At 36.8% G+C, this 67,178-nt stretch overlaps 1 protein-coding gene across 9 annotated transcripts; it reads left to right on the plus strand.

Moving 5' to 3' along the window:
* The first annotated feature begins 22,124 nt into the window (after nucleotides 1-22,124).
* LOC110448096 (monocarboxylate transporter 12-like) lies at nucleotides 22,125-60,686 on the plus strand. Of its 9 annotated transcripts, none has more exons than XR_002462679.1 (8): nucleotides 22,125-22,335; nucleotides 47,620-47,849; nucleotides 49,284-49,427; nucleotides 51,205-51,939; nucleotides 52,274-52,324; nucleotides 53,399-53,618; nucleotides 55,761-55,798; nucleotides 58,972-60,686. XR_002462679.1 is itself a non-coding variant. In XM_021494151.1 (8 exons), the coding sequence occupies exons 2-7, from the start codon at nucleotides 47,627-47,629 to the stop codon at nucleotides 55,792-55,794; spliced, it is 1,368 nt and encodes a 455-aa protein (XP_021349826.1). In that variant the 5' UTR covers nucleotides 22,125-22,335; nucleotides 47,620-47,626; the 3' UTR covers nucleotides 55,795-55,798; nucleotides 58,972-60,686. The 9 variants fall into 9 exon arrangements, 8 of the variants coding, with proteins under 8 accessions (XP_021349826.1, XP_021349833.1, XP_021349832.1 ...); XM_021494151.1 differs by having other exon boundaries at nucleotides 53,399-53,579; XM_021494154.1 differs by lacking the exon at nucleotides 22,125-22,335 and adding an exon at nucleotides 31,464-31,544 and having other exon boundaries at nucleotides 53,399-53,579.
* The last annotated feature ends 6,492 nt before the right edge of the window (nucleotides 60,687-67,178 follow it).

Here is a 67,178-nt window from a genome sequence, read left to right on the forward strand (position 1 = left end):
GTTGAGCTTGGCATGACTCACATTCAAAGTGGCGACGTAAAAGACAGTGACCACGCTTGCAACGTCAAAACTCGCACCACTTTATTTCATGTACGGTCATTCCAAAACTCGCCCAAATTAATTTCATGTATGACATGGTCATTACAAAGTGGTAATATAGATTTGTGAATACGGATTCAAGTTTTTGTTATAAATATGTTTTTGTCACAGCTATAACCGGAAGAAAACTGTAGAGATGTTAGTCTACAAAGTTCGAAAGTACAGAAGTATTATGTGTACCATGGTCATATGGAACCCTATTTGTTTTATATTTCAGTATTTGTGTATGACTTAATAACATATTTCATCATTTCCATTTAAGGATGTACTCTTCTGAGGTTTCAATCACGTTCAAGACTAGTTTTGATCTGGTGTAATGGGTTTTTGTAATATTTGACAACTTATGATCAAGTTTATTAGCAAACACGCATCTAAAACATATGTCAAAAAACTAGATGCCTGTTGTTTGTAGAACTTTTTTTACAAGAATTTTGAAAAATTACCAATTCGGTGGCCATTTTGAAAATGTGTATTATTGTGTAAATTTTGTGCTTCAAAAAAGGCCAAATTTTCACCTTTTTGACACTAGATTGATCACTTAAATTGTCATTGTGTCACCATTTTTAATTGTAGCAGGTTCATTTTTGCTGTACAACTTTATAATGTTCAATATGATAAAAATAATATGCAACAAACTGGAAAATTGTACATTATTGATATTTTTTTTACGTATTTAGTGTAACTGAAGCACTTTTGATTTTTGACCCGGAAACAACTAAAAAATAACACAAATGATAATTGGACAAAAAAAGAAGCACACTGACCCCCCATTTTTGTATATGTTTTAGAAAGAGAAACACGTTTTCATTTAATTCATTAAATATCAAAAAAAGTTAAATACCAGAACTTTTTATATCAAGCGTTTAATCTGTAAAAAAATGGTAAAAAATGAGTATTTTTTTTATTAAAAAATAGGGGGTAGGGGTAACTAAAATCGGCTTTTCGAGTTAAAACAATAAGATTAAGAAATTTTACTTCCATAAATTAAAAGAAAATAATATTTTCAACAATTCTACAAACATTTATACATATTTGATAACACATTTGGAAGAAATTGCATGAATTTGTTCTACAAATGGTCAAAACCCAAAAAATCACCGAAAATCACATGTTGTGGTAAATTGGTATGTTTCACCGATCATAGCACAAAAACGAGCACACGGACATATTTTTTTTTTGCACTTCCTACTATGCCATTTACTCCTTTTTCCAAAAATCCATATAAGAAGAAAAGTTTATTACAGGAAATTTTTGACTTCTCAAAGGGGTACATCCTTAAATGCTCTGGAATTTCCCTTTACAATCATGCTTAAACTTCTGGAGTGAAGCGAGCAATGAGCAGTTAAAATTTAATATACATATGTTACCCGCCGGTATCAATCTTAAAAGTAACGTTAGAAATAATGACGTTGTAAGCCACGTCAGAAGTGATATAGCATACTTCTATGTATGACGTATCTTTAAAGTGGCGTAAAATCATTAAATATTGACAGACTGACATATTTTTTATATCATTTTGATCAGAAATGTCTCTAGATTTCGAAATCATTAAAATCACAAAATTTATTTTTTTCCTACTTAAGAACCCTTATCCCAGCCGGCGGCTCATATACGAAACTAGTTTGAGCAAAACGTTTATTACACAAATGTACGCTATTGGACGGAAGGAACGCGTTGGGCGAGAGATATTATAATAATTATAATCATTCGAGGTTCTTATGTATGCTTTGGGTTTTTTCGTCCGTGCACCAGCTATGGGCCTACATAACTCACCCTGTAGTAGCAAATATTCCCATGCGATCTCTATCTATACATTTGATTTTCAGTTTTGTTTTGTTTTTTGTTTTATCTTTCTATTAAATAGAATAGCTATATTTTAATGTGACTTCTCTATTTGTTTGAGTAACTGTTTTCGCATTATTCTATATAGCTCCTCTTAATAAAAATAATGGTTCACCATGATTTATTGTATGTAAATATTATAAGCAGTAATGCAATACGAGAATATGTTTATTAGCATGAACACAGAGCTACATATTTTACCAGATCCAATACAATCATTTATTTGTAATCAGTGGTGAAATGTTATATAATAAAAAACATAAAGGTTTACACACCTTAGTGTGTTTTGGGTACTTATAAAAATATGATTCTATTAAAAAGATGGCTTTGATACCTATGATAATGATATGCACACTATATCACGAGCAGAAGGAATGTGTTTTAATTGCAAAAGATTGAGGTGTTATTGTAGGTAAATGCATTTAGTTCTGGCATCGTCATACTTTTATAGTTTTAGTGATGATGTGTTCTGATACGTTACGTTTGACTTAATTTTGCACTCAATACTGTTTTTGTTGTTTTTTTTGTTTTTTTGCACACATTATTATTATAATCTCAAAAAAAACAAATATATAATCATCCATAAATTAATTTCTTTTCTATATCAGATTGAGAATGGATTCTTATGTTGATAACTTTATTAACTTGAACTTATCTTTGATGTTTTATGCCAAACATGCATCTTTGAATGATAAAGCAATGTCAATTGTCTTTATGTGTATATATGCCGTTTTGTCATATTTGCTTTATATTGTGTTTATTGATCAAAAGCCATGCCTGTTTTCAGAATAATAACAGTTATACATGTCAATATTATTTACAATATCTTTATTCATCTCAATGCCAATTGTTCTACATTATGAACTCCTTTGCCATTCGCATCACTTTCTCTACCAGTAGTCATCCACCTCTCATGTATATACTTTTTGACAATGACTAAACTAGTGATTTATCCTGGTAGGGAGGGAGAAGTGAATGTCAAATTACTTTGTATTCGTGTCTCTGGTGTTTCACCACTGAACTCAATATCAATTTGCATTTTCATTTACTACTACTCTACATATTATTGGTATGTGGTGATATTCATCCGAACCCTGGACCGTGTCCACAAGAAAACACTAACATCCGTCTTAATAATATATCTGTCTGTCATATTAATATCTGTTCTTTAAGGAACAAAACCCACATTCTTGATGCCGAATTTTCTGAATATGATATTCTTTGTGTTACCGAAACCCATCTTAATAATTCTATCTCTGAAAGCGATATCTCTCTCGAATATTCTGGTAATGGTTTTAGAAAGGAAAGGACTAATAATGGTGGAGGCGGGGTACTTATTTATACTAAAAATAACATAAATATTAAACGTAGAGTTGATTTAGAATCAGATGATCTTGAACTAATATGGATTGAAGTAACCACTAATAGTAAACCCATTCTTCTTGGTTGTATATACAGACTCTCTCGTAGGCTTTTGGGATAGACATGACAACAATCTTGACAGTATTGTTGATCTGCAAAAAGAAGTTGTCCTGGTAGGAGATATAAATGTTAACATGTTAAATCTTAATCCAAACTCTCATTTTCATCGACTATTATTAAAATATGGTTTTGAACATACTGTCTCTGAACCTACCAGGATTACTCCTTTATCTTGATATCACTTGATATGATAATAACCAATAACGTAAACTTTGTAACCAACAGCACAGTCCATCCTCCTTCCTGCAGTGATCACTGTCCTGTGAGTGCTGACCTAAACTTCAATACCTTAAAGAAACGTGCATACAAGAAAACATTACTTTACTTTAATAATACTGACTTTGACGGAGCCAATGCTTATCTAAACTCAATTGACTGGGATGTTGAACTACATGGGGATATTGAAAACATCTTTTTTTTTCTTTCTGACAAAATCCTATCTGCCTTAGATCAATTTGTTCCTCATAAAACTGTAACTATTAGGCCTAGCGATAAAATTTGGATGATTAATGACATAAGACTGAAAATAAGACAGCGAAATCGTCAGCATTCTAAATCCAAATTATACAATACTCCAGCCTCCTGGAACAAATTTAGAACTATTCGGAAGTAATTTTATTAATACGTGAGGCCAAAGAAAAATATCTTCCAAAATTACCATCTTATTTAATAGACAAATCCATACCCCCGAATAAATGGTGGCGTGTTGCAAAATCTGTTATGAATCTTAAAAATAAATGTGAAATTGACTCTCCTTTGGTTATTAATGGCATACTCAAAATACATCCCGTCGACAAAGCTGAATTTTTCAACGATTATTTTTCATCAATATCTGAAACCGAAAGAATGCTGATGATTTACCAACCGACTGTAACCGGCCAGAGCACAGCTTCTCGACATTTGACATTACAGAACATGGCATTATTGACCAGTTTCACCAACTCATTACTAATAAACCTCAAGGCCCTGATTCAATCCCTCTTCATATTTGGCTGGTTGCTCCCCAAGAGAGAACCCGACAAAGTTTAAGAATGAAAATGACCTTGACCTACTTTCAGGGTCACAGCGGTCAAACATGTCAAACTTAACAAACGACTTCTTCTGAAATACTGAAAGGGATAGAATCTTCATATCTGACTGGTAGCTTCCTCGCATAGAGCCTGATAACGTTTGCAGATCAAAATAGCCTTGAACTACTTTCGAGGTCACATTGGTCAATTATGTCAAACACTTCAAACGACTTCTTCCGGAGAACTTAAAGGTATATAATCTTAATATTTGGCTAGTAGCAGGGGTCAAATATGTCAAACACTTCAATCGACTTTATTGGAGGAACTGAAAGGTATATAATCTTGATATTTGACTGGTAACTTCTTTAGATTGAGAATGAACAAGTTTGCGAATGAAAATGACCTTGACCTACTTTCAGGGTCACAGCGGTCAAATGTGTCAAAAACGTCAAATGACTTCTGAATAATCGAAAGGCATAGACTCATAATATTCGTATGATGGCTTCTTAGATTAAAGCTCACCAAAGTTTGCAAATGAAAATGACTTTGACCCACTTTAAAGGTCACAGAGGTCAACAACATTTTAAATGATTTGTTCTGAAGAACCAAAAGGAATGAATTCATAAGATTTGGCTGGTGGCTTCTTGGGATAGAGCCAACAAAGTTTGAGAAAGAAAATGACCTTGACCTACTTTCATGGTCACAGGGGAAAATATGTCATACTCTTTAAACAACTTCTGAAGAAGAACCAAAAAGCATAGAATCATATAATAATATTTGACTAGGTAGTTTCAACTGATGGAGTATACAACATTTGCGAGTGAAATATTTATAGTAAAGTATAATATTTAATGAGAATATTTTGCTATGACTGCTTGAATATTCAGGTGATAATAAATAAATTGAAGGCCAAGGTATATAATGAAATATGTTTTAATAATGATATCTCTGATGTATTTAAAAATTGTGAAAGCAGATAGGGTAACATAATCGTATGTCTTACATTTTTCTCGATAAAGGTGACTACATTGATACTTCAGGAATGCATGTACAGGTTTTTTTTAATATACTTAATCATCCATGGTTATCGTAAAAATATACAACTTGTACTCACTTTCCAGAGCCAAAACTAGCAATATATCGACAACATTTCCCACCACACGACAACATAGCGGCCGCCCAGGTGAATGTTTTCTCCTCTGTCCGGAGATCGCCCTATCTTAGTTCTGATCGGCTAAAAAAAATCCAATCGGCATAGTACAGGTTAACACCGTAGCTAACGATATCTACATTGTAAAATAGGGTAAAAATTATAAGCGGCAAAATTCAAATTCCGCTCAGTTGCGCTACTTATATTTATAATCCAGAAGCATATAACTTAATTCTACAGGTACTGATTTAAAAAAACATGTCATAGCGTGACAAGCCGATGCTGCCATTTCGGCACTCACAGCTAGCATTTAACAATTCTAGCACTGCCCAACCACGTAGCCAATTACAGCTAAGTAGACTGGAACAAGCGGAGTAAAGTACCTTGCTCAAAAGTAAAACAGAGTGCAAGGCCGTAACGCAAACCCATAATCATTCGCTCCCGAAATAGAAGAAGACTTATATAGTCATAGCGTGTTGTCTGATTCTTTTGTCGATACTGTTCTAACACCTTTTTTAATTTTAACTTATGTAAGGCCTTGGGGGTGTTTTAATAACCACACAACTCCTTCATTGTTCTTGATCATTTATTTCATGTCTCTCAGAAGAGAGGGCCGGTAAAATAAATATACATACAATAACTACTATCGCTAATCGCTAATAATGGACAATGATTGTATACATTTGTTCATTATGAATTCAATAAGTTATTATATATGTTATATATATAAATTATAGAATATGTAGTTAGTCTGTCTTACCAGGCCTCGGCCGGGTGGTATTCCTTGGCAGATTATCGCTGCAGGTACCATGTATCATAATCTGCTGTTCAGCTCGGAGTGACTGGACAAGGCTTTGTGCGGTGTGAGGAAAATTGGCTGCGCATGCGTCGTTCATATAGACCGAGCTGCATGCACAATCCCAGGTATACACATACATGTGGTTACGCCTTTGTATTGGGAGACCCCAGATATAAGTATACACCAAGTCTACAATCATTCGGTCATGATATAGAAGAAGATAAATGGGGTCCAATGTGGGAACCCTGCAGTAGTTCGATTTTGGTGCTTTATCCTTGGGGACACAGAAGCGACAAAGTTAATCTGCTGCACCCATTGCAATATTTCTAACTACCTTACATTTCCTAGCGCCTTGTTTGGCAATGCTTAACTTTTGGTGAACGTTCGACCAGGTGAGTAAGGCAATGGGTTTGTCCCTGGGCCGGGACGTACCAAAGTCCTTAAAAATGGCAGTTGTTATTCTGCTTAACGTTCAGCAATAATGGGAATGGTAACAACTGGTTCACTCGTTGTCAGTATAATGTGACAAGGCGGAATACTGTTCTGGGTGCCGTCAGCATTGTATTTCAGTGCAATTGCATTGACAATGATCTTAGCTATGGATATGACTTTCAATCTTATACAACCAACCCCTCTGCAGTAGACAAGGGGACCCCATATTAGTTTCGCTTTACAACATGCCGTTTGATACAACAAGTATGTTCAATGGGCCTGCGTGGTAATGACATTGCCTCACCTTTGGCTAAATTGTCGAGTGTTCGCAACCAGTGCAAGTTGGATAAAGGGATAGGCCTGCTGTATCTCAATGGGTGATGATCGTAAGGGCGAGTTATAACGTAGATTAATATGGGGCTCCACATTTGTCGAATTTCAGAATCAGGCGTTTTTTCCGCGTCTTCTACACAGAGAACATGGACATGGGAGAGAGGAAAGGATAGCACTTTTTTCAGTACGGAAGGTAGTGTTTGTACAATATTTTGTTTATATGAATGATTAAGAGCAAGAGAACAGGGTCACAGTTTAATGAAACTGGAGGGTGCGATTCCCTTTGGTGGCAGATGGGCGGGGCGCGGACAATATGCCGGGTGAATAGAGGTAAATCTTTAAAATCCTACGCCCTCTACAGGAGTTGGGGGATATTTGCCAAATATGGTCTAGAGCCATCGTTGCGAAAAGAGGACACAATTTTGTGAGCCAAATAAGGGCCCTAAATAGAGTTAAATCTTTAAATTCCTTTTCGTTCCACACAGAAAAAGGTATCAAAATCAAATTTGATATTAAAAATCCTTAAATGGTATAGAATGGTATAATATGTCCATACTTCACAGTGTTGTATAATCATAATCCATGAGAGAGAGAGAGATTTTTTGCAAACACACCACACCAACATAAGCAAGCGCGCATACACTACACACATGGAGGCACGTTCTTCTATGACATTAGCTGTTAATAGGACGTTAAACAAAATTCAACAAAACCAATCGAAGATATTTAAAACTATTCTGAAACCAGTGGCAAAAACAATTCTACAAGATGACATTAATAGAATTATAGAAAAGAGCGATACCTGGCTGCTATAAGTTCATCCAATTAAATGTAAGCATATGCATATAGGAAAACATGTATCACAAATAATGTTATGTTAAGGAAATAATATCCTCCAGTCGACAGGCACTGAAAAAAACATTGGAGTCATTATTGATAACCAACTCGAATTTGAGCAACATATCGGTGGGGAAAAAATCCGAAAGGCAAACGCAATGGCCTACGTCATCAGAAGAAGCTTCCAACACCTGGACGAAGAACCATTTAAGCTACTGTGTAAGAGTTTGGTACGCACCCATCTAGATTGGTTCATTTTCTGTATGGTAACCATATACAGCCAAGTACATAATAGAAAATGGAAGGGGTACAGAGAAGAGCCACCAAACAGCCTCCTGGATTACGAAACCTAACCTACCAATGAAGACTAAAAAAGCTGAAATTATCTACTCTTGCGCAAAGACGACACCGCGCGGATATGATCGAAACATTAAGCGATTCATTTACGTTTGTCAAAATGTGGAACAATGTAACAGAAAAAACAGCACCAGAGAAAAATCAGGAAATATTATATAACTTCAGAGCACCGATTGAAAGCGGACTTCAAGTCCTGTACTGGAAACTGTCTCCCAGTAACTCTAAGTAAGATACTGAAATATCCACCCCATACCATTTTATACTCCACATGGGATGTTGGAGTTGTGTGGGCAGTAGAAAAACACTTTCTTTGAATATCCCATGCGTACGACGACTTCGGAGATCAAACCACTCATGCGTGGAAGGCCGGAGTGTTAACCATTCGAAAAATCCCCCAATAGTTTCCGTTGGTACGTAACTATGCAATGAAGGATTAGTTTATAGAGACCTATAAGAGTTTGATATTTCGTCGATTTTACGTTCCGAAAGTATCATCAGTTTACAATGTTCGTAATGCAAATGGCGAGTCATTTCGTCCTTCTGGAAGTGTTTCTAGACGACAAAGTATTGCTGGCTTCGCTAATGTATTTCTAGCTTCACAAGATACAATAAATTTCATTTATATTCGTATATATGAAAACAGAAACATTAGCTCCGAAGAGCTATTATTACGACAAAACATAAGAAGAAATATCACAGCAAGGTAACAAAACATATATATATATAACTGCTATTGCTAAGTATGAGATAATTTGATTTAACAAATTAGTTAAAAGTACATAGATAAGAGCAAGCACAAATCTCATGCAAATATGTTGGGTGACTAAAAGCACATGGCTATATATATATATATATATATATATTATAAATCAGAAAAAATATCCTTACGAACGAATAAATATTATATAAAGAAAAATTCTTAACAACGAGTCTTTAGTACTTTCATCTCTTCTAGGAGATTCTTCAGATTGATTATTTGAAGTATTGACGTATAAAACTATGACGTCACATAATAGTTAGCTATAACGACGTCCGCCATATACGTACCCGCCATAACGATATCACAGCATTATAAATATATTAATTATAATCTTAAGGCAAAGAGTACTATTTGTTTAGGATTTAGATATACTAGTAATACTATTACTTACAAAAGAAATAATAAAATAATAATAAAAAATAAGTAAAAATAAAAATAAAAACACTGTCTGATCCGGCACACTACCGATGTCACTACTTTACAAACAAAACTCTTCAATAGACAAAAATAAAAATGATAAAACACATTGATCGAAACTGGTGTAGTACTATCTACCTTAAACGTAACATGAAGTTAGAATATCATAAAATATATATCAAACAGTACTGTTCAAGCGGGGTCTAAGAAGTCTGATGAATTCAGCTTTCATGGCATCACGTTTGATTACGTCTGCGTTGTTCATTTGATAAATAGGAAATATTTTGAATTTGTCATCAGCGCAAGCATGTATGTGTTTATTAACTGGTAAAAATCTTAAGCTGTCTGTTCGTATTTGTTGTCTATTTACAGTCATCATTGTTCGTAGTTCACCGCCCGTTTGACCGATATAAAATTCAGAACAATTGTTACAAATCATTGCGTAAATTACATTACTAGACTTACAATTCATATGCTTTTGCAGGAGACAGAATCCAAAGCCTTCCTCACAGGGCCGAACGCTCAACTAAAGGCCAAAAGTGAGATATTGTCGATGGGGACATTAGGAAGAAGAACGTTGTTTAGAAAGAAAAGATAAGATCCCAAATTTAGTCGCCTTTTACGATCATGCAATGGGGGCAGGAGGTACAATTCTTACGCTCTACCTGCAGGGAAAATCACTTGTGCCCGCTTCAAAGAGTTTGGAAAATATTCCTTTTTAATACAAGGAATCATTAGAGTTGATAGGGGGGTTGCTTGGAGAAGAGGTACTAGGGTTTAGAATTCTAGCAGGAATGCTTAAAGTTTTTGAGACAGTGTTTGGACTAACTTGGGCAAATTTGAAACTGTGATATATGTGTAGATTGGAGGAAATAGATTTAACACTGTCATGAGCAGATAGGTCTGATACAGACCCAAGATTTTGGCCTATATCAGTGGCCACGTAAGTAAAATAATTATTAAAAACCTCACTGACTGCAGTCTGATCTGAAAGGATGCTGTCGCCTTCCTGCAGAATGGTAGTATGGCAGCTATTAGGGTTCTTTTTAGATAGGAAATGTTTAATAGTTGGCCAGAAATCTTTAAAGTTTGGGCCGCTGTGGCAGCGTTCGAGTAAATAAACTCTCATAGATTCACGTTTGATCCTAATAACGAGATTTCTCTGGGTTTTGTACAATAGCAAGTTCTGAGGTCTACTACATTAGTAAAAGTTGTTAAAAAACTGTTTTTTCTTATAAACAGCATGTCTAAGCTTACTATAAGCATAGGATAATTTCTCAGCTCTAGGCACTTTCTCTTTAATTGGGGCATGTTCATCGGTGATGTCTTTGAGCAAGGTCTCATTTTCCAAAAAAATATCATCTGTATCATCAAAAACATATGTAGCATGAAAAGGAATCATATTTATGGCTTGGTTAAAAGATTCCTTATCCAAGTTTTTATAACTCCTGTAATTCACTTTCTGTTTGTTAACTAGGGGGGCATGACCTTTAATGGCAACACCAATTAGATTATGCCAGTCACCGACCTCACATGTGAAATTAAAATGAGGAAAGCACAAGTTTGGTATGTTAGTTAAAATGACATCAACGAGGGATTGTGTACATTTTTTTTACAAACCAAGTGACTGACTTGACTAAGTTTGTTAGGTTAAAAATATCACATAAGTCAAATAATGCATTCCCCTTAGTCTGGTGCAATCAGTCTAAAGTAAGATCACCAATCATATTCAAAATCATTTTATTTTCAAAAATAGTCGAAATCTTGTCATGACCTACAGTCATATTTTCCTTGACATGGACGGGGGTTTACAAGCCCCTATCTCCTATTATTAGAAGAGCATTCTATCACTAAACACTCAATCTCAAATAGTTCTAAATCAGGCCTACGCCTGGCTGGTTAGTCAGAGCTGATATAAGCTAATAAGCCGCCTCCGTGAATATATCCGTCTTTCCTATAGCCTTTGAAACCATCGCAGTCAAAACATGCCTGGGCGAAGTTTTGTTTCACTAATGAATAAAATATCACAGAGTTTGTCATGTAAAATGCACGATATTTCGCCACATTTGTTGCGTAAGATATTAATGTTCAGATGTACAAATAATATGACTCAGGCATGGCCTGGAGAGAGCGCAGCTCGTACTCTCCATTGGTCTCAATACATTATTTTTTTGATATTAACATACATTTTAATACATGAAAAAATGTCTTACCTGTGCTTGGGTTTATAAAAATACTGGAATCTGTTCAGTTGCTGGGCAAAATCATCCATCCTTGTACTTCAGCTACTTGTGTTTGATCTGTATTAGTATGATCCACATTCACACTACACTAGTATGACGCATCACATGTTAGTTTGAAGTTGACTGGTATGTACTACAGTACTAAATATAATAGACTATATATTGAAAGTAATAGTATCCTCATTTGGTTCTTAGTTTATCCAGGAATACCAGATAATATATATCCCCTCCCTGTACTAATGTATGTTCATAATAGTGATATGTATTATTATTTTTATCTTAAAGTTAAAAGTAACAGATGACATTTAAAAAAAACAAAGGTTTCATAGGGTAAAAATGATAATGTGAGTTGTAGGCAGAATGTTTCAAACAAATGGTTTGAGCTGATATATGCCAATCCAAGAAGGATGTATTTGTATTTTATTCCGAATAATAATATGTTTAACATGTTAGACATAACAGGTTAAAGACTGTCACGTCTCCCACCACCATACATTAACAGATTTTTTTCTTTCTACACATTTAAATAATCCATGTGAAATGATGAAATTTAATTTGTGTACTGATTATAAACGTTTGAAATTCCAGGTATCTACAGTAGGAGATTCCTCCTCTTCATCTTCGCATTTGCCGTGAGGTTTTTGTAGATACCTAGAGATGGATTGGAACATCAGCTCAAACCATTTGTTTGCAAGTGAAGTTTCTGCATGTACACCATCGTATAACTTAGTCTTATCACACTTTGTGATCTTTTTGCGAATTTGAGGGTCGAAAGATTGTGTTTTGTGTTGTGTTCAGTGATGATTGTGTTGATGGAATTTATGTCAGTTTCAAGATTGACTTGCTGTGCTCGAGTCAATATTGGTGTTAAATGTGGTTGAATAAGGCGTCCTTTGTGCATTTGAAAGTTATTGTATTTTGCAAAATGTGCTGGTGGAATTTGTAGTGACTTGTATGCTGGTGTTTTCATTTGAAATTTGATAAAATTTGATACTCCCCCCCCCCCCCCCCCCCCCCCCCCAACAAAATGACTAGTTTTTAAAATTAAAAAAATTAATGCTTAATTGAGATTTGATTTCGTTTATTTTGTGGTTTAATGAACACCACGAAATATAATCCCAACAAAATGTTAAACACACAAATTACTTGTAGCTTTTTTAATTGCATCTTTAGCTGCAGTTATTTGAATACCTTCAACCTCTGTCAACTACTGACAAGGTACATGTACGTCTATGTGTGTCTAATAAGTAGTCATTATGTGTATACCGCTCTTTGAATATAAGCTATAGAGCGTGACAAATTTGACTGATACCATCAAATGAGTAAAACATCGCCCGATCGTACCTGTACTATATTTACCTGCAATGTGTCGTCACGCCTGTCAAAATACAGGGTTTTAAAATAGTTGATTCCACGAAATATAATCCCAACGAATTTGTCCCTCTACAAAAATAACAAAATTTAACCCCAACAAAATATATGCTTTTACAGTAGTGAGTTTGTTAATCCATTAATTTACAACTTACTGTATGACTATACAGAGTATACTCATTATACTTGGTTCATCTTGATAAAATTTTATGCTTAATCTTAAATAATGATATTAGATATAAATCAAACTATGCACAGATACTGTAAGTACAACCCCCTGAGTTACATGTACACAGGTATGTAATTCATGAAAGGTTAGCGATTATCACATCATGTTTGAATTTACATATATATATGTACAAATGTGAATGATACAGGTATGAAGAGGCCTTCAAATAACACCAGTTATCGTCTTATTGTTTGTTCACTGGATGTCAATGCTCTGTCTCTTTTCATGTGACTTAAGAAAGATGAATTTTAATCATATTGAGGATTTGAAGTATGTTTGAGTTCTTTGGAAGATAAGGGATGCATTTATTGATAATATAGGCACGATCTGTGTCTCATTTTCGTTGAGTTTGCAAAAACTGAATGTGAAATGTTATGTGAGTGAAATTTGAACTAACGAAAGATAATGTTGAACAGAAACACCACAAAGGTTAGCGATTATCACATCACCCACCTAACTGATGTAACACTGCTGGCATGTGAAAGTGTTCGTGAAGAATTTCATTCTTCTGAAAAGTGTCGTAGAAAAGAGTTATCATCTTTTAAGCTGCTGAACAATTGTTTTGTACCCCGAGCAATTTTTGTTAGGCGCTGTATTTCATTTGCTCTGGCAGATGTTTTTGCTGTTCGAACAACATGACAGAACCTGTCCTCATTGATGAGAGCTCTTGGGTGCCATGCAAAATCATTGATGAGAGCTCTTGGGTGCCATGCAAAATCTAGATAAGTGCCTTCTACTGCACCAGAGGGCTTTGCTCGTGATAATGCCACAAACAGGGCGCCAGGATTTCTGTAACTACGTGTTCCAGGGTTTATAACAATGAAACGGTAAGATTCCCCAGTTCCAATAATCTTTCCTTGACACTTGTGGATAGTTGTTGCCCATCAAAGATTCAGAGGAATCTGTTCTCTTTTGCATGAAAAGCATCCACAGTCAAGCTGTCTGTTCACTGGTACTACTGGAATGATTTTGTTATTTTCTTTCAGGAATAGATGTCCAGTGTAACTGGGGAACTCTACCATTACAACATCTGGAAGGGAATCGGAAGGTTGTTTACCATCAAGGTAAACAATATAAATCACTTTGCCCATAGCACCATTGAACAAACCAAAGGAAACACATAGGTTCACAACCAACATTACCTTTGCATCTCTGCTAATGAAAACTGTATCTAATAGGCCTCCGACAGTGGCATTACCACATTTAGAATGCTTTATATTTTGCAATTGGATGTTGTGCATTTACTTTAAGAAGCTGGCACTTGTTATGTTGCCATTCTTCCTCATGTGTGGGGAAAATAAATAATCCTTCCTCGGACATACATTGCAGGAGTTCATTGCCATATCTAGTCCTCAAGTTGTTCCACTGAAACTGCTGTAACCACTGCGCTTGTGCTGGTGAGGCCTGGTATTCTCTCAAAGCTGATAGCAGTTCTCTAAGTTGTTTTTCAGACTGGCTTTGTCGGATGATATTCTGTAAGTGAACAACTCTATCAAATTATTTCCAAACAAGAACACCATGCATTGCAGCTGGTACTTTACTTCTGCAGTTGTACACTGGGGAGTATAACACAGGTGGAAGCTGTTCATCGTCACCTAAACACACGACAACTGGGAGACCACCCCAAGTCTCTTTAGATTTAGACCCTGAATACATGGCACACCTGCACATGAACTCCATCCATCCTAAGGTAGTAGCACTTATTAAGGATCTTTCATCCACAAGTAGGACTTCTACAGCTCTGCAGTTTTCTTGAAGCAGTTTCCCAATCTTCCCATCTGGCTGTTTCATCTCTTTACCCTTATGATGTGTTGTTATTTTCAAAAAGCTGTGCAAAGTTTCACCAGAAATGATATTTGCACTACTTCCAGTAGGACAGAGTATTTGTTTTGCCTTATTGTTTGTCTTGAAGGGATTTCTGATAGCATTTACTAAACATTTTATCAGGTATGACTTTCCAGAATCTGCAGTACCAGACACAACCATCCTTAAAGGCTTAAAGGCATTATCTTCATCTATGTATTGAGTATCCATTACAATATTGAATACAAGCCTCTGATCTTCATTCATGTTGGTAAGCATGTTTGGTACATCAAGAACATTGTTTGGCTCATTGCTAATTTCTTTGGTGTTCTCAATTCATGACTTTCTACATCTTGTTGGAACAATGATTTTTGATTCCAGTTGTATCCCGGCCCACCATCATCATACCGAAATTCGGATGAGACTGCATCATAGCATGCAGTTGGTCGAAGAGCGTCCATCCATTCTTGCTGTTCTACATCATTCCCATGAGACTCTTCAACTTCGAATTCCTCATCAATTTCATTGGTGTCATGTTTATTTTGCCCTTTCCACTTCAGCTTCGACAAAGTTTGGAAAGATTGCAGTGTTCATCAGAAGTTTCGTGCAGAGGGATTTAGTGGTTGCACCGGTTGATTCATCAGCACAATTCACCATATCACTGAACAGGTCTACTATAGCGCCAGTTGGTTGGTTGCCCTCGCACGCATATCCAGTGATGTATCGTTCTGTGGCAATAATTTCATTCACGGAAGGATTCTGTGGATTGCTTTTTGAAAGTATTAGTGATACATCTACATTGGCTCTCCGTTCTTGAGTGTGAAAGCGTGAATTTTGGAGCAGAACTGGTTGATCCCTTGACATTTCTGAACGGAGAGAATTGTTTTTGTCATGTACAATAGCCGGAACTGAACGAAGAGGTTGCGGGAATTCCATCCTACACAGTGTTTTGTTTCTTGTTTTTGTCTGTTTGAGGCAGTATGTATCAGAACAACGGTTTAAATTAACCCTGTTGGTTAGGAGAATATAGTCTTCAAGCAAAGATTCTTGTGTTGAGCTTACATCCATTAAAAGTTTTTGAAGAGGATTGTCGTGCGCTGGTGGTGCTGGTGCAGTTCCTTCTGGAGGTAGCCATAGGTTTTTCTTTGATTCTCCATTGTGCCCTTTCCCTGCTGGATGTGAAGCAGTCATCCCAAATTGGTTAGCTGCCCAAATTGCCAATTCTTCAGCACACAATCATCATCAGTCAAACCTTTTTCAAGCGCTTCATGAATCAGTGCATGTGGCTGTTTGTCAGACCTCCAGCAAAGGCCGTGCCAATGGACCATGCCTCTGGCTTTGGGAAATGCTTGGCGATACCAATATACATGGATTCCAAAAACAGGAGACATAACTTCTTGGAAGTAAGACCGAGTTCGCAGGTCAAAGTAATGAGCAACAATATGTGTATTTTCCTGTAAAACTCTGAATACTGTGTTTCTGTTCGTTAAATCAGGTTCCTGTCCAGTTGTTTCCCTTACATATATTGACAGGAGTCTTTTTAAAGATGGAAAGTGGAATTCAGCAAGCTGCCTGTGGTGAAAAAAGATCGTAAACCACTTGCTTCATTTATCTTATATTTGATAAGAGAGCGTAATTCCTTACCCCTTTCCGCCCAGTATTGGTTGCTTCCCCGCAAAGAGGCTCCAAAATATAGAAGTTTGTTTGCAATTTCTGTATTTGTTGTTTCAGCCGATCCAAAGTAAGGTGACCATCCCCAAGTTGTTGTTTGAAGACAAAATTCCCCCTTTCAAGTGCCCTTTTCTAATGATCATGTTGTGGACAACAAATTGAAAGTACTGTAATGTGCAAATCTTCCATCATCTATCCACAGTAAATGGTCTGCCCATTCCGCCAGTGATTTAAGTGCGTGGCCTGTTCATGCGTAAGTCTTCAGTACCAAAAGGTAGGAAAAGCAAGTATGAACAAGTGTTGTGTTGTAAATTCTCATAAAGGAATATCACTACGTGTTGGCCAAGGAATTGTGACTTTTTGTGAGACTTTTCTCCAGATTTACTGCAGTATTCGTGTACAGCATTCTCAATAATTCTCTCTACTTTTTCATGTATATCCACAACAGGTTCAGGTAGCAGTACACTTAAGTTGGTGTCACCATCAATATCTTTTCCTGGGTTGATTTGGTCTTCTGAAGAACCCTTATGATCTCTATGTTCTGTGCTTGGCAGGAATTCAACATTTTCCATGTCTTCGATTTCACTATCTAAATGTAATGTACCTAGCCTTTCATCAGATATGATGATGTCGGTGTAGGACTCACACAACTAAATCAGCCAATCAGCAAGTGTTTCATACGTTTGTAGTTCCTATTTGAAATAAGTTCCGGCTAATAACTAGGCCACTGATAGAGTTTAATAAGGAACTGATGACAGATTTTTAGATAAATGAAATGTTCAGGTATTTAACTTTTGAAAAATATATACTTTTGATATATTTTCATGTCTGTGTGCGGATTTGCACAGGGGCAAAATGTCTGGGGCGTTTCTGTTTTGGGTCACCGGTTTTGCTTGTAAACTTCCGGTTGTCAACTTCTTGGCGCTGTGACACTCCAATATGCCACTAAACCTACCAAAAAATCATTTTGTAGCCTTTTCAAGGTATGTATTTATGAATGTAGACTTAAATGTTTGGTAATAACATATAGTAAATGATTTAGTTGTGCGAGTCCTGTAGGCAGGATTTTTACTTTTCAACAGGTCAGTGCTTTTTGAATTTTATATTGACGCACTCGAAGATCTTTTGATGTTTCATTTTCACCTTGCTTTCTCACCCTGATCATTTTTATTTCTTGTGGCAACCTGGGAAATATGCGAGCTGGCTCATTACCCTCTTGGGGAAACGTCACACAGTGGCCGCTTGAAGCTATGTCCCCATGTTTGAGCATGTAGATATTTAAGTATCCCCTTCCCTCCGCCTAAAAATGTAATGAGGCATTGTTTTTTTCTTTCTACGGCATCGCTATTGCTTGACCAAATTATTTCTGAACAGTAACCCATACCTTGTGGTAGTTTCTTCAGATCTTTTGGGATATTATGAAATTTCGATTTTTTTGGGGATTTTTTTTTCAATGACAGAATGAAACAAAATACATTTTATTTGATGCAACAACGGTTTATTAGAAATATAACCCATAAAAAATAGTAACAATGTCAATATTGATGAACAAAACACACACAAAAAAACTGAGTAGTTTTTTCTAACAATAATACTGAAACAAACAAAAATGCCCGTTACATGAATCAATAAAATTCCGAGTGCCAATGCAACACGTTTAGGACAACGAAAAGAAAATATAGGTGACAAAAAATAAATATCTTGCGGACTTACTTATTATACAAAAAATTATAAAGATACAAAAGAAAAAAACCAAAAAGTGAGACAACTCTTACATTTGTACCAATAATAATTCTAAATCCCCAAAAGTCATATTACTTTTACATTTTGTACAGATAACAACATACCATATTGTGATATAAAAAATATCACACTATAAAGCAATAATAAACTTTGTCATTATATACAGATAACAACATACATTGTGGTTTAACAAATATCACACTACACAACAATAATACACGTTTACATTATGTACAAATAACAACATACGATAGTGTGGTATAAAAGTATCACATTGTAAAAATAACACTGTTGTATGTAATATAATTGGATTAAAGGTATGTAGTGAGAAACAGGTAATGCCACTGTTCGGTGTCTCGTAGCTCCGAAAACTTTTATATAACAAGGGCGAGGGTTTGTGAAAAGATTATATAACACAACCGAAAGGGGTTTATTTGTGACGAGTTGATGACTAGTACGGTATGTGCACCGTCACCTTCATCAAACAAATGACCAGTGAAGCGTATGTACACAAAGGTGTAAAAAAAAAATATGTACGAGTTGTCCACAAATCGTACGCTGTAAGCGTATGTACAATTAGTTGTTATATAGGTACCGAAATTAATCGATATAGCTGCACTTTGTTAAGTACTTGGTCATAAATGTGCGAGAGTGTGTGAACCCCCTTATCTCGATTCAGAATTGGCCAACTTCGGCGTATCAAGATGGCTTTCTTTATCTGCCGCTTGAACAGATTGCTCTCTTTTTCCAATACCTTAGAGTTATCCCAGTCAATCACATGACTTTTCTGTGTGGCATGATCTGTGATTGAATCTGCTGGAATCTGCAGTGAGAGGTGGTCGGTGCACTGGGTTCTTCATCCAAGGCATGGGTGTTTTATGGAATTTGTACAGGGCAAACCATCTGATCGGGCTCGGGAGAGAATACCATGAAGCTTCCTTCTTCGCAAGAAGAAAGAACCCAAGGTTACACAGTTTTTGCTATTGTAAGATCCGCATTATCGCATCTTGCAGAACTAATGCCGAAAATGTTCAATCCTTAAAAAGACATCTTTCCGTTTTGAAATGTTAATTATCAGGTATTTCAGAATGGCACTTTTTCAAATTTATTAAACTTGTCGTTTTCCTCAGTAAAGCTCTCTCACTTGGCAATTATTTCTTACTTGTTTGTTAAAAATACCTGTTCGGGAGAAAACAAAGGATAATTACGAAAGGACACCAGTAAATGACTGACATAGTTAGTAGTAACATTAAACTTTTCGCAGATGATACCTCGCTCTATATTATTGTTGATGATAATCCTATTTAGGCAGCACAAAATCTCACTAACGACTTGCAGAATATATGTTCTTTGGCTAAATGTTGAGATATAAAATGTATCGCATCCAAAACTAAAACTATGATCTTCACACGGAAAAAAAGAAACTAACCACCCTCCAAACGTCTTCTCTAATCAACCATAAACATTTAGGTATTACTTTTAACGAAGATGGTAAATGGGGTCAACATATCCAACATATTTATAATACAGCCTATTCCGTCTTTGCGTATTGCAGAGTTATCTTCTCTTGAGAACAGGTATTGATTGTTACGTCATTGGTTTGTGAGAGTAACGTCATCAATTTTTGAGAAAATGTCGTAATTTTCCCACACAAACCAATGACTTAACAATCAATACCTGTTCTCAAGAAAAGATAACTCTGCAATACGCAAAGACGGAATTACAGTATTAATATATTAAGAAGCCTTAAACCCTCACTTTATATCTTATATTAGACCAATTTAGAAGATGCAAATGTAGTTTGGGATAAAAGCACTGAGCAATCAAAAATATTATTAGAATCAGTCCAACTAGATAATGCGTAAGTAATGGGTAGTGGTACATCACACCATAACTTATACACAGAATTGGGATGGGAAACCTTAGCTGATAGGAGGGCGAAAGACAGTCATTTCAATGTTTTAATTATTGCATAATACATCACCAAAGTACTTTAATGATATAGATTATTCTTTTTTAAATGAATTAACAAATGTGAGATATCAGCTAAGACCAAAATAGAGTGATTTACCCCCCGATCTGTAGAACTGAGAGCTACTTTACTAGTTAATTTCCTTCAACTTTTCGACTTTAATGACCATCTATTATAATCTGCTGCATGTAAATGTGGTAATAAACAAGAAACAAGTTATCATTACTTCTTTGACTGTGCTAGATACAACAATCACATACAAGTACTCTCGGCTACTCCAGTCAATGATAAACACTCGCTCTTTACTCTACTCACCATACTAAATGGTTATAACCAATGTGACAATGAAACTAGTACTAATATCCTAGAGAGTGTCAACCTTTATCGCGGACACAAAAAGAATATTCCAGATAAAAGAACTTCTGACATATAACGTGTTTAGTGATCTACTACTGGTTGTTACCATAAAAAATAAACCACAAACACAGTGTGAACATGGTATGCTCACTCCATAAATCAACATGGACTTGTATTTTGTAGTTTGCTCTAAGTAAATAATAACAAGTAGTTGAATAATAATATTTTTAGCGCATTATAATGTGAATGTCGATATAACATACAATATTGACATAGCTTATTCATAATATTTAATGTACATAAGCTTCATATTTAACTATCTGCAAGTCACTCTGTGTGGATCCTGAATTCCAAGGGAGGATCTACTGAAGGTCGATGGCTAATATTCACCCAATACCCTGGTGAGGTCAAGATACAGCACAGTTTGACCTGTAATTTCTATAATTAATTTGAGTTATCTCCCCTATACCTTTGACATGCACATTGATATATGTTTTGTATTTTCATTTCACTATACATTATAATATATATATATTGTTAACTACAAATGCATGCAGGAGAGAACTGATATAAGCATAGTTTGTTGTTTGATCCCATTCATATATCATCATGAATAAAATTTGTTAAAATGCCGCAATCACGTTTACAGGGAGATAACTCTTACTCTACAAACTGCTAGTGGCAGCCTGTCAGTCATTATGAAATCAACGACACATCATCCCGTACCGACTCTTAACAAACTGTCACAGACATCTACGGTTCTCAACGCGAGAAGCTTGAATTGTATGAACACATAGATCGATTTTTAAAGCGGAGCTTGGCCTGTCTATAATTCCGCCATTGGAATACAAATGCAGCCAAGGTTCCTATTAATGGATTGCGTTTATTGAGGTATTTTGAAATCCAGGATACTTATAATTAGTACGTCATTTTGTAGTCTAGACTTAATCTTAATAATAACCCTTAATGGAGGTCTCATATAAACTAAAAATGGATTAAAATACTAAAACTCGCACATATACAGTATAGAAACAGGGAAAATATCCTTCCAATTAAAACACTGTTAATCGGATCCGATTGTTGCTCTCAACAGAGTTCAGGACGTAGTTCCCCGTACTCGACACTTCCTTTGTATGTATAATTGATAGCGCTTTCCTTTATTCCTCGAATACGTGGCTTTAGTCAGTGATATGCATGTACGTCATGGTCTATAGCCTGGCGTCCACACATATACACACCATTTATAGCAGTAAGACGGAAACACTGACGGTCTACGCACACGTGTCCCGGATGAACGTGTACCATATGTTTACCTGCTGTGACCACGTGTACTACCGCGTCACACATGTACCTTTGTTTTATCATCTCTGATTTAACTACTTTATGGATTTATTCAGCATTCCATCATGTGTGATCGGGATAGACCCGGTAAGTGTACGTTTTGAGGTATACTTAGATAGAGTCCGTGGTTGACCACGTGTACCATCAACCTTAGATATGTAATATATAGCAGGTTCTTTGTTGTTACTGTAAATACAGGTAACAATCCTACATAAGGCAGGTGTTCACGCTCTCGTGTTCCTTACTCTCTGACCTTAACTTATAGACGTGTAGTAAAGTTACCCACGTCAGTATCTGTCCTATCGCTATCACATGAACTATACGTATGACAATATCAGCGATATATATGTGGGGGAGACATCTAATACTGTTACCTAAACTTGATGACCATTTCAAATACTTCCTGTACACCGTATACACCTTTAATATGTATGCTATTACCTTAATCACGTCGCAATCTGTATAGTGTGTGTATATAGCACTGTGGTGGTATTTTGTATTTAACATGTATACACACATCTTTGATGGCTACATGTAGTCGTAACTTAAGGTATTTCATACATGCCTTTGTCAGTGTATATAGTATGTGATGGACTCATAACTTTTCCTTCAAAATGAAAAAATATGAAAGTTGGTTGGTATACCCATGTCAGGAACAATGTCAATAATGATCTTTGCAGAAATTAATTGTCGAATATATTCTTGATTTTGTCTGAAAAGTAACTTTTCAATGCAGAATTTTAGTGGCGCAAAATTGCATTGAATATTATAATTCATGAAAACACTTACCTGTACATGCATTTCTGAAGTATCCGTGTATTGACCATTATCGAGAAAAATGTAAGAAAATACTTCAAATCTCAAGAATGATGGCATGTATTTTCATTGGATATTTTACAATAATTCATGAAGCTAACAAGGCTATTGATACAAGTCAAGCCAGATTACCTGAGTGAGAACCTGAAGGTGTTTTTAATGGTGTACAGGTAAAATCGCACATGTCTTGCATGCTTTTTCCCAACTTCAGGCAGCCTTGTTGGCTTTATGCTCAGTTGTGATTTATTCAGTGGAAATATATGCTATTATTCTGGAGATTTGACACATTTTCTTACATTTTTCTCGATAATAGTCAATAAATGGATGTACTTCAGGAATGCATGTTCAGGAAAGTTTTTTCATTAATTCCATTATTCATTGCAATTTTGCGCCACTAGAATTCTGCATTCAAATGTTCCTTTTCAGACAAAGTCAACAATATTTTCAACAAATAATTTCTGCAAAGGTAATTATTGACATTTTTCCTGACATGGGTATACCAACCAACTTCCACATTTTTATCATTTTGAGGAAAGGTTATGAGCCAATCTCATACTATATACACTGACATGAGCCTGTATGAAATACCTTAAAGGACGTTTATATTATTGTAACAGGAGCGATGTGTAAAAGATGTGGATTAATTAGGTTGCCTGACATTATCATAGGTTGAAGGTTTCTGTGAAGATATTTCATTACAGTCTGCCGGTCTCGTACTGCTCGTGCCAGCGACTTACATTAGAATGTGCTGGCTCTTATTTAAATATATTCCATTATAACCTGTCGGTCTAATACTGCACGTGTCGGGGACTTGTATAAACATGAATTACGTGCTGGTTAATTTGTGATATGGAGTCCCTACTGGTTCAGAAATACTCGGAATGGATTGGGCTGTATGTTTAAAGCATATCGAATGTACGTCAGTATTCACTTGAATAACGAATTTATATCCGTATCTATAACTACAGCCCAGAATATAGCACACAGAATCTACATCCGTTTCGGTTCAACTTGAAACAGTGAAACATGAGCATTGTTTGTGGGTATTTAGGCTAGACAATTAAATGTATTGTCCTTCAGAGTACACTATACATGTCGAGCATGTCATTCACCGGTAATCCACGCCAACAGGGAAGTAGTCTGGGTTAGCATGTCGCAACATGACGTCATTTTTTAATGACGGATCGGTTATATAACAAAAATGCCAATCCCGGAGGTGTATGCGTGTATCGTTATATCACACGGGTGTAGGTGTTTCAGCTGCGTCTGTGAGATGATGAAATATATACTGTGTAGATACTACGTACAGTACTACACATCTGTGAAGCCAAGCACTAGGGGCTTATATTACAGATATGTGAGACTAAGCCAAGCACTAGGGGCTGATATTACAGATATATGTGAGACTAAGCCTAAAGATCGTAAAAGTAGTTATAAAGCACCGAGAACATTGTATTGAGTGCGAGCAGATTAGGTACAATTGTATGGTAAAGGTTGTTGTTCATTAGAGAATACTGATGACGAAAAGGGCAATAAAGACCGACGACTTTTAACGACAGGTCGTAAGATACAAGTAAAAGAGAAAGGTTGAAAACTGTCCATTCTGTCATATAAGGAATGATTGGAGCCTGTAGAACAGAGATATATTCATTCTCCCACTGAATCAGTATTTCAAGGCGTTTCTGCTACTTTCGACACACCTTTGTATAAACATCGGACATCATTTTGTGTTAAGAATAGATAACTATTGAACTATGTATCAGTACCGAAGTTCACAACAATGTGTGTGCGTGTCTGTTGTGTTAAGCTACATGTATGGTGTCTCACCAATGAATGAATATTAACTTATTGGACAGGTACCGCTAGAGCGACTTTGGAAATGCACGTGAAATTCTTGTCCAATTGCTAAAAATGTAATGAACCCTGGGTAGGTATCCAGCTTGGCCAGTTCAGTTGTAAGGTTGGTTGTACAGGGTGTGGCCCCTATCCACAGCTAAGGTCATTTAAGGACGTGCCTACATGTGTGTTGTGTTGTGTGTGTATGTCTGCTGGAGACATGCTACATTTGTATGTTGGAATATTTACTTCCTTGTGTAGCCGACTCCAGAGTGCTATCCCACTGAAATGCTATGCCGAAGGCATCCACCACATCATTCTGATCAGTCACATTATACTGACAACGGGTGAATCAGTTCCTGCCATTTCCCCAAATTGCCGAAGCCAAGCAAGCGAGAACATGTAATTCTCCGGAAAAACCCTTGTATAATATCGCTTTCAAAATGATTTTATAGATTTTTAAAGGAAGAATTGTTGATGAATGCAGCACATGAAACACAAAGCAAACTTGGACGTCTATATAAAATGGCACTAACAGTAGAAGTACTGAAACGGAGGGTAAATAACCCTAAACTTTAATAAACACCTAAACTAGGACTAGTCGCAGTTCAATATATAGCACGCAAGGAGGGAATCATTACGCTCCTACGGCTTCGTAAGTCGTCAGAAGTGTCTGGGTTTTTTTTATCCAATCTGGATATAGGAGCGGGAAAATGAAAGGCCAGACCGGGGTTCAAACCCGGGCCCCTCCAAACACTAGACGGACGCTCTACCTGTCACGGCGACCAACCCGGTCCAGTTCTGTTATAGTATAATCGTAGACACTCACCTTTCGAAAGTTAGTCCCCGTATATGTTCAGGCACAAGACTTTCTCGGTTGTAGGGGTGTTTATTTATAACACGTGACGGGACGTTAACCCTATTCACAGTCGGTGTTATGAACACTTTTATTAAGTTGTAAATGAAAAGTAAATTCTTAAAAGAAAGCAGTAAAACGGCTTTATTGCGTACGAAAATGTACCATGATAGGGTTATTTATAATTTAGAAGGTACTCCAACATCACCTATACATAGAGTATACATGTACATACTATACTATATACATTTAATTGCGGGTATATACCAAGTGGCTTTTATATGTAGCGAGGAACTATATTTACTCTTAGACGGGTACTATTTTTACTGCAATGCCCTTTAAAATGGTGGCAGTTGTTCCGCGCTTGGCGTTCAGCATTTGGAGTAATCGCAACAATTGTTTTACCAATTATCAGTATACTTTGACCGGGTGGAGTACTGTCCTGGATGCCTTCGTATTACTGACACAGCAGCCAGGTGTCTAAAGTCAGCATCAGACCCACGCTGTAGCAAAACAGTAAATACACCAACATTAGGACGTAAAATAAAACCGAAACGAAACAAAATTCCTGTGGTGTACTAAATACATTGTATATAGCCGGGTACTGTACTTACTCCATGGCGGGTACAATATATAGCCGGGTACTATACTTACTCCATGGCGGGTACAATATATAGCCGGGTACAATATATAGCCGGGTACTATACTTACTCCATGGCAGGTACAATATATAGTCGGGTACTATATATAGCCGGGTACTATACTTATTCCATGGCAGGTACAATATATAGCCGGGTACTATACTTACTCCATGGTGGGTACAACATATAGCCGGGTACTGTACTTACTCCATGGTCGGTACAATATATAGCCCGGGACTATATTTACTCCGTGGCGTGTACAATATATAGCCAGCTACTATATTTACTCCATGGCGGGTGCAAAATATAGCCGGATACTATTACTACTCCATGGTGGGTGCAATATATAGCCGGGGAGTATATATAGCCGGGTCCTATATTTACTCCATGGCGGGTGCAAAATATAGCCGGGTTATATACTTACTCCATGGGGGGAACAATATATAGCCGGGTCCTATATTTACTCCATGGCGGGCACTATATATAGCCGGGTCCTATATTTACTCCATGGCAGGCACAATATATAGCCGGGGAATATACTTAATCCATGGCGGGTACAATTTATAGCCGGGTACAAAATATAGCCCGGGACAAAATATAGCCGGGGACAATATATATAAGAATACACGTGTACATGCTATATTACACGTGTTTATGTTATATATATAGTAATGCACGTGTACATGTTATATATAGTAATACACGTTTACATGTAATATATATAGTAATACACGTTTACATGTAATATATATAGCAATACACGTGTACATGCTATATATATAGTAATACACGTGTATATGTTATATATATAGGAATACACGTGAACATGTTATATATATAGGAATACACGTGAACATATTATATATATAGAAATACACGTGTGCATGTTATATATATAGTAATACAAGTGTACATGTTATGTATATAGTAATACACGTGTATATGTTATATATATAGGAATACACGTGAACATATTATATATATAGAAATACACGTGTGCATGTTATATATATATAGTAATACAAGTGTACATGTTATGTATATAGTAATACACGTGTACATGCTATATTACACGTGTTTATGTTATATATATAGGAATACACGTGTACATGTTATGTATATAGTAATACACGTGAACATATTATATATATAGAAATACACGTGTGCATGTTATATATATATAGGAATACACGTGTACATGCTATATTACACGTGTTTATGTTATATATATAGGAATACACGTGAACATGTTATATATATAGGAATACACGTGAACATATTATATATATAGAAATACACGTGTGCATGTTATATATATATATAGGAATACACGTGTACATGTAATATATATATAGTAATGCACGTGTACATGTTATGTATATAGTAATACATGTGTACATGTTATATATAGTAATACACGTGAACATATTATATATATAGTAATACATGTGTACATGTTATATATAGTAATACACGTGTACATGTTATGTATATAGTAATACACGCTATACTTACTCCATGGCAGGCACAATATATAGCCGGGTTCTATGCTTATTCCATGGCAGTTACAATATATAGCCGTGTACTATACTTACTCCCTGGAGGGTTTAATATATAGCCGGGTTCTATATATAGCCGGGTTCTATGCTTATTCCATGGCAGGTACTATATATAGCCGGGTACTATATTTACTCCATGGCGGGTACTATATATAGCCGGGTACTATATATAGCCGGGTACTATATTTACTCAATGGCGGGTACAATATATAGCCGGTTACTATACTTACTCCATGGCGGGTACAATATATAGCCTATACTATACATATTCCAAGGTTGGTACGGGAACCATTCTGAAATCATAATTGACAACAAAGTTACCAGCAACTTTGTCGTTAGGTTGAGACTGCCGTTGAGGCACGATAGTTTAGTGGAAGGACGCCGGGTTCGTGACCGAAGGGTTGCGAGTTCGACGGTACTGTGTTGTATCCTTGAGCAAGACACTTTACTCCGCTTGTTCCACTCTACTCAGCTGTTAATATGAGTGCGTGTTTGGGTAGTGCTAGAATTGTAGAATGCTAGCTGTGAGCCCCGAAATGGCAGCACCGGCTGTATGCTCCCAAGGGAGCTGAGAAAGACATTGGCTGGTTGCAAAGGCCCTATAACCACGGATAATAATTTGTGAACCGCTTTGAGACGACCTACGAACTTGGTTGTGATAAAGCGATATATGAGAACCTCGATTTATTATTTTTATCATTATAACGTTCAACCGACACAATTTCGAAGTCAAGGTTTATACCTCTTTAAGATACTGCATTGTTGGCATAGATGATTAGTGGAGGTCCCGTATCTTAAAAACTCGAAGCCACATTGTCCATGGTTACGGAATTTTATCGATCATTGGACACACAATAAAGTGTTAATGAAAGTGGTGAGATGTAGCGCTGGGGACAAGACAAACATCACAAAAATAGAACAAGTTAGTAAGGGTATGCGAAATATCGACAAAGTTGTCGGTCGGCGTTTTTCATTGCTTGGGTGTACACACATGGACCTTTGACCTTAGCTGTTATTATGACGCTAACTACTATAAAACCGGTCCTACACGTTTACTAGGATCCTTTATGCTATACTCTCTTCCATTAGGCCTCTCTCTGACAAATGAAATGAATAAATTGACATGTGAAATTATTTCTAATTACAAAAGAAAACTATAGTCTGTGTAGTTAGGGCTTTCAATATCTAACGATGAGCCTCCGTTGATTGACACATAAGTTATACCATACACAGTTCCAACACAATACTCCTGTCAACGGTTCCAAGATCGCACAAACAAGTGCCTGTTCTTAGTTCGGCAACATTGCTTGTTGTAACTCTGCAACAATGTTAGAACTTGTTCGGCAATAGTTTTAGTTCTACAACAGTTCTAGGTTTGCAGTAATGCTAGTTCTTGTTCGACGGCATTGCAAGGTCTAGTTAGGCAATAGCGCTAGTTATAGTACGTGAACACGTCGTCTTGTCCGGCAACAGTGCCAGTCTATTTCGGCTGTAGTGCTATTTATAGTTCGTCATTAGTGATAGATCTAGTTCGGCAACAGTGCGTAGGTATATTGAGTGAAATATCACAAGTGTGGCGTCAAAATTATCATTATAAATCAAATATATTATTGTTCAACAATAATTCACCGGACTAGATTAAAAATACATGCATATGAGAGTGCTCGAAACATACTCCAGGAACAATTACATAACCTTTACCAGCATACCTTCAACAGTGCTTGAGTCAGCTGTATCGGTAATGTGCACCAGGTAAATGTCGAGGTGAGAACGTTGCCGTAACGGTACATACTGTAGTAGCTCTCTATCTTATCTCAAGAAAAATTCCAACATCAGTGTGATATTATCATAATGTGATAGCACAGCACTGAAAACCGTATAACCAACCATGTCAATATCATCCTTTAATCAGTGCAGGTTCAGAAGCACGTGCCAAATGTCTTGGTCAAGGACGCAAATACGTCGTATACGGAATCTTGACTCATTGTGGCAGTTGACCGACGCACTAACGACTGTTTCATGTTGCCCTCGTATCAAAGTTTATCATAGTGCATGGCTTTGAAATGACGCTATAAATGAGATATTAAACTTGACGCAGATATTGCAGCGGTCCTGTAAGTAGAACAGATACACAAGCCAAGTGTCTTTGGTGTAATTGCTGAAAGCACGGCGTATGTATTACAAGGGGATGGAATGTTGGAGTATACATACATGTACGGTGCCTGTGAATGAGCATCGCCTTACAGCTCGTGTTGGTTGGAGGCTTCCGTGGGACGATCTGACTTTTACCATTTCGTCTAACATGGGGTCGCATTTATGCTCCATAAGTAACCAAAAATGTATTAAACTAAGGCTTTTCTGTTGCAAATCAATTGTTGCACTTTGTTTCTTTTTAAAACTTTCGGTTGTCAAATAAATTATTTTGGTTGCTTGTAGTTACACATTCACACTCAAGTCGTCGAAACGTACAGAGAAATGCAGTGTTTAGCTCGACGTGTACAATATCTGGATGTTCTAATAGAATGTAATACGATATACACAATACGAACTGAGTTATCTCCGGTATATACAGTATACATGTAAATTCCGAGATATAAATGCTACACTTTATAATGTAATGTATAAGCTGAGAAAACCGAACATGATAATGAATTATTATGTGCAAGATCTGTACCAGTGTTTTTACTTGAAAAATACATATTTGCATTTCTAATGTAAATAAGGTACGGGCATCTGTTATAACAATAATGAACACAGGGGCATGCCTTTTTAAAGTAGTAAATACGGGGATTTGCGTTACTTATGTAATTACCAATTAAGGACACACATTACTACAAAAATAATCATAGGACGATGTCATACGTCATTGACCGAGGGTCTTGGGTCACTGCAGTGATAACTTAATGCAAGTTGTACCCGAATCTTTTAAAATGTTCAACTGAACTTAACAGTGACGTTTATTTTAACGTCGGGACTTCAAACTTTAACAAATAAAGGTAGATAATATTATTCTGATGTCACAGTTGTGTCTATCCATGCCAATTTGATAATAAATGGTATTATTTCCGCAAATGGACGGAACAATAAAGTATGTATCCAAGCACGAAATTAACTTGGTTCCGGCCTGAGTAGCTTAGCAACACGTTACCGGTAGTATGTATATAACATAGCAATAAGTCTATTTAAATTAATAATCAAAAGTATCTGTATCGAGAAGTTCATCTACACACAGATTTCCTTTATTGATATAATTTCCCTGTTATTACTTCAATATTTTTTTTATTAACGACTCGTTTAGCTTATGCTCAAGGAGCACGTGCAAATTACACATTTGGCTCTAATTGAAATGACGTCATTTTTCTGTGTGTACATGTTAATGTGTACTTTATTACCGAGTCTCTCGCAACACCATACACACCATCTGTAAAACTCGAATTGTGATGCAATGGCCCAGCCTCGTGACCTTTGAACTTTACACTGAATCACACTGCCTGATTCATTAAATCATGTGAATCTACTTCCGATGGTGTTCTCGTTGTTTTCAAACAAAAGTGGGGATTCTGATTTCTGATCTAGTTTACTGACAAGGTGAGTTTTGTACAGTTTCACTCCGTGTCTATGTGTAGTTTATTCTTCTTAATGGTAATAAGTTCTGTAAAATAAAGTTCTTTGATGTGAAGTTAAGTAAACGCCACAATCGAACATATACCTACATAAACATGTGCACGCGCGCGCGGGCCTATTTGTATATGATTCAGAACCAACAATACTGATAATATTCTGGGCTCTACATTGGAACTGCCTCGATATACTTGTCCATAGGGATGCTTATATCCATGTTCAACATATATAGGAATACACGTGTACATGTTATATATATAGGAATACACGTGAACATGTTATATATATAGTAATACACGTGAACATATTATATATATAGTAATGCACGTGTACATGTTATATATATAATAATACACATGTAAATGTTATATATGTAGTAATACACGTGTACATGTTATATATATAGTAATACACGTGTACATGTTATATATATAGGAATACACGTGTACATGTTATGTATATAGTAATACACGTGTACATGTTATATATATATATAGGAATACACGTGAACATGTTATATATATATAGTAATGCACGTGTACATGTTATATATATAATAATACACATGTAAATGTTATATATATAGTAATACACGTGTACATGTTATATATATAGTAATACACGTGTACATGTTATATATATATAGGAATACACGTGAACATGTTATATATATATAGAAATGCACGTGTACATGTTATATATATAATAATACACATGTAAATGTTATATATGTAGTAATACACGTGTACATGTTATATATATATTTATAGTAATACACGTGTACATGTTATATAGAGAGGAATACACGTGAACATGTTATATATATAGTAATACACGTGAACATGTTATATATATGATAATACACGTGGAGATGTTATATATATAGTAATACACGTGTTCATGTTATATATATAGTAATACACGTGTACATGTTATATATATATATATAGTAATACACGTGTACATGTTATATAGAAAGGAATACACGTGAACATGTTATATATATAGTAATACACGTGTAAATGTTATATATATAGGGATACACGTGTACATGTTATATCTTTAGTAATACACGTGTACATGTTATATATATAGTAATACACGTGAACATGTTATATATATAGTAATGCACGTGTACATGTTATATATATATATATTAATACACGTGAACATGTTATACATATAATAATACACGTGTACATGTTATATATATAGTAATACACGTGTACATGTTATATATATATATAGTAATACAAGTGTACATGTTATGTATATAGGAATACACGTGTTCATGTTATATATATATATATATATATATATATAGGAATACACGTGAACATGTTATATATATAATTATACACGTGTACATGTTATATATATAGTAATACACGTGTACATGTTATATATATAGTAATACATGTGTACATATTCTATATATAGGAATACACGTGTTTATGTTATATATATAGGAATACACGTGTACATGCTATATATATAGTAATACATGTGAACATGATGTACGTGTACAGAAACTCAAGTGTTGGAAATGTGGTGTTGAACGACTGGGAACGGGCGTATAACCGGGAGTAGTGTTTGACGGCAGGGTAAGGGACGTGTCACCGGAAATGTAGTGCTTGACGGCAGGGTAAGGGACGTCTCACCGGAAATGTAGTGTTTGACGTCAGGGTAAGGGACGTCTCACTTGAAATGTAGAGTTTGACGGCAGATAGGTGACGTGTCACCGAGAAATCGGGGATGTCCTGGTTGACGGCAGGGTAGGGGACGTGTCGACAGAAATGTAGTGTTTAAAGGCAGGGTAAGGGACGTGTCGCTGGGAATGTCGTGTTTGACGGCAGATAGGTGACGTGTCACCGAGAAATTCGGGGATGTCCTGGTTGACGGCAGGGTAGGGGACGTGTCACCGGAAATGTAGTGTTCGACGGTAGGGTAGGTGACGTGTCACCGAGAAATTCGGGGATGTCGTTTTTGACGGCCGGGCAGGAGACGTCTCACCGGAAATGTGGTGTTTGACAGCAGGGTAGGTGAAGTGTCACCGTGTGTGAAGTCAGAGTAGCGGAAGTGTTATAGGATAAGACATATTTGAGAGCAGAGTAGAGAAAGTGTTTAGTGAAATGTCCCATTTGAGAACAGAGTAGCGGAAGTGTTTTGGAAATGTCATGTTCACGACAGGAAATCGAAAGTCATACAGTATTTGTTACTCTGTTGAGTAAGATTCAAGAACTTGCGCAAGTCTTTGAATTTTTAGACCTTATATGCGATTGTGCCAAGACAAACTTAATTTATCAAAGAACGTGCATAAGCTAGTTAGTCGTTTTTAATACATGCAATGTTATTATGTGTGACCCATGAACAATAGACTCTGCTAACGGTGTAAAGTTTCACCATTCAGGTATGCAGCTTAATTTGTATAAACCGACGCGGACTTGATACCCGACCTCCAGTGTACAATGGTTGGCAAAGTATGTTTGCACTCGATCTAACTAATTATACAAAATCTCGAGTACCAACTAAATTGAGTTTATTTTATTCTTTTATACTGTTCTGATACATACAGATGATATATTTAGTACCTGTCCTGACATCTTCACAATTAGACGGGTTCGAACCCGTAAACGATTCCGTATATGTGTTGTGATTGGTTTTGGTTTCTGTAGTTTATTTAGCCTCCTATTATCAGCTAAGGTCACTTTAAGGACGTGCCTCCATGTACATGTTAGTATCTATATGTATATACGTACTTGAGTGTATGTGTGCTGGAGACATGGTATGTTGGTGTATGTGCCTCCTTGTGATAGCGCGGATCTGATGCTGACTTTAGAGTGCTACCCCACTGGAAAATCATGTTAAAGGCACCAGGTACAACATTCTACCCGGTCACTATACTGACAACGGATTATCAATCTTATTAAAATACGACTTGTTATTCCGCTCCTTTACGGTACACTTCTCCGGAATTACATGTCTAATGTTGATTAGATTGAACTGTTTATATAGTTAGCAGTTGGCATTGTGAAATCGTACTGTGCACTTTCATGTGTAATTGTGCAGCAGGTTTAACATTAGATACTTGTGTTATATATTGAACGTTACGACCCCGTCCTACCTAGCCAACCATACACACACGATTCTATATGGCCTTCTGTCGGGTCTCACTACATGCAGCCAGTGTTGCAGAACATTGTATGGCTGTGATAGGTACACAGCGCCCGTGATTGTTAGTTTTATCGGCGATTTTTAATCATGATAGTGACACTGAAACTTCACAGATTTAATTAAATAAAAATTGAATAAATGCCAGCGAACTAACTCAAGTCTTCACACAATGTTTCTGTTAACAAACATGTACTATAACATATGCAGCATTAACAGTAGGGTCTGTTTATAAATTGATGATAAATTTACTTGTTTTAATATGATTGCCCTACTGCAGTAACCTGAGACTGTTTTGCCCATACGTTTATAAAGTGAATGCATATATTTGAGGGGATAATGTTAATGTAAATATTACTTTTGCCAAATCATATTAATCTTTGATTTTTTTTCTGCAAATTAACATCATCAAATTAAGCGGATGTATTGGATATTGGTTTCTTGGCAAATAAATATCGTTCACCTAATTAGTGGACGTGCTGGATGTACACATAGCGTGTACCGTGTACATTCCTATGGGCGAATGCCACGACAAAAACATTTGTTTAGTACGAGATATAATTCACACCGGACGGTGCCATTGTAAGACCTGGGTAAACGTATTTAAATTTAACTCGCATGACTAACCAAGCCCTAAGTCGACTTTACTCATAAAGACCAGTCTTTGGTCATTGATTACATTACAAGTATCCCAGGCCAAATGGCGGAATGTATTTTATATGTTTAGTATATGATACAAATGGCGTAAACAAAAGTATGTCGACAGATTCTTCGTGATCAAGGCAGGTTTGTATTGTTTTATTTTTATTTGTTGATTTATTTGCGTATAATTAGAAAAACACACTTGTCGTATTGTTGATAAAACATCAAATGATCTACCTGTACATGTATAGGTTAATCAATTAAGTGTGGGTATATGTAACTGAGCGGGGTACATATAGATAACGTCGAAACCAGTCTGTTATAATCTCTACTTCAAAACCAGTCTGTTATATCTCTACTTCAAAACCAGTCTGTTATATCTCTACTTCAAAACAAGTCTGTTATATTTTAACTTCAAAACCAGCCTGTTATATTTCCACTTCCAGTTTTCAAAAAAGTGGAAAGGTATAACTAAAACATACTTTTCAAAGTTCCTTACAAGGCAATATTTCAGACTTAAAAAGTGCTTGGTAAATTAGCCTATAATATCAGGGAAGCACTGAAAACATACGGTTGGGAGGGAAAGCAGAAACATTTATTTTTCTCAAGCTTAATGCACGACTTAATTGATTGGGGTATAATCAAGTACAATACATGCAATGTAGACACACGCTTGTAACAACTTCAAAAACCCATTATCAGATTAATTAAATTATGTTTGATATATCTAACCTATATAGAGTTATAAGGTATTATTTTGACTCTAAAAAACTCGATGTATTGAGAATTTGCCAAATTTGAACTACATCGTGACGGGATGATAGATATTATAGATGTAGACGATATTTTCACACTTTGCGGTACATTGTCATTGCTATGTTTCCCTCTACTGGGTTCCGTCTCTGTTGTTTTCCCTGACATGGGGAGAGAGGACAAGACATCTGTGTAGTGGCCATTGATTTATAGTTTCTTCTCTAAAACGTACACCAAAATATATTTGGAATGTCACATTTATATCAAACTCGTACAGCAAAATAATTTGGTAAATAAATGATAGACGTTAATTATATACTCCATCCATCATGATTACACAATTTAAACTTTCCGATGGAAGACAGCAGGAAAGATCAAGGCAGACTCTGTAATTCCATATATGATATTCTTAGTTTATTATCCATATTTAGACGAGTTTCAATTTGTTGATTTGTGAGAGCCGCCATATGCTGAACAGTGCCCATACGCCTCAGTTAAAATAAACAAGGAAATATTCCACATATATTATTAGCTTACGAAATATGTGGTGATATTTCACAAGATTGTGTTTTGTCATGTATATAGGGATGTATATATATATACAAAGTACATGTATATACAGCCTAGCTATACTGATTCCTACACGTTACCGTATAGAATATTATGTCAAAAGGTAAAGACTGTTTTTTAAGTTTAGCTATCTAAAATAAGAAAAAAAAGATCAATGACTTAATTCAGAGACCTAAGATTATACCTATAGCAGTGTACTGGAGCCCTAGTGTGGTACGTCATAAATCTATTTATAGTTACCGCTGATGTAAACAAAGCTACCACGTGACCTTCGTTTGGTGTGACCTAGTGGTGAACGGAGTAGAATCAGCTGTTTTCTGTCAAAACGTCGCTGCTGACTCGATATACTTTGGCCAACCTGGCCCTGGTACACAATCCCATACCCTACATAATGGGCACGTGATGGCGAGGCCATGTTACGCCACGAAACGGTAAGCGGCAAATCAGCATAGACAGGAAATCTTCTCGGTAATGGAGGGTCGTCTTTGTTCGTTCGCTGTGGATGGCGATGTGTATTCACGTAAATATGGTTAGCCATGATCATGTCAATACAGGTAACCCTACTGTCAGTTCGCTAATGGGTTTTAGATATATTTTATATAGAACCTGAGCATGTTAATGGAGACGTATATGTATGTATCATGTCTTTAGTGTTTACACTTTTATGTTAATTGCAGTTGGTGTGTATTTAGCTCTCCATTCCCCCCCCCCCCCCCCCCCCCCCCCCCGGACTTGTGCTTTATGTACAGCCACGTTGGCCTTACGGCGACTTGCTTATATATTTTATAGTGTGTATTTACATGCTTCGGTCGCCTTAGTATCATCACGGAATTCGATTAGATTGTTATCTTAGTGCGTGGTATCATACGTACATGGTGTACATGTAGATATATGTACAGGGTCCTCTCCAGCACTGGGACCAAATAGTCCATATATTACAGGATGTACATCGTATGTGTGAACCTTTCGATGTGTCATGGAGTGCTATTAGACATATCACAGGGTTACACTATATAAAATAATCCACCAAACGATGGCGTATTACTGTCANGGGGGGGGGGGGGGGGGGGGGGGGGGGGGGGGGGGGATAATAGGATGTAACTGACAATATTCAATATGCTGTTCCACCAGGCAGAGAACCACAGGGGTCTGACGTACACTTCTATACTACTGCTATATCTGTGTACACTTATATAAGGACGTTTCGGATTAGGGTGCAGGTTTAGGGTAGCCATAAGTTATTATAAGTTGTATTTTGTCATGATCATGGATACTCATCGTATAAGATAGAATGTGTTGTTATTACATTTCGGTGTAAAATAACGTATAGGTGAATGATACGCCAGGTACAGGTGGTGTTAGTTCCATATTGACTGACATTGGTCCACTGGTACGTCTGACTGCCCTCTGACCCTAACGCTATTTACCTGGTCCGACCATGGGTACTTAAACCAAATTACTTCTGTACAGTCGTCTGCTGGATAACCGAAATACGCGGTAGTGAAGCGGACGTAAAACCTATCAATCAATCAATCAACTGTACAGTAGTGTATTATTTAGATGAAAGTCTAACGTCGACAGATGGCCGTGTTGTAAAACTTGGTACAAACAGACTACTTGACAATGTGTTTTTTTCCTAAAAAGTGTCAGTTTGGATTTTAAAGCATAGCGTGATGTGTTTTTTTTATGAAACTGGTAGCTGCAGCCTGAGTTTTAATCTGAAACAGCTGCTGTAGTAAGTTATGACACGTCTATAATATATACCCATTGTCACGCACTGTAATGATTTAGTCTATAACATATACTGTACCTGTCAGGTAGATACTCAACCCCATTATCGTGTATAACGATATAAATATGTTTAGGGGGGGGCGGGGAAGGTAATTTGAAAGCACGTGGTTCGTTCATGTGAGGTCATAGAATTCAAGACGGCGTCCTTCAAAACGTGATTGTTTCATTAAATTATTCCATTGTTGATTATGTGATGAAAATAATATTGAACTATTTCTTTTTCATAAAATTTAATAACTTCGCCCGGATGTTAACTTCGTCAAAAGGATAAAACCAAGACTCGTTTGATCCTGATCAAACGAGCTTTGGTATTACGTTTTATTTATATCAAATATAAATGTCAAACAATGTTTTCACATAAAGACTACCACCCTCTCTAATCTATATAAACTATACCAGTCCCATAAATAGTACATATACAAAGCCAACTTTTTATAAGATTACCACAATCTCGTCACTATGTTATATCGTATCAATACACTAGTACTTGCTCCCATCGTCAGATGGCGCCTTTTCCGAGCTCCGTCCATACGTCTGTTAGCAAATCTTATCACTATTTCTTAGAAAGTACTGTACAGATCTCTCTGAAATTTCGCACGCAGATTCCACTTGATTAATAGTTGTAAACTCATATTTATTTGTGATTTTCATGAACAATATGGACACCAGGAGGCCATCTTGGATTTCAAGGTTAAAGTTTGTTATCGCTATTTCTGAGTAAGTCTAATACAATCTAAAGAACAATATCGATACCGCCATCAGGAGGTCATGTTGAAGTTAAAAGAATTTGATCTTCATTGACATTTGACATTTGACCTTGATGACCTATTGACATTTAGCATACGTACAATCAAGGAGTATCAAATATTAACCATATGACATATGACATGTGACCTTTGGTGACCTGTGACATTTGGTGACCTATACATTGACCTTTCCTTTAATTTTACATACTTCTACAATGTGCATATTAAAGATAATTATACACTTTGACCCGTGACCTTTGTTGACCTATATACTAACCTTCGAGTTGGAGATCATATTTTGTCAATATGCTGCACAAATAATTCCTAACTACATGAGTCTATAATACAGCTGTACCTACATGAACGCATAGATACGTCATAAAAACAACACATAAGCAACAAGCGTCATAAAAACAACACCTAAGCAACAAACGCCATAAAAACAACACCTAAGCAACAAACGTCATACAAACAACACATAAGCAACAAACGTCATAAAAACAACACATAGGCAACAAACGTCATAAAAACAACACATAGGCAACAAACGTCATAAAAAGAACACCTAAGCAACAAACGTCATAAAAACTACACATAACCAACAAACGTCATAAAAACAACACCTAAGCAACAAACGTCATAAAAACGACACATAACCAACAAACTTAACTGTATAAAATAAAACAATCCATATTCTGCGCCTCATATCTGTTATATATCACTAATGGTGGGCGCCAAGATTCCCGGGGTTTCTCTTGGGTGAAATATTATACCACTGTCTCAAAAACTTTGTTTATCATGTCAACATCTTAATTCAAAATAAACCAATCTCACAAACAACGTATGTCATACCAATGTCTATATGTAAATCTCCTGAACAAGTTATGTACACGTAATACTGATACATGATCTTAAGAAATATCAATGCAGCCTAATAACCCAAACGGGAACCGTCGGCACTTTCCGTAAATGAGAAAATACAGGTATTTTCTCGTTTACGGAAAGTGCCGACGGTTCCCGATTGCCTAATTACCAGGACTGTTATTTTCACAGTGGAGATTCGTCTCAGTAACGTCCCTTCTTGTATACAGAGCTAACCTCTGATAAATGAGCATGTGTTGTAACTAAGTTTGACTACATTTGACACAAAATGTCGACGATCAACCACAAGGATTGATATTGAATTAGTCTCGTTCAACCAGACGCTTGATCACTTGTAATTCTCTGTTCGGTGTAGCTTGCGCAGACAACAAGAGTCTGGTTGAACGAGACTAATATTGGATGACCTGCGCGTAGAAGTGTTTCATACTCGTCACACACAAGCGACCTTGATATCGGCTATAAAACGTATTTACAGCTAATGTTCAATAAAGCTATCAAAAAAGCAGACTTGAAAACAGGCTAACATAGATGCAGCTTAATTAAAGTCAGTTTGCCCAGCTCCAGTCATTTTTCGTCTAACGAGTATTTTTTGGTGATTTTTTTCGATGATGTTGATTTGGATTCAATTCAAGCGAACGTATTTTGTGAATTGTAGTTTTAATGATTAACACAAAATCAGAGGTAGCAAGGTAGTAGTGTTAAAGGTTACATCTGTCTCGTAGCACTGCAGTTTTGCCTCTGTATGTAGAAAATGATGTAACGTCACAATATATCAGACTCGTCCTCACCGACGGGACAGGCGTGCGTTTTACAGTCAGAAATTTATATTGTTCAAATGCTTACGTCTTTAAACATTTACACATGTGTATAAGCTGTTGTTTGTAGCCTTAATTCTGTTACAGTTACATAATAGTGATGTGGAATCCTGTTATCCCATTGGTTCAAACATGTCACATGTTGAAATATCCGACTAAACGCAGACGTCAGGCGTTACGTCACGTCTTTTTCAGTAAATTGTATGCAGATGACCTACAAAAACAGTATATCTACACACATTTACCCCCTGTGCAGGTAATATTATCAGATATTTCCCTTTATGTGTTCAATAGCATAGTTTTTGTCGATTTTATGTTCAGGTCTGAAGCGTAACGTTGTATCGAGTCCATATTTTTGACATCCTGAACTTTTGTAGATGTTCCCGTTGTGGAAGTCTGCTTGCTGTTTGGTGCTGATCTCTCTGACGGTACTAATTATCACCAGGGCTGTAAACATAACAGCTGGATCTGTGTAGGTGCAGGGGTCGTAGGGTTAACATGAACACTGGACGGAATACCATTGTGATAATTACCCAGTGTTTGTATGGCGCTGTGGTCTGGAGGTGTTGACACTGGTTCGGTTACTTCCGTTGGTTGTTGTCAACTGTGTCGGGCCTCTAAACAGTTAACAACACTGATTGTTATACTACGTACTTTAGTTTGGCCTGATTTGGAACTGTGCTCTTAAGCCTGCTGATATCACAGTTACAAACAAACTTAGGGTAATCTCCCCCCACAATAATGTACATTTTTGTATATATCGCTGATATTGGCAGGCTGTTGCCATCATTCCTCGAGAGATCTATGTTCGGTAAACAGCGCTTAGTGGCATCCACCCAAGTGTCTAAAGACAAAATAGCGGGACTGAACTGCACTCAGGCGAGGCACGAGTTCCATTGATCAACTGTCCATACTACGTGCTCGGAGTAGGTGTAGAAGTTATTAACGGGTTTTTCTGCTAATCGTATCTAAGGAATGTATACGTTTACAAATTACCGTCCACATAGCCAGTAGACAACAGCGAAAACGCTTGTGTATAGCTTGGTTTCATGATCTTGGGCGATTAAGCAATGTTTGTAATTAAATTCGTGTATTTAGGTACGTGAATGAATGATGTTTTAATGGATGTTAGTTAAGATTGCGTTTAGCGGATACCTTTTCATATTAGTACAATGTTAGTAAACAAATGAATTCTGAGATGGGTTATCACTAAAGGTAATGTTTTATATCCGCGATAACGCATCACAATAATGACATGTTTCACAAATGGATTATACCCCTTTAACTTTTATAGGACTCTGTGGCTCCGGGGTTAAACCCCTTTAACTGTTTCCGGACGTTAAATTGTTATTTACAAAAATGTGGGGACCGACTGGATCCAACTTTCTGTAAATGTCCAGAATTTTGATATTGCTGATGGTCCCCGGATCGAGGTCACTGTTACTGTTAAATAACCAATTGCACTTGGCCGAGGTTACTTCTATGTCCTATAGGTTAACACTGATCATGCTTTACATGTTAGCTGTATGTGTTCAATATAACAGGCTTTCATTTCAAACGTCTGTTGTCCTCACACACGCCCTAACATATGCAGCAATGTACATGATCGCGATTAGGAGTGGAATCGTCCACAAAGAAATCATATATATTATTTATACAATCATCTAATAACTCCGACAGCTGCTCTGACCTGTTTAAGGCTGCAACACTTGCCACAGATACAGGGTCAGAGTACAATGCGGAAACGGCTCAAGTGGAGAGCTATCAAAAGTTGACGACAGCAGAATCTGTATTGGATACTAGTGTATTCCTCGTGAAGCCAAGTGACTGTGTCTCCGACACTAGAACCCTTCGACATAGTTTGCAATGCAATTGTGGTCCCGTTGGGAAGGAAGCCAGTCTGAAGATGTTATTTGTAACAATCGATTGTTTGTATATTTGTGTCTCTTCTATGTAAATGATCGTAAACAAAGATTTGACATGCGTTTATCGGCATCTATTTACGTACGAATGGGTTACGGTAAGATGACTGAACAGGCGTGTCCCTGACCTTGTGTACCCTGATGTGGTCAAGGTCATGTCGGCGCTCACCTCACAAAAGTCACGTGAACGAGGTCACCATGCGGTCTTAAAAACTGTGTCGTTTGGTAGATTGGTTCATTTGTTCTTGATATAAAGGTCCCTAACTCTGGAGTCGTTGTTAAAACTAGTTAACTGTGCACATGATGAATGGAAAATACTATAGACAAGTTTGATGCCAGAGATTGCTAAGTTTATAAAATGTGTCATCAATACGTATGTTTACTCCAGGTATAGTCTGTGTTATGATACCATATGGTACGTCATTTGGATCAAAGTATTTTTTGTGCAAGGTTTCATTAGTTTCAAATTTTAAGAATTTTGGAAGAAAAAAATCCCGTATGAGAGTTTTCATTTATTACTCTTATGGCATAGATATGTAAATGAAAATGTGTGTTGCAATAATAAAAAGCAATGTTGTAAACAGTATCATACGACTTTTCCAACGGGTCAAGGTAAACATAAGTCAATAGGGATTTACATGTTTCAGAATCTTCCCAACTTATATCATTTTGTTTCTGTCTTGATAAAGGGGCGGATCGCCATGAAAATTTTACAGATTTCTTTGCACTGTCGTGTCGTTATAACTTCTTTGCTTTGTTTGTTTGTTTGTTTGCCCAAAACTGATTTTCCCGATGCTGACGATCACATTTTCAAAGTTCGGATGTTTAAAAAGTATAGTGTGTTTGCATACATTTAAATGTTCAACAGGGTCCTTTCTATAAATCCATAATTTCGTGTCAAATACATAAATAATGAGTTTTTCGAAGTGAAGCAGACACCATTTGCAATGATTTTCCGGTTAATAGAAAAATGGATTACATGTAATGTCCTACAAGTGGAATACAAGCAAACTCCGTATCATTTCGTTCCGTTTGAAATTATCACTGTTACTTTGTATCAACCCAGGAAGCCATATTGTAGAAGTAGGTCAGAGAAGTGCTACAACGACATGGACATGTATTTTGAGTGTTATATCCCGTAATATACTATATATTTGTGTCTGTGGCATACATATGAGATCTATATTATATGAACCATGAGTAGACGTCGTTGTCATGAACTGCTAACCACCTAAGTGATTGTTTCAAGCCGATTTTGTTCCGCCCGGATTTCGGGCGGAATCTGCATCAAAGAATTAATGCTTCGGAAAGAAGAGGTCGCAGTCGGCAAAATCATATCCGATAGAAAAAGGCCGACCAGCGGCCTCTTATGTTATAGGAGTATTCGGATCCAGTGCCCATATTTGAACATATTGTCGTTATTACTTACTATATAAGAACTATATAACAGTGTATACCCGAAACTAAATATCAAACAATTTCATATTTGTTGTAATGCATTGGGAATATGAAGTGCTAATCAGGTGAGCGATAAGTGATATCGCAAGCAATTTGATATTCCACATACAGTCCGAGTTCACTGAATAACAATAGCGTTTAGGTTTGACAATGCGTAGAATTACATTCTTATAACTAGCATTTTGGTTGTATTTGCTCGGTTTTGTAATTACGTGTTAGTTAATTTCACCATTGACAGTATTATCTATTAGCCATTATACAATCAGTGTGACAAATACTGCAGGTTTGTTATTCACATGTAAATGTCCCCGAAATATGTCAGAGAGTGTTACAGATATTGATGTTGTTATCGTTATCAAGCTGTAGATAACCCGGCGCTGTGAGCTCTGATCAGTCTACCTGACAGTCCCGTACCTGTTCCGGATACCGAGGCTGATACGTATGATCATGGCTGTAGGTGAATTTTGATTTGTAATTTCTTAACTACATTTGCCTTGTTATACTGGATACCATGTCTCATTGAAGAATCACGAATTCTTGTAGAATGTCACGAGAATCTAGATTGTGGATTATCGGACTTTCAGAAATGGAGTGTTGAGGTTAAAAGATACTAATGGATTTGGACACGTCGAGGTGTCGTTATATTGGGATTATATCGGGTAATAATGTTAGAATTGTGACAGTGGTATTGGAATTTTAACAGTATGAGAGACGTTAAGGTAGTCTTGCTGTATAGTTGGATTAGAGTGTGGTCCAGTAGCAGTGAGGAATGTTTCCAGACTGACACTTTCCTTACGTTTATATATAACAAAATGTCGTAGACAAATGTATTTATATATGATGTGATATTGTATATATAATGTGATTTTATACTTACTGATAAGTATACCTTACTGTATCATATATAATATGTTATACATTGCTGCATTATATATATTATATTGTTATACCTTATGATATCATATATAATATGTTATACATTGCTGCATTATATATATTATATTGTTATACCTTATGATATTGTATATAATATGAAACTTTATTATTAGGCCTATATACAATGTTATACACTACTAATAACAAAAAAAAGGATATAATATATAAGATGAAACTTTATAATTAGGCCTATATACAATGTTATACCCTACTAATAACAAAAAAGGATAATGTTATGCTTTGCTATAACATCCAAAATAATGATTTACGTTACTGTGTTATATAACAGAATGTCAAACTTTACAGTTTTACAAATAATATAATGACATACGAATCTGTGGCTATAAATGGTAGTTTAGATCAAACACCTGTTGCTTTTAGTGTCAGTAAATTTACTGTGGAATTGTGAAATATTTTGAGCCTTGTCATCGATGTACTATTCCTGAAATGACGAAATACCCCGCGTTACATCCTGGTTCGTTAGAGGGTTGGCTCTGGTTTGATTATAAGTTTGTAAAAAAAATACTGAACAGCTTTACGTTATTTAATATGTACGAACGACAGTGATAATACACATGTGTAACCTGTTACACGTAAATGAAAGAGACGATACACGAGAAAATATGACATTTAGGATGATCTAAGAAAACCTAACCCGAACTGTTTGTAGAACCAATGTTATAAGGACAGGAATGTAAAGCCCTATACTAGGACAAACAACTATTGAACGGTTTGAGAGCCGTTACTTATCCTCCTATGTATGTATAGAACAACAATTCGTTACAGAAGATTTAAAATTTGATAGAAATTGTATCTGTGGAGAGAACCTCGGAGATGGAAAAGCTTCATGTTGAAGATGGCCTGACTGTAACTGAGTATTTCCATGAAGGGACTTAAATCTTTCCTTCCCGCTAAACATTACTTGTTAAACTTAAGTACATTTTACAGCATTTTCCGCCTCTGTGGTTGATTAATCTGGCGGATCCTAATGACACTAGGAGGTAGAGAAGTGTTGAGAGAAGTCAGTGATTACGTGCAAGTTGTGAAATAATTGGGAGTGGTCCCTGCTGAACTCCATTCTTTATCAATTAAACACAGAAAGTAGTGAATTGTATTGTGAAAAGAAACCTTCCACGCTGGAGTTGTTAGAACGTTAAAGGCACATATTACTAAGGGATTCAATTTGTTATTAAACTCCGTCATTACAACATGTGATAAGCTTGGACCTGATATAGCTCAACCCTCAGCATTCATGAATGCTGTACAACAATGCATCTCAATACCGATACATTGCTTTGTAATTGATTGTGATTTCTTGACTCTCTTCTGAATTTGTGTATGAGGTGTATGACGAGCTTTAAACACCACGTACATAATTGACTACAACTGACATTAGTCGTACATGCTAACACGATTTGTCTGTCTTCTAAAACACTCTCCCGCTGTTATAAACATGCACAATATCCAATGTCTCTGTCTTCTGAAACACTCTCCCGCTGTTATAAACATGCACAATATCCAATGTCTCTGTTTCAAGGTTTCTTATGATCAATGCGCAATGCGATTTCAAAGAGCATGCTTTTAGAATTTTCAGAAAGGAGAATAGATCCTTATGTCGGTATCGGGGGCGTCACTTCTTGTTAAAATAGTTTAAAACTTGATCCTTTTCAACATATATATTTAGTTGTTATCTCCAATTGATTCTAGCTGAGTTCGTTCAGTAATTTTAAACTATCAACGAAAATCAACGATCAGGACGAGCCAAACAGATGTGTGAGGGTAATATCGTTAGGTTAGGCGGTTCGTGTAGTGTTTTATGTTTTATCTAGTTAGTCCTCACTCGTGGCCTCACCACACAAATGTACATGGCTTAAGCACCTTAGACCTTTTCCAAGTGTTGATGGCTTTAAGTGACGTAGATTATTGTCTTCACTGCAGACTGACTAGAGGGACCCATTAGGGCCAGACACAACGTTATCATAAGCTGATCTATATAATCCGTTCGACCATTGTGTAGAGTGTTCTGGGTACATTGCTGTGATCCTCTGCCGAGGCTTTGTTTATAGTTGGTATTCTGTCTCTGAATCACTCATTATAAGGGACAACTAGAAATGTCACTGCACCATGTCCCGGATAATTTAACATGCCAAACAGACGCTACAGTTCACAGGATATAGCCGACCTGACGCTACAGTTTACAGGGTATAGCGAAATGTCACACGTTGATGTACCTTGAAATACAAAAGTTAGATTCAGTTCCTCAGTTTTTGTTTTCAGATGTAAACAAAAAAATCGTTACTCGTATGTTTGTTGCGTTTGTAAGAAGATGACTAGTTTTATTTTCTGTTTCTCACAGGTCCTAAATGATTGCGGTCACGTGGGACGCTAAAAACAAGATGTACCGGGAGGAAGAAGGCGCCCGGAAGTGGGTCGTGGTGGTGGCCGCCTTCTTTGTCCAGTTTATAATTTGCGGGATCACGTACAGTCTCGGTATATTTCATCACGTGTTTCAGCAAGTGTTTGAGCACGACCACTTTGATACGTCATGGGCGGGGTCCATCCTCTTGTATGTGACCGCTATCACCAGTAAGTCTGCTGTTTACAGTGATGTGGACAGGAATCTCCCACCTCAAGGGAGGAGTTCGTCCTCAAATAGGAGACTCTGTCGATGTTTAAACTGTTAAAATCCGATAACTACACCTGAAATTTCCTGTCTGCATTTAACAATTATTATTATTTCTTCTTAATACTTTTTAAGCCTAACGTTATTAACAATTCTTTATTATAGAAGGCCACTTTGTCAAAAATAATACTGTATCTGAAAACTGATAACGTGATTATATCTTGGTGTAGTTGTGTTGCATAAAGCATTGAAGTTGCCCTTTGGTGGTTTGGTGACATATCCATGGTAAAGGGGAGGGGATAATACCTTTTTATCGTTGATCCTGTCATAGGTATAATTATATATGATGATTGATACCAACACAAATGCAATTGTTTCTGCTAAGTACGACGCAAAAATTGACTTTGTTTTTGTGTTTCCAGGGTACCGCTAAATGAAGTAATCATATTACATAATAGTCAAGAAAGGATTTTGTATGAAGCGTATTTCATGTGGGGAAGTCTGAATCGCCATGATTATGACTTTTGGGTGTGTTGCTGGTTGGGGGAAGGCTGATACAATAAGTTGATAATATGTGGTTATGTTGCTGTAAGATTAAAACGTTATGTTACTATTTGGGTAAGACTGAAACGTTATGTTACTATTTGGGTAAGACTTAAACGTTATGTTGCTATTTGGGTAAGATTGAAACGTTATGTTGCTATTTGGGTAAGATTAAAACGTTATGTTACTATTTGGGTAAGACTCAAACGTTATGTTGCTATTTGGGTAAGACTTAAACGTTATGTTGCTATTTGGGTAAGATTGAAAAGTTATGTTACTATTTGGGTAAGACTGAATCGTTATGTTGCTATTTGGGTAAGATTGAAACGTTATGTTACCATTTGGGTAAGACTGAAACGTTATGTTATCATTTGGGTAAGACTGAAACGTTATGTTGCTATTTGTGTAAGATTAAAACGTTATGTTACTATTTGGGTAAGCCTGAAACGTTATGTTACTATTTGGGTAAGACTGGAACGTTATGTTGCTATTTGGGTAAGACAGAAACGTTATGTTACTATTTGGGTAAGCCTGAAACGTTATGTTACTATTTGGGTAAGACTGAAGCGTTACGTTGCTATTTGGATAAGAGTGAAACGTTATGTTCCTCTTTGGGTAAGACTGAAACGTTATGTTGCTATTTGGGTAAGATTGAAACTTAATGTTACTATTTGGGTAAGACTGAAACGTTATATTACTATTTGGGTAAGATTGAAACGTTATGTTACCATTTGGGTAAGACTGAAACGTTATGTTATTATTTGGGTAAGACTGAAACGTTATGTTTCTATTTGGGTAAGACTGAAACGTTATGTTGCTGTCTGAGTAAGGATAACTATTACTGTGTATTGAAGGTGTGGTGATGCGCTGTTTTATGAAATCGTTCGGATGTCGGATCAGCGTCATGTTGGGTGGGGTACTCTCAGCCACCGGCCTCGCTCTTGGGATGGTCGTGACTGACCTCTACCAGGTGTACTTGACCTATGGGGTACTCACAGGTAAGTAATAATATGCCAGGGTAAATAAACGTTAAACAACCCAAAACAATCTATACTTTTATTCGAACCTTGGAGTTATTTAATTACAGTGATCACATGTATACATGCAGATACAGGAGGTTGTTGACATACATATTAGCAGACCTTGCCCTCACTAGTGATAACATAATGTATGTGGTTAGTGATATCTCTACAGTATCGTGTACAGTGTATGTGGTTATATTGACCTTTGCACTTTAACTATGACTATTACACCTTACACCTTTAACAAAATCAAAACCAATCGATAACAGTCTGATGACCTATATACGAAAACATTTTTGCTGCATTTTAACTTTCGCGTTTTTTTGCTCGCGGTAATGAGGGCGAATTTATTATTACATGAAACCTTAGTAAACAACATTATATTGATAATAATAAAATGTGACTGCGAAATAAACACTGGGTGAATACTGATTATTCTGGCGAAGGGCGGATGTTGACTGGGTGAACATGTCCTGGTATATAGCATGAAGTGACCCCTGATCGTCATGCATTTAATTTTTATACATTAAAAAGGGAAATCCTTTTGATGACGTTCGCTTGTTCAGTCGAAGCCCGTATATTATCATCCTAATATAATTTTAATAATTCACGATACCCCGGTCCACTTTCATAATAGTGTTTCTGTGATTGGTTCCAGTTGTGTAAAGTAGAATGGTTATTACTGTAAAAGTGAAAAGTGTCGTGTTAGGAAATGGTAGCGTTGTGACTTATACAGCTGATCGGTGTGTGGAAACCTTAGCGTTGGTAGTGTTTCTGAATTCTTTATATTTCATATATCTATGATCTGAATTTTCACAACGCGAAAATGTCCACTTTCCATATACTTCACCTGATCACTTGAGGAGGAATATACTGCATAACCACTGACGCCCGAGGTTGCTTATATTATTACTTTTAAACCGACGATTTCTATCATTTTGATTTGACGGCGATATTTCGGCCTTGGTCAGTTTTATTTTATGGCAACAAATCGACCCTTACAGGGCTTTCAGTTGACCTTTGACATTTAGCAATTGCAGAAGTCAAATTATTTTTTCCTTAATGGTGGAGGTACAAAACATTTGTCAAATAGACCTGTCCTAACTCAAAAGTCAAATGNCCCACAACCACACCCACACCCACAACCACACGTCCACACACATCTACATGTACATACATAATGAGGGGAGTGATAACGAAATACTTGAACACATTATAATACAATTGTACATGCATACATAATCAGTAATACTTAATACTAAATTACTAAAGACCATACTTAAATACTAAATACTTGAACACATTATAATACAATTGTACATGCATACATAATCAGTTATACTTAATACTAAATTACTAAAGACCATACTTAAATACTAAATACTTGAACACATTAAACGTTTTCACGTTTCCTCGCAGCATAGTATAGGTATTTCCCAGTGTTACATAGTTCTTTGACATTATTTACACTCAAAAGTTTTATTAATTTGAACACTTGGATTTCTGTAGTAAAATTCTGTTATATATCTAATCCTTAACTCTTTATAAAATGAACACTTCAATATGAAATGATACTCTACATCACCGTCAGTACATCTGTTACACAATCTATTTTCTCTACCAATATTTCGAGGTAATCTAAACCTAGTCTTCGGTCTTCTTTCTGTCCTTTGTCACTCTTTGTGTTGCTGTTTTACAGGTATCGGTTATTCGGTTTTGGCCCTGACCACTCTTTGTATTTGTTTTTGTACAGGTATCGGTTTTGGCCTGGCGTGCACACCCTCTATCATGATAGTGGAACAACACTTTTACGAGGGTCGGTTTGAGGCCCTGAGTGTTGTGTTAGGAGGGGTCGGGGCTGGTATGATTACATTCCCTATTATCATCCGTACCATGCTGGAGTACATGGCGTGGAGGGGCACCCTCTGGATGTTAGCTGGGTGTGCTTTAAACATTTGTGTGTGTGGTGCGCTCATGAAGCCCGCCAAGAACGCCAAGGAGATGCAGTTGATGCCCCAACTATCGTGTGTCCCCTTACGGAACGTTATATTCCTGGGGATGTGTATTGCCAACTTATTCTGGAGCTTTGGGTCCACTATCATCTACATGTACCTGCCCTCTTACTCCTTGGAGCAGGGCACGGACTTTGGACTGTCCAGTTTCCTCATCGCGTGCGTTGGCATGTCCAGTTTTACGTCACGTATGATATTCGCCTTTATGGGTAACAACAGCACCTTGGACGATATGACGTCACTGCTTTGTTCGGTGGGGCTTGGCGTCGTTGTGACTGGGATTTGTCCCATGCTGTTTGATGACTTTGCCGGACAGATCGGCTATACTCTACTGTTCGGATTCTACAGTGGGTATTGGACAACATTTCTATCACAATCTGCTCGTGAACTTGTTGGACCAGAATATATTGCCATGGGCAACGGATACTTGTCTTTCATGATCGCCCTTGGATCTCTAATGGGTGGACCCGCAGCAGGTAACTATTTCTTATTTACAGTGTTAAGGTTACTTTTCTGTCAAGAAGCCAAATCACAGTAATTTTACCATACATCATTAACATTACAAAGTGAATGTAATTTTGATGTCTAAGACAGAGTTTGTTTTAAATTTTTGTTATCTTTGAAAACCTGTCATGCAAATAATGAAAGACCGAGTATTGAAATATGTAAGGTGGTATACTATATAAGAAGGTGGGTTTTTTTGCAAATTAATACAATTTCCTGATTTATGTGATTAAATTTCTCATTAGTTAATGTCCAATACAATATTTAGACATTGTAAACATAAAAAAATGTGTATTCATATTTTAGGTCTGTTGGTACAAGAGGAGAACGAGTTTAAATATGTGTTTTACCTGGCAGGTAAGTAACTTCGCTGAACCTGTTTTATAATATTGATTACAATGCCCATCTTCTCCTGACTTATGTAATATCTATTCCCGTATTTGACGTAATTATGATGCGGGCGCGTATAAATGACAAGTGTGACGTGTATTTGAATAAGCAACATTCCTCGTAGCTTGACTATTTTACAACAGCAGCAGAAACATAAATGTCTGTTAAAATATCACATCCCACGTGGATCATCAATAAAGACAATTGTCATCCTGAAATAATGCAGTGTCACTGTTATGATCCGTTGTAGTGTTTTAGTTCAATACGTGTACATGTATGAAAGCTTATTTTTCTGAGAAACGTTGTCTAACTTACAAAACCAACCAGAAGGCATCCGGAAATTGTAAATTCCGGACGAGAAAGTCTGGAAGATTAAAATAAGCACATTGAGTTACGGTACATTTCTTAAACCTATTTTGGCGACGTGTTTAGAGGTCGCCCTAATTACCTCTTATACCGGTATTTACCCAGAGGAAGGATAGCATGCAGTGTGGACTCCTTGTCCATCGGTGACTTAATGTATTGCAGTGTATTCAAAATGATTAATTCTTCACTTTTACAAGTAAAATATTAATATATAAGCAGCAAGCAAAAAGTGCTTTTGCCGGAGTTAGATACACAGATACAGGGTATTGTCCCTGTTCGCTAGAAATATAGCTTTTCAGAACTTTTAGGGGGAACAAAGTCTAATTTCAGACATGACCAGAACTAATTATAAAATATCATTGACTTATACATGTACTATTTCAGTTTTATGGAATGAATGAAGTACTTATTGAAAGCAATAAAAATGTAGGCTAGCTCCTTAATATGGTTGATTGGGACAAAAATAATATTCGTGCATGTGTGTATTACGTGATGGATGGTTATCAACTGATGAAAAGGGTTATTGCATCACCATCGCTGTAAAATGTCCAGAATCCCGCAGGGCCCCCTACATATGATACTCTAACTTTTCCCTGCGCCAAAGAGAACCTGTACTATTGGCCGAATAAGTATTATGTTAATCGCATTTCACATGTTCCTTCTATTATCCAACAGGTTCATGTCTGCTTTGGAGTTCCATTATAATGATGTTGTTTAAGTACCAGAAGTGCGGCTATCTGACCATGGGTAGCGAACGAGAGGACCGTCATTCACACGAACAAAAAGTCCCCCTCGTCGACATGTTGGATGACAACAAGGACAAAGGCATAAATCTTAACGAAAAAGCGGTGTTCGTGTAAGTGGTCACGTGATTGTGTTTGGTGTGACGAATAAGGTAAATAATCTGTTTTCATATAATACTTCCGGTGCACTGATATACCCATCCTAACCCTGTGCCAACAAGACGTCTCGGTTACGACAGGCGCAACTTTCGGCTCCGGACAAAAACAGATTCAGTGAGTTTCTATTGAAGATTAAGAAACTGTCTGTAACCGAGATTGTTCTCTGCAAAGCATTTTATACCCAAATAATCTAGCATCTAACGGGGATGGATACAGAGGCGTCTAACAGTAGGTCAAAACATTAACGTAGACTTATAGATCTTCGACTGGTGTGAGATCACTATCGGGTCGGAAATAACGCCAATACCAAGGATATTACACACCAATAATATTATAACTTCCAGTTACGCTACTGCTGCCACAGACCTAGCACCATTAACGACCAATACCGACACGCTGTCCTAACTCAACGGGACATGGTTGTCCTTACACCCGTCAACTTAGTGATGCACCTATCTGCAACAATGCTTAATCACTTTTGCTCTTTTGTAATGCAGTAAATAACTTCTTCCTATTCTTAGATTGTAAAAAGATTGTGACATTTTGATACTGATATCAAGAACGGTCTGAAATGGTCACTTATGTATAAGTCACAATGCGACACAATATGCTATGCAGAGAGGATGGGCAACCGGTACCACTGTCAGTGATAAATGTATGAAGTTGTACCTATTAGGATGAATAACATATGAATTATAGTGAGGAATGCATTGTTATAAAATAGTGGATAGCAAAAGAGATTTAGGAGATCAAAAATGAACAAACCAAAGACACAAATATAAGCATACCAGTACATGCAAAGTTCTCAAATCAAAGCTCTCCGATATTGACCAAATGGACCTCATAAACAAATAAATGATTTTGCATTCTTAACGCCGAAAGGTATTTGCAATACATCTCGATTATCTTTCCAAATAAGTAATACTAGTGTAGACAAGTGGTCAAAGGTGTATAACGTCACAGTAACGTGAATGTGTCGATGTTCATGACTTAGTGCCAGACAGGACCTAACAAGGGTGTATAACGTCACAGTAATGTGTATGTGTCTATGTTCATGACTTAGTGCCAGACAGGACCTAACAAAGGTGTCTAACGTCACAGTACCGTGTATGTGTCTATGTTCATGACTTAGTGCCAGACAGGACCTAACAAAGGTATCTAACGTCACAGTAATGTGTATGTGTCTATGTTCATGACTTAGTGCCAGACAGGACCTAACAAAGGTATCTAACGTCACAGTAACAGGTATGTGTCTATGTTCATGACTTAGTGCCAGACAAGACCTAACAAAGGTATCTAACGTCACAGTAACGGGTATGTGTCTATGTTCATGACTTAGTGCCAGACAGGACCTAACAAAGGGGTATAACGTCACAGTAACGTGTATGTGTCTATGTTCATGACCTAGTGCCAGACAGGACCTAACAAAGGTATCTAACGTCACAGTAACGTGTATGTATGTTCATGTTTTAGTGCCAGACAGGACCTAACAAAGGTGTATAACGTCACAGTAACGTGTATGTGTCTGTGTTCATGTCTTAGTGCCAGACAAGACCTAACAAAGGTATCTAACGTCACAGTAACGTGTATGTGTCTTTGTTCATGACTTAGAGCCAGACAGGACCTAACAAAGGTGTATAACGTCACAGTAACGTGTATGTGTCTATGTCCATGACTTATTGCCAGACAGGACCTAACAAAGGTATCTAACGTCACAGTAACGTGTATGTGTCTGTGTTCATGTCTTAGTGCCAGACAGGACCTAACAAAGAAGGTGTATAACGTCAGAGTAACGTGTATGTGTCTATGTCCATGACTTAATGCCAGACAGGATCTAACAAAGGTGTATAACGTCACAGTAACGTGTATGTGTCTATGTTCATGACTTAGTGCCAGATAGAACCTAACAAAGGTATCTAACGTCACAGTAACGTGTATGTGTCTATGTTCATGACTTAGTGCCAGACAGAACCTAACAAAGGTATCTAACGTCACAGTAACGTGTATGTGTCTATGTTCATGAGAAAGTGCCAGACAGGACCTAACAAAGGTATCTAACGTCACAGTAACGTGTATGTGTCTATGTTCTTGACTAAGTGCCAGACAAGACCTAACAAATAAATGTCTTCTTTCAGACATGAAAATGGCGAAGCAAATGGGAAACCATAATATGGTAGGTTCTGTATTGTGAAGTGTCACCATAGATACCGTCTGTTGTTCTAGACCTTGTCGTAGATGTTGTTAGTTTATGCATGCATATATAGTATACATTATACATATAAAATGTATATATATATATAGTATTTATAGAAACTAATCTTTTGATGCTATGCTTTTCCTAACATTAGTTGTGTGTCTGTATCCAGGAGTTGGTTGATAAATATCACAAAGTTCTAATGGTGCTAACATGGATACCATACATACATCTGAAATAAAGTTTGACCAATACATCCAGTATAAAAAAAAATGGTCTTTTGTTAGTGAGAATTTTCTACTTTCGTTATCTCAGTGTTTATTTTGAAAAATAGAAAGAAAGGGAAAAAAGGAGACCAATATTTCATGTTCAAGATTGCAAACACAGTCGGAATTATTGATTTATCCGTTCAATATTTGTACATGGAAATTGTATAGTTGTCACAAAGTGCAGCTAACGGAATAGTTTAATATAAAGCATCAGGCAAAACGATACTATTTGAAGCTAATGAGGGTATATACATAAGACTCGCTTTCAATGGGTGCTTTATTGGCGGTGTCTGATGTTCTTACGCAACCAACGGTGGATTCATCAGACCTGAACATATCATTAAACATAATAAGCAAACTAAAATTCAGCAATACCCGTCGTATTGACTCGAGTATAGATTCCAACACTTTCTATCACATTATACAATACGTGATGATCTTTGTGTGTTTATTTCGCTACGTTTGTACCGTATCATATGACACCTGTATACAAATGTGTTGAACCAGTGACTTTAGTAACTACAGAATAATAACGAATATCAGAACGAAAGAAACGCAACGTATCTGTCCGCTTTGTAGCATTTTGTAATATCATTCGATAATGTTTAGCCTTTAAATTGCTAAATCTAATTCTGAGCACGAAAATATCTTAAGTAAAACACGTGTAATACGAATGATCCGTGTGTGAAAGTTCATTTAACTTAATCGTAAGTTGTGTGTTCGCCAGGGAGATTACTTGTGGCCAAATGTAATTAAAGAACAGTTTCATGATAAGACATAATCTGTCTTAAGAGTCATACATTGTCTATCACTGCTGATAGTTTTTGACTAAAGATATGTTGAAAAAATATCGTGTTTAAAATAACAATAATGTGTGAAAGTTAAAAAACAATAAGTGTTTTATGTTACTTTTTCTACGCGCATCATATTTAATTTCAACGATAGTTTTGTGAATTGTATCCACTAGAACGAGTTAAAACAATGTCTCCCTCTAAATGGTTCACTGTTGCCCGAATTTTAGGAATGTAGCAATAAAGTTATACAGGCAGATTGTAAGCTCAAAAGATATTTCCTCTTGGTTAAAACCAGATTCTTTAATGTTTTATGGCTCGTAATATATAGCTTGTTTAACACCACTGCAACAATATTTAACTCGGTCCATCAATTTCTCTGGATAAAATGGAGAAAGTCGGACGTCAAACTACTATCTATGGTCATGTTTAAGTTTATCTTAGGATTTCATGGTTTACGTGTAAATTTTGTTGTAAACTCGATGTTCAGTCCGCTTGATATACTAGAAATATGCTTATATTCGTTTTCAGTGAAGTTGTAAGATGCTCCAAGTCACTGTGCTGTAAAAGCTATTATCACTGGTCATATCAAGATTTATTTTCACATCAGTTTAGAAATTTACATGTGATTTCTAATTGAAATTATCTAATAAGAAATATACGGGGAAATATTATACAAATAGCAGGCATACAATGAGATAAACACAAATGTTAATTGGCTTGCAACTCTCGAATCCTTTCCAGCTATCGGTCAGTAAGGCATATTAGCAAACCTATTAATAAGCGATACCAGCGCCTTGCCTCCATCTCTATTGATTGTGGAGAGTATGTGACGATAACATTATCGAGAATAAAACTCGCCTTTCGATATTATGCAATAAAATAAATATATTAAAAAAAACCTACAACAAGTCATGAAAGATGATAGGGAAGAGGCACTTCACATCCATAGCATGAACTGTTCATCATTTGAGCCTTTAGATCAGTATACATGTGTATGGTTAATTGGTAATGAGAAATAATGGGACGTAAAATTTAGACCTACTATGTACTCTGCACTAGCTTCTCTTGCTTACATTATGTGCACATTTTGGTATACATTAATCTGTTGTTGTTGTTTTGTAATTCAACACTTTTGTATCTTGGTATCCTGTTGTCCCGTGCGAGCCAGAAGTAGTCGTTTAGAAAGAATACTATCTTTTCTCTCATTTCCCTGTGTGTAAGATAGAGCTGTCCAAAGTAAGAAAGGGGTGTAGGAAATTTTGTATCTTACTCCCCATTTCACTTGACGTGACGTCACAATGGCTCAACAATGACATGACGTCACGAATTTTGAACTCCACGATGCCGCAATGCGGAAGAGACGACGTGATGAAATTAAAACCTTTTACGATATATTTGCCGTACATGTTCGAAAGATGTGATTAGTTTTCCTGCGCAAACCATGTTTGTCAATAAGGGATATGCTAAATACGGCTGGCTAATTCGTTTTCGTCTAAAAAGCTCAGGGGGATTGATATTTTTAAAATTGTTGCCGGTCCAAACGCATTAACATGGTTTCTGAGCTAATTCTAGTGATTGGAATGAGAGAAAAATACTCTTTCATGCCAAAGGGTGTAGGATAGGGAAATTACACCCTCGGGATTTTCAAATTTGGCAAAACCAAATTTGAAAATCCCTCGGGTGGAATTTCCCTATCCTACACCCCTGGGCATGAAAGAGACTTATAATATCGCTATTATATATGAAGGCTTCAACATTACAGTAGCGTCAGGAGTTGTATACACTGTTACCTGATATTAGTACTGTCCTTTACTTTACCTTATGTTTTATTCAGTTCTACTTGGATCTAATGTCTATTCGGTGTTGATGGGCCGTTAAGAATCCAACAACTAACTAACTGTTAAATTAAATTCAGATTAAAAGCCAAATGTTCCTTTTTTTATTATGCTTCAAGCTGCAAATATTTACTGTTTATTTCTTTTAGTTCACCCCAAGGTATGCACAATTTCATTTGGTCATCCAAAGCAGAAAAGTGTATTGACTGGTGTTGTGACATGGGATAACTACAACGTTGTGGTATATTTTACAGGGACGCAATGGTAAGCTCGATCTGAAGACGGAGGCTCGACGTGAGAAGACCGACACTTTTGCTGCTAAATCAGACGCATTCTTTTTCTAGTCGACAGCGCTCGATTTAAAGTAAAACGTGTGAGGCCGTAACTCTCGGGAATAGACCAGTGGCCGTGACCAAGACTGTTGTGCAGTTGCAAGTTTTGCATTTCATCATTACTATGTGGTTTGTAGCATTCCAAAATTCATGTGTGTGTCTATTCAAAGTCTCTGTCCTGAATAGGAGTCAGAAAGGTCTGTGATAAATCAGATGTCATATTGTACATCATCTCATCCCTGACAGAACGATGGAACCAAGACGGTTTCCACAGATCAGCAGGAGTCACGGAATTATGTCTGTTTACTATTTGATTTTTATCCCGAAGCACATTTCTCGTTGGCGTTAATTGTCTCGTGTTCAAAAATCATTGTTATTTACATGGAAACATCTTTACCGGTTATGACCAAACACACATCCCAGAACGGTTCTACAGTTAGACCCAGATTCATAAGCATGTTAAATGTTTGGAAGAACTGCTCTCTGGACTCAGTTTTAGCAGCAGAAACTTATTCTGTTGAATATGTCTTTGAACTTTAATACTGGTTTCAGAAATATAGGATCATCGACAATTTACCCATGAATCGCCTACCTCTTCGATAAGTTTGGGACCAATAAGGAAAAAACTAATAACGTGAACAATTTCATATTTAACATCCATTTGTTGTGCATTAATTGTGATGATACAATCTAATTGACCTAAACATGAAATGTTAACGTCTTATCTTATCTGACAATGTCGATGATAACGTCACTGTTTGACCCAGGTGGGGTTAGTAGTTTGGCGTATAGATTAAACAAGTCAGTGATAATTGATAGAGGGTAGGCTTAGTGGAGCCGTTCCTTTATCAGTGGGGTGAATCTGACTGCAGCATGTAATAACAATTATATTCCTACGTACAACTAAGGCCCAAAGACCGAGATTAACAATAGCATATTCATTTTTTACTAGTAGTACTGATTTTTGAAAATCGTTAATTATGGATCATCGGTCTTATTTATGTATCATCATAGTGGTATTAGTGTGTGTGTGTGTGTGCGTGTGTTTGTGTGATTGATGGCTGGGTCACGGCGTATTTCTTGGGTTTTTAGGTCACCTGAGACTTTGTCTCAAGTGACCTATTGCGATCGCCTTTTGTCCGGCGTCGTACGTCGTGCGTCCGTAAACAATTTACATTTTCGACTTCTTCTCAAAAACTACTGTACCAATTGTAATGAAATTTAGCGGGAACCTTCCATGGCAAACGTTGAACCAAAAGTGTGAATTATATGGTCCCCACGTGGGTCCCCAGGGGCCTTAGGGGTGGGGCCAAAAAGGGTCAAATTGACTCAAATTTCAAAAATCTTCTTCTCTACACCCAGATATAGTAGAATCAAATACTCTTCATGGATGGAAGGGTCTTAAAGTACTTTACCAAAATTGTGAACTTCATGACCTCAGGGTCCCGCCTCGGAGGGGTAAAGTTTGATATAGTTTATATAGGAAAATGACATTTTGTGCATTATTTGTTGAATTTCCATTGGAAATCATTCAAACGTGGTTATAATTATAAGTATAGGTTGATGGTATGCACATACTGACCCCGGATGACCCCCAGGGGCTGATGGGCGGGGCCAAAAGGGGTGAAATTGATTTGAATTTCAAAAATCTTCTACTTTATACCTATATATGATAGAATCAAATACTCTTCATGATGGAAGGGTCTTAAAGTACTTAACCAAAATTGTGGAATTCAAGCCCTAGTGTCTCACATTTCTCGCTGGGGAGGGGTCAAGTTTAATATAGTTTATATAGGAAAATTACATTTTTGAGCATAATTTGTTTAATTTCCATTGGAAGTCATTCAAACATGGTTATAATTATTAGTACTATATGACAGTTTGATGGTAGGCACATATTGACCCTTGCTGACCCCCGGGGTTTGATTGGCGGGGCCAAAAGGTGTCAAATTGATTCAAATTTCACAGAAAATTCAATTTCTCTACGCATTCTCACCATGTGTTATATCACGCAGGGTGTAACAAACTGCTTTGAGAGATAATCGGAAAATATACGGCCTTTACACAACCTCACTTAAAACATGGCGGAAAGTATACGACCTTTACACAACCTCACTTAAAACATGGCGGATTGTATACGGTCTTTACACAACCTCACTTAAAACATGGCTTATTGTTATTTGTAATTTATCAAATAAGTAAATAAAATAGCAAGAAGGCTTACATCACAAAGCACATTCTTTTTTATCCAGTAGATATATGTTTCCCACGGTCCGAGTGGATACGTTTTGATATCGGCCATGTGGGGAGTACCTGTTAGCACAGTATCATTGTTACTCTCGAGAATTTCATCATTCCATTCATCACATTAATACCGTAAACCACTTCGTACTCGCGATGTAAATATTTTCCAGATAAATGTCGTTTGTTGATTTTAATTCAAGGAAGATTTATATATTGCTGTACTTATTTATGTTGCGAATTATAAGAATCCTTGCAATTATTTTGAAAAATCTAGTGGTTTGTAGTAACATTAATTATGATTTTTATTGTATGAAAAAGTTTGCCTGACAGTGATTATCTGATCAGTGTGTTCGCAATGTTTGTATAACCTGCAACGATCAATGCAATGTTCACAGTAGGCAGACCTCAGGAGATTATAAAATATTTAAAACACTGCCACACGCTGTTGTCCAGAATCTGTCATATAGCGGGAATTTCGTACCCCAGACAAGACTTTTTTCCCCTGGAAAGTATGGATTAGTGTGACAATATTACTATCTTTAAATTAAGATAAAATATGTTTTTGCCAAACGTTTCTTCCTCGGCATCAATGATTTTTAAGCACTTTATAATAAGATAATTACCAAATCGTCTTTGCCCACAGTTTTTAATGAAATCACGAAATTCGTTTTTTGGTGACGATTGTTTAAATAGAAACAGTAAAACCCTTGTTTATCTAAGCTGTATTAAGACATGAGTGTCGATAGTCTTCGCAGGATTTCTTTAGAAACATTGGCATAAAAATCCAGTGCTGGGGGGGAAAACACCGCTTTATTCCAGGTTTAACGCAGTAGTGTCACAGGGCATAGATCAGTCTGATCTACTCCGCGCTCTCTCTACTCTTGTAAGGTCACTGCGGCTTTCCCATCATCCTAACCTACTGATATCCTGACGGTTTTTCGACATTTTGTAAATACCTGTTTTGGAGACCAATGCATCATCGAACTTGGCTCGTGTTAATGTGGTTTAATTCTGATTGAAGTATTAAACATTTCGTTACTGAGACCGAGATCATCAGTAGAGTGAGCGATGTGGAGATAGACTCCAATGATTAAACAGGTATTTGAATACTGTTACCTTTGTACATATGTAAATAATTATCTGTTTTATCTGTAGATATAATCTTGGTGTATGTATTTTCTAGGTGTGTGAACAGATATTTGGATTTCTTTACTGTATATCAGAACTTCACCTTTTGTACAAGTGAAAGAGTAGTCTGTTCTTGTTGGCATGATTGTCGAGTTATCGACTCTCAGTTTCTTCCTCTCATACAGTTATTTGCATGAAGGCAATTGACAGGAAATTTACGTCTGAAAATTGATTTGAATCTATTCCTCGGTATTTAAAACTATATGTACGAGATAAAGAGATGTATAAGCTCGCGAAAGCGTCAAACATGGCACGCAAGCTAGAGTCTATACAGCATTCACATGTAGCAATTCGTTACGCTTCATGATCAGCTTGCAATGCGAAAACTGTTGATTTTAAAGGGTTATTAATATGTACAACAATATGACAAAGTAAGTAATGTTCATTGTACATATCAGCTTCGGACACGGTGAGTAAACTGGAATTTCGGACATTTGGCTGATAAGCTTAACGCCAGCTGAGGTATTATAACGCCAGCTGAGGTATTATCGGCTTCTTTAATTAACATCTTGTTTATTAATTAATTCATGAGATTAAATGTGAAATAGTATTTCCAGAAAATCCGGCGTGTTTACTTTCATTTTACCGACTGAATTATATCTTATGTCACCCATTATCTGTTTCATTATAAAACTCAAGTCCTTTAGTCTCTAAACACGACCATAAATATAAAAGTCTTAATGCATAACATAAACAGTAAAGGGCTATTAGTGAACGAGTGTTCAGGCCTAAGAAACTTCCAAATGAGTTCTATTTTTATGAATATTGATGGCCATAATGATATCGTCGCCTTGCTTACTTATCGGTTGCTTTCTTACGAGTTAACAAACAAAGACGAGTTTACTTACAAAGAAATGAACCATTTGCTCTAAAACGTATGTGTTATGTTTAACGTAGAATATTAACTGACTAGTTATTTAATGTTTTGTTTTCACTTTACATGTATGATGATGTTGTTAAGAGAGTATGATTACTATTGAACCGTTAGATAAATTAGAAGAATTACAGTTTCATTACGCGTATGCTGTTGAACGTATATATGTAATGTTTAAATTACCTTGGTATATATCAAAGTAAATGTTTTCACGGATCCAAATGTGTTGTTTTTACTTCCTGCTACATATTTCTATACCACTTTTTCGACCAAGAGTTTGAACGAGGTGGAAATGTTAGTGACATTTACTATAATTGAAAGATTTTGTGGCGAGGTAATTGGAAGTGAAGGCAGAGGTATTTTAATGTTGGGGAAATGAAATTATGGGGATAAGATGAGTCTGAAAAGGTTTGCTAGGTAAATATTGCAAAGGTATGTTAAAGGGAGATTTACGGGTTTGTAGAGAAGACACCGGAAGGATTTATAGTCGAAGCCTTAAGAGTTTGCAGATAATTAAGTAGTGTTAATCGAAGCTTTAAGAGTTTCTAGACAGTTTAAGAATTGATAGTGGAAGCATTACATTTTGTAGACAGTTTAAGTATTGATAGTCGCAACTTAACATTTTGTAGACAGTTTAAGTAGTGATAGTCGCAACTTTATATTTTGTAGACAGTTTAAGTAGTGTTTGTTGCAATTTGTCATTTTGTAGACAGTTTGAGTAGTGTCAGTCGCAACTTTACAATTTGTAGACAGTTTTGATAGTGGTAGTCGCAGCTTTAAGAGTTTATAGTTTAAGTAGTGTTATTGGAAGCTTTATAAACACCGAAAGCTTGAGTAGTTGGAGCTTTGATAGTGTGTAATAGAGAATAGACATTGGAAATGTGGACGGGGGGACATTGGAATTGTAAGCAAGCAGACGGAGTGTTTGGAAAGGTTCGGAGTTAGCTACCTATATTCTAGAATTAAATGTCTAAAACAGGAAAGAATCAACTTGTCTTTTTCCTTTCCACATGTAGGTAGTCGCGAGTAGGCTATATATTAAGTACACAAATGTATTACATGTAAGTCTGCGTTGATAATATTTCCAAATAGATATAAAGATGTTGGCGTATTATCATAGCTATCATTAGTATCAAACTACAACTTTACTTCAAATGAAATAGCGAACCACTTCTCTTAGAAAGGTGTAATGTGTATATCATCAAAAAAATAAAACATGCAGAACAAAACTGCAACACTGATACATATACTAAAATCTATACTGTGGTCTTGTACCCTGTCCGTGCCCCTACTGAAGTACTGTAGATTTCTATTTATGGATTCAAAGTTGATACCATACGGAATTAATTGTAAAATGCTGTAAAATACACTTCAGAAATGATTATATTGCTTGCTATCGTAATTCTTTACGGTGTTGTGTGAAGACAAAGTAAAGGAGCATCATAAAGCCAACGTCGTTATCCATAACGTCAAGTAATGTAAACGACGTCAAAATGACGTCAGATTTTTCTTCTACTAAACATTTTCCAAATAGATGCTATTTTTATCTGGATTACCAGTTGATGCCAATATTTAGATATTCGGTTTCTTGAATATTTTGGCAGTAATATTATATCGATTTTATATATTTTCTCTCGTGTTCATTTTTAGCTCACCTGGTCCGAAGGACCATGGTGAGCTTATGCCATACCGTAGAGTCCATCGTCCGTCGTCCGTAAACTTTACACTACTAGTCATGAACCACTAAACGGATTTTAACAAAATTTGGTATGGAGCATCCTTGGGTGAAGAAGAACCAATTTTGTATAAACTGTGGGTCTGGCCCCACAGGGGCCTGAGGGGCGGGGCCCAATAGGGGAAATATAGCAAATTCTTCTTTAAAATCCTTCTTCTACTGTAGGAATGAAAGGATTTGTTCCATATTTGGTCTAAAGCATCCTTGGGTGAAGGGGAACACATTTTGTATACACCGTTGGTCTGGCCCCCTAGGGGCCTGAGGGGCAGGGCCCGATAGGGGAAACATAGCAAATTATTCTTTAAAATCCTTATTCTTCTGTAGGAATAAAAGGATTTGATCCATATTTGGTGTGGAGCATCCTTGGGTACAGAGGGACCCATTTTGTATAAACGATGGGTCTAGTCCCCATTGGGGCTTAGGGGCGGGGCCCCATAGGGGAAATATAGCAAATTCTTTAAAATCCTTCTTCTTCTGTAGGACTGAAAGGATTTGGTCCATATTTGATCTGAGGCATCTTTGGGTGAAAGGGATCCAATTTTGTATAAACCGTGGTTCTGGCTCCCCAGGGGACTGAGGGGCGGGTCCCAATAGGGGAAATAAAGAAAAATCTTTAAAATCTTACTTCTTCTGTTGGAATAAAAGGATTTGTTCCATATTTGGTCTAAAGCATCCTTGGGTGAAGGGGAACACATTTTGTATAAACCGTTGGTCTGGCCCTCTAGGGGCCTGAGGGACGGTGCCCGATAGGGGAAACATAGGAATTTATTCTTTAAAATCCTTCTTCTGCTGTAGGACTGAAAGGATTTGATCCATATTTGGTGTGGAGCACCCTTTGGTAAAGAGGAACCAATTTTGTATAAACGATGGGGTAGTCCCCATTGGGGCTTAGGGGCGGGGCCCAGTAGGGGAAATATACCAAATTCGTCTTTAAAATCTATCTGTTTCTGTAGGAATGAAAGGATTTGGTCCATATTTGGTAAACGATGGGTCTAGTCCCCATTGGGGCTTAGGGGCGGGGCCCCATAGGGGAAATATAGCAAATTCTTTAAAATCCTTCTTCTTCTGTAGGACTGAAAGGATTTGGTCCATATTTGGTCTGAAGCTTCCTTGGAAGTCCCCATTGGGGCTTAGGGGCGGGGCCCAGTAGGGGAAATATAGCAAATTCTTTAAAATCCTTCTTCTTCTGTAGGACTGAAAGGATTTGGTCCATATTTGGTCTGAAGCTTCCTTGGAAGTCCCCATTGGGGCTTAGGGGCGGGGCCCAGTAGGGGAAATATAGCAAATTCTTCTATGAAATCCATCTCCATCTGTAGGAATGATAGGATTTGTTCCATATTTGGTCTGAAGCATCCTTGGGGGTGAAGGGGAACACATTTTGTATAAACCGTTGGTCTGGCCCTCTAGGGGCCTGAGGGACGGTGCCCGATAGGGGAAACATAGGAATTTATTCTTTAAAATCCTTCTTCTTCTGTAGGACTGAAAGGATTTGATCCATATTTGGTGTGGAGCATCCTTGGGTAAAGAGGGACCAATTTTGTATAAACGATGGGTCTAGTCTCCTTGGGGGCTGATGGGCGGGGCCCAGTAGGGGAAATATACCAAATTCTTCTTTAAAATCTATCTTTTTCTGTAGGAATGAAAGGATTTGTTCCATATTTGGTCTGAGGCATCCTTGGGTGAAGGGGAACAAATTTTGTATACACCGTTGTTCTGGCTCCCCAGGGGACTGAGGGGCGGGACCCAATAGGGGAAATATAGAAAATTCTTTAAAATCTTACTTCTTCTGTTGGAACAAAAGGATTTGTTCCATATTTGGTCTGAAGCATCCTTGGGGGTGAAGGGGAACAAATTTTGTATAAACCGTTGGTCTGGCCCCCTAGGGGCCTGAGGGACGGTGCCCGATAGGGGAAACATAGCAAATTATTCTTTAAAATCCTTATTCTTCTGCAGGAATGAAAGGATTTGATCCATATTTGGTGTGGAGCACCCTTTGGTAAAGAGGAACCAATTTTGTATAAACGATGGGTCCAGTCCCCTTGGGGGCTGAGGGGCGGGGCCCAATAGGGGAAATATACCAAATTCTTC

The sequence above is a fragment of the Mizuhopecten yessoensis genome, unplaced genomic scaffold, assembly GCF_002113885.1.
Source record: "Mizuhopecten yessoensis strain PY_sf001 unplaced genomic scaffold, ASM211388v2 scaffold3819, whole genome shotgun sequence".
NCBI lineage: Eukaryota > Metazoa > Mollusca > Bivalvia > Pectinida > Pectinidae > Mizuhopecten > Mizuhopecten yessoensis.

Excerpts from the sequence above, each read along its gene's own strand:
- LOC110448096 (XM_021494151.1), top strand. The coding sequence starts at position 47,627 with ATGATTGCGGTCACGTGGGACGCTAAAAACAAGATGTACCGGGAGGAA. Across the intron at positions 49,428-51,204 it reads GACCTATGGGGTACTCACAG|GTATCGGTTTTGGCCTGGCG; the intron begins GTAAGTAATAAT and ends GTTTTTGTACAG. Across the intron at positions 53,580-55,760 it reads AACGAAAAAGCGGTGTTCGT|ACATGAAAATGGCGAAGCAA; the intron begins GTAAGTGGTCAC and ends GTCTTCTTTCAG.